The sequence below is a fragment of the Cyphomyrmex costatus genome, unplaced genomic scaffold, assembly GCF_001594065.2.
Source record: "Cyphomyrmex costatus isolate MS0001 unplaced genomic scaffold, Ccosl1.0 scaffold112, whole genome shotgun sequence".
NCBI classification, from domain to species: domain Eukaryota; kingdom Metazoa; phylum Arthropoda; class Insecta; order Hymenoptera; family Formicidae; genus Cyphomyrmex; species Cyphomyrmex costatus.
In genome coordinates, this window is record NW_017275086.1 from 3,076,320 (window position 1) to 3,137,267 (window position 60,948).

General features: G+C 35.0%; 3 protein-coding genes across 3 annotated transcripts; 2 read left to right on the plus strand and 1 right to left on the minus strand.

The window, feature by feature from the left end:
• Window positions 1-32,316: 32,316 nt before the first annotated feature.
• LOC108776930 (Centrosomal protein 89kDa) lies at window positions 32,317-35,632 on the minus strand. The gene is made up of 6 exons (XM_018543687.1): window positions 35,508-35,632; window positions 34,807-35,063; window positions 34,002-34,609; window positions 33,450-33,937; window positions 33,103-33,355; window positions 32,317-32,637 (listed from the first exon to the last, which is right to left on the minus strand). Exons 1-6 carry the CDS (start codon window positions 35,618-35,620, stop codon window positions 32,368-32,370), a joined length of 1,989 nt encoding a protein of 662 aa, XP_018399189.1. The 5' UTR covers window positions 35,621-35,632; the 3' UTR covers window positions 32,317-32,367.
• A 2,893-nt stretch (window positions 35,633-38,525) lies between these two features.
• On the plus strand, window positions 38,526-43,244 carry LOC108776598 (venom serine protease 34). The gene is made up of 8 exons (XM_018543269.1): window positions 38,526-38,541; window positions 38,675-38,883; window positions 39,087-39,311; window positions 39,409-39,607; window positions 40,157-40,357; window positions 40,492-40,643; window positions 40,985-41,145; window positions 43,127-43,244. Exons 1-8 carry the CDS (start codon window positions 38,526-38,528, stop codon window positions 43,242-43,244), a joined length of 1,281 nt encoding a protein of 426 aa, XP_018398771.1.
• A 5,091-nt stretch (window positions 43,245-48,335) lies between these two features.
• Window positions 48,336-60,706, plus strand: LOC108776727 (sodium- and chloride-dependent transporter XTRP3). Its single transcript, XM_018543431.1, has 12 exons — window positions 48,336-48,576; window positions 53,496-53,728; window positions 54,333-54,353; window positions 54,589-54,810; window positions 55,434-55,544; window positions 55,632-55,873; window positions 56,390-56,537; window positions 56,613-56,814; window positions 57,340-57,499; window positions 57,582-57,744; window positions 57,888-58,088; window positions 60,487-60,706. The coding sequence occupies exons 1-12, from the start codon at window positions 48,336-48,338 to the stop codon at window positions 60,637-60,639; spliced, it is 2,097 nt and encodes a 698-aa protein (XP_018398933.1). The 3' UTR covers window positions 60,640-60,706.
• Window positions 60,707-60,948: the final 242 nt, after the last annotated feature.

A 60,948-nucleotide genomic window follows, 5' to 3' on the forward strand; every position in this document is an offset into this window, starting at 1 on the left:
CGGATCGGTCGTCGCGCGCGCGATCGAATGCACTACGCACGTACGCACTCTGCACACCGAAGCCGGTCGGTCGTCACTCTTGCCTGCACAAAATTAGAAACGGAAAGAAAACAAAGTGACGCGGTCGCCACGCGACATGCGGTTAGGTGAGGTCGATTCTGTGACAAGCCGATCGTCATTATACGCAAGAAAACCGATCCCGTATATTTCTCACCGGCGTTGTTAAATATAACCGCGAGGAAAAAAAAAAACCGTTAATAAAACAATCTGACTTCCAAAAAAACTCGAAATTTATTACTCGACGCAAAAGTAATTGGAAATTTTTCATCGAGCATAAATCAACAATTCGCAGCCTGAATTCGCTACTCGTTTTTGGATTCGATTTAAAATCTAAAACGATATATGCCTTCTTCCGTTCTGAATTCAATTGGAGCTAAGCGCGCGAACCGAGGAGAATACATCTTTCGTCGCTCATTGACCCGTGAATGTGGCTTTAATTGATCCCGTGCCGCATCGGGACGCGTCTAATGGACGGGGCCCTTGTTAATTCATTAAACGCCGAATGGCGTATACGAGCGCGATGACGGTCTCGCACTTAATGTCGCCGGGTGCTGAATCATGCGTTCCGAGAAAACTTACTCTCTTGCATCCTCCGAGAGTATGCACGTGCGCCTTATATGAGCATGGGTCTGCTTGTGAGGCGCGCGTTATGTACCGCGAGAGAGTGTAAAGGTATGCCAAAAACGCGGATGCGTCAATAAGTTCGGATCCATCAATAGGGGCCACTATGGCTGGCGCTATGTATCGCGCGAGAGAAACTGTCTGTGAAGGGTCGTGCATTAATATCTCCGATGCGTTAATATCTAACATCGCTCGCAGAGCGTGGGGCGAAGTGCGCAGACATATAACTACGGAGTATTAACCGACAAGTTAAATGACGGAGCGAAACACTACGATATTACGAATGCCTGCTTCGCAATATCGCCTATGCGCGCTATTATGTGCATACACGAATATCGCAATAGCTAGCTAGAAGAGCTAGAAGTGGCACGTCTAGAAGCGAAAGTTTTGCCATCATTGAGAAAAATGTCTGCAGGTTGCATCAATTTAAATTCTGCACTCTAACATCCCGGTACAGATTTAACATCATGTAGTATCTGCATAATTCTCACTGTTGACATCAACATGATGTAGATTTAACACTATGAGTTTTAAATCCACACCATGATTGTGCTGACATGTTGAGGTTACAAATCCATACCATGTTGTGTTAATAATAGCTTTTCATTTTCACACGAACGACACTAAATCTAAAATTATGTATTTTATACTCAAATAATGACATCACTACTTGCTTATTTTAGTGACAAAATTGTCGCATAACGACACAAATAGACAATCTCACTTGTTAGAATGAAAAGAAACGTACAATCAACTGAGTTATAACGTCACAATTGTCACAAATAAGAATTGTCTGTTTTGATGTAAATAGAAAGCAATTAATATCAATACAATAAAGATTATATAGATATAATCTTTATCGTACTGATATATTCCGTGATATTAAATTGAGACACCGATATTTTTAGAGTGTGGTTGAAAATGGACAAATCAGAATTTTCTAATTAAAAATTACAGCAATTCTTATATTTTAAATAATCAGAATTCTGACGTAATCAGTTTACTTGAACATCCATTTCCAATCAGACATTTTTCCCAGTGATGGTTCCTGCAATTAAAGAGGTAAAAGCTAAAAATTACATTCGCCGGAAGATTGATGAAAAAAATCCGAGGGGGAGGTACGTTCCCTCGCGTGAGACCAAGGAGGAACCAACGAAGGAAAGGAAGGCACGCGCGCGCGCTCGTATCTCGAGCGGCATAACGCGGGCTACGCGGAGGCCGGCTCGGCGGCATTCTTGCGCCAAGTCGCATAACGGGTCCGCAGTCGATCTCGGCCCATTACTCTCGGGGCCCAGGCGAGGTTACTCCCTCCGCGATGATCAACCTTGAAGGGGACTCGGAGGCCCTCCGAGACTAATCGAGTCGCACGTCCCGCGTGGATTACGAAAAAGTTACCCACGCGTTTATCCATGCCTTCAATTCCGTATTTTTTTTTTCTGCGTAATCAACGTGTATGGATTTTCGTAGGACGTGGTAGTCGCGCAACCGTGGTTACCCCTTGAAAGGGCGTCGGTTCGTACGATGAGTTACATATGTAGCCACATGGTAGGTGAGGGACTTACGAACGATTAAGGTAATGAGAAATCGAGGATATATCGATTTCAAAGGTAGGCAAGGTAGGCGTGATGATGACAGAACAAACACGACGCTTCCTGAGACGATGACTCCGATGTCTCAACATGACGAAGCGTGAATTAAAAAATCCATCGTTATCATTAATACATAGTACCTACATACAAAGTGTTTTTCCCATTATATTGCAAATCAGTTTAATTTTTATTTTAATCTAAAGATTTGTCTATTATAAAGCCAGCATCAGACTGCAGCTTGGAATTGAAATTGGATTGGTATATTTTATTATTTTCAATTTTTAGAATATATATCGAGCTTTTCCTCATGTTTACTAAAGTCAAGGACAGTAATAGATTTCACAAAAAATGTAATTAAAAGGAGCAACCCAATCCCTTAAGTTAAATAACATTTTGTTACTTTAAACTTCTTTATGTGTGTCAAAATGTATAAATTAATCCACTTTTGTGGTTAGTATCTAATATCGGCCGGATTAACATATGCATTTAATAAATAAAAAACTATATTTGAGTCACAGTTAATACTTTTTTCTTGAATTAAATTGTTTAACTCTATTATTTTAATCAAATTAACGACCCGTAGAAATAATTAAAAATAACTATAAATAATTATAATTTGATATTATAAATTGATCAGTGTGTATCATGTATTATTATTCTGGTAATGTACTGTAAAACTTATAAACTGATAGAATGTCATATCTGATTTTGAAATTGGATTGGATTGAAATTTAACCGATTAAAAGAAAACTAGTATCAAGTTTAATAGACTTCGCATCGATCGCATCTAAATTCCGAAATTCAATTTTAATCCATCGTCCGATACAGACTTAAAAATTGATATCAAGAAGACAGTACAGAAGAATTGAAGGTGATACCTACGATCGCGATCGGCCCTTAAAAGGCTGTACGAGTCGCGGCGGAGTATGTGGGTTAGCATGAGATAACGAAAGATACGAAAGTGTTCGCACGGATGTCACGAGCTATACCGAGAGCAGGTTGTGCCGGCGGAGGCGTAATCTGTACGGACGCGAACGTGCACCGCGTTCAATCACAATGCAATGCAATCGCCGCCGACGTCAACAAGCAGCATGGGTGGAGAATCACGTTTATTCTTACCACAAAGTACTAACAAGTGTACAAATAAAAGATGACCAGCAAAACCGTGAGAATTAGCGATAAAGATGTACACCCGGACAAACTCAAAATTCCTGACGAACGAGATCATTTTTGTAGTCTTTTCCAACACTGAGAGAAAGTATACTGCTGACTCACACGTTTTCGTGTGCATTATCTTGAAATTTCCTGGATAGAATCGTCTTCACTGTCACGAATGACAATAAAGTTCTTATTACCATGGAAAGTGAATTCTACCTGCTGATGCTACCAAGAATGGGAAACTCGTTTAGACTCGTCGAATCTAGTTTCGAAAGGAAGGGACCGGTTAGCACGTATTTAAGTCTGAAATTGAACAGGCCCCACCTGTATTTGCCTAGACGTGCCCGCCTACAATCGAATCGCACCTCTCGCAATGTTTACTGACGACACAATCCGCGAATTTGTCTCTGGTTGACCATATAAGGATATTTAGTCGTTGCAGACATTTTCAATGTTGTTTTACTCCTTTCATTAGAGTGTCGTTTACCAGGAGACGATGAGTTCATGCTAGCAAAGGGGGCAACTAAGGAAACAACCGAGAATGATTTCATCCCATCGAGCACAATCGTTTGCGTCATTGACGATAATTCTCACTCGGCATAAAGCGTCGCGATGCATTAAAGAATGCATTATTAAAAAGTAATTTGCTACAGGTGGAAAATAGAAAAAAAAAAGCAAATCACTCGAAACATTCATGAGGAAGAATAAGATTTGGCGATAAGTGATTCCTTACAAAAGAAGAAGAAGAATAATAAGAAAACAACTTCCATACATGGTCTGCATAAAGCAATAAGTAATTTGTTTGTATCCCCAAGGGAAATCAAAATCACTCATTCATAACCTGTATATATTAATTCAAATGAGTTTAGAGACAATCTCGCTTCACAAATGGACATGAATGAAATAAAATCAGTCATTGATTTTAATCTTTAAGTAGTTTAAAGAAACAAATTGGTTGATGTGGTGATCAGACAAAAAAAATTTAATTTAATATTTCTCACTAGTTCTTTTTAATAGTATATTATATATTATATTATGTAGTTAAATTTACATTATTTATACTCTTATGAGAGAAATGTAAAATAATAAATTTTAAGAACCATTGTAAAGTTAGCACATCTTTAAAAAAATAAATAAATTTTTGTTACAATCCTATGGCATTGTCTCATTCGGTTTGAAATTTAGCGATTCAATAAGAATTGATATTGTTTCTCAATAAATTTAAAAATAGTTCAGTACATCAAATAAAAAAAAAACCGAAAACTATTAGGTGCGAAAGCGATTGAACCAACGGTTTGCAAGATACAGCGACATTTGTCAGAAATCAACAATTTTTAGAGTGAGTATATCTCAGAAACCGTTGGTCCAATCGCTTTTTCACCTTACAGTTTTTGATAGAACTCGTCGAGAACTATAAGAAACGCTACTCAGAACTACTCGGTACTCTCAAAAAATTTTTCAAAGATTTCTACTACTTTAAAAAAATTTTATTATTCTTCAAAAATGTTTTTATGTATCAAGAACTCTGGGTATTCACAAAATAGTCCTGTTAAGCTGATCAGAACTATGCGACCTTGAATTTCGTTAAAAAATTAGCACCCCTTTTTAAAAAATTATTAAAAAATAATTATTAAGCTCATATGTCATTAAAAATTATAGAGAACTCTTCGTATCGTCAAAAAGAAGCAGGAATTATCATCAGAACTATTGTATCTAAAAATTAATTTTTCAAAAATTTTTAATTTTTTTTAACATTCAAAAATTTTTTTTACATATCAGGAACTCTAGGCAATCGCAAATTGAAACTATTAAGCCGCTCAGAAACTATTCCACCTCGAAATTCGATAAAAAGTTAGCACCCCATTAAAAAAAAATATTTTTTTAATGTTTATTAAGCGGAATTCTTGTTATTAACTATAGGGAACTCTTCGTCTCGTCAAAAGGAAGTGGAAACTCTAATCAGAACTCCTGAGTACTATAGTTGGGGTGCTGACTTAACACACCTGACCTAATCCATTCCGAAAGTTTCATAACACAATGTACTGGGGTGTTATGGACACTCTTTCTCCCCATTTAAAAGCTAAATAAATATTTGACGCAAACAGATGCATTGATCGATCGCATATTAGTCTTTCTTAAGAACAATTAGCAGCGTGAAACAAGATATTTATTCTTAGTATTTATTATCTTTGATTGATGTTGCCGACTTGAAACTCATTATCTATCGCTGAATACCTTAGAGAATAATCAAGCCGCACAGGAATCACGATTATTTATATACTCTGATCTTTGTCGAGTAAATTTGCCGAGCGAATTGACAGCAGGCACTGTACTAGGCAGTGCCAATTCAAGTAAAAGTATCGCGATCCAACCAAATTAAGAAGTCGCGCACGACTCGAGAGCCGGCGCGTGAGTAAACGCGGCGTTATATGTGCTCCTGTGCACGTCTCCGCCTCGACCAGTTTTGTCGTGCGGCTCGTCGACTCGCGCTGCTCCTCGTTCTCGGCGTCTATTACATAATCGTTCGCGTTCGATAAAAAACGACTTTCTTCTTGTCCCACAGCAATCTGTCTCTCTCGACGCAGTGTCGGGAAAATTGTTCAAACGACACGATATATCTGAACTGTCGAAGAGAAGAAAGAACCCGTGTTGCGTTTAACGAAGTTTCAAATATTTCCGATGATGATGACTGAATATTTTCCTAATGTTATCTTGGAGAGCGTGTTTGCGCCGTTTATTAAGCATACTAGGCAAATTACTCTGTTTTACCTTGCGCGGTATCTCATATTTATCCGGTTTATGCGGTATACCGATAATAACAGATAAACACGCAACACTTAACTGATAGCTGATATGACGTTAGGTGTATATTTTGTTGATTCTTCAGTAGTAAGGAAGTACATGGTTGAAAAATTTTATGTCAAATTTAATACATTCACGTGTCACAAACGGTTCATTTAAAATTTTGTGTTAATTTAATATAAGATGAATATGTTAGAAAATATCACAAATATTATTTATTATTTTATATTAAAAAATTAACATTAATGTTAAAAAATGTACACTGACAATTTATAAACAAGCTGTATGGAAGCATAGTTCTTCAATAAAATAAAAATTTATATATTATGGTTGACGCATTTTCTATTTATTTATCTTATTTTAACACAAAATATATTTCAAATAATTCTAACGAAATTCGCGATTCTTTTAAAAAAAAAAAAATTTCAGAAGTTTAGTTATATATAGTTGCGGAATTGTCTAGACAGTGCACTATTATTTATTAATGATTTCTTTACTGTTGTCCGAATTAAAAAATTGTTATTTTATGCATGCATCACGACACTGATAGTGTATATTTAAACTTAGAGACAAATAATCGTAAATACTAATCAGTGAAATAATAAAATGCGTGGAATTACAAATTTTTAACATCTCGACAACAATTAGTTTTGTGTAGGTGAAAAAAAGCTAATTGAATTAGCTAAATCTTATGTGCTATGAAATTTTTCAAGAAAATAAAATAAAATAAAATTGAAATTATCTAAGGATCAAATGTGATGTCGTTGAATACTTTAAAGAGAATACATTCTATCCACATCTGATAGTTAACTTTCTACATGCGATAAAATCTATATAAGCATCACGACATATGTACGACGTGTAAACCAATAATTTTAAAGTCTACTATTGGTATTTCTACCAATGTAAATCAACTTTAAATTCTATAGGTTGAACTTATTTTCTTCTAGTTCTAAGAATTGGAAAAAGATAAGGAGTAAATTAAACCTAGAAAAGTTAATCTAAATCGATAGAAATCGGCCTAAATCACAAATCTAATGTCAATGAAGCATATAAAGTTGATAACAGGTATTATCGAGCACGCACGAACAATAATGATGAACGAGTTGAAAAATCGTCGTATGAAAAAAGAGGCGTATTCATTGACATCGAATATTATCGATCGCGAGAGAATGAGAAAGCAAAAGGCTGGAGTGTCAGAATTACCGTGATTACGAGGTGTATGAGTCAAACAACAGATGCTTGATGTTGCCAAGTCGTTCGGGATATTTTCGTAATTAATATTGTATTTCGATGGTTAGTCAAATATTGTTCCATAAATGAGAAAAGAGAATTAAAATGAAAATCAAAATATAATATATCTCAATAAATTTACTTCTTTCACTTCTCGATACGAAAAAAAATAATTTTGCTGGAATATTTAAAAATTTAGGCAGATATAAATTTAAAAAAAAAATTTTGTAGAACCATAAAGCTAAGTCTCTAAATTCAAGCATGATGAGCAATGCTGCAAACAGTGTTGACAGTCTAACTTGAACGTTCAACATAAATATTTTCTTCACAGTTTAACAAAATTATTTTCAAATCTGTATCTAGCTGAATTTCTACATACTTCAGCAAAATTGCTTTTTTTTTTTCTCACATAAAGAGAAATACCTCCACAATATAAGACTTCGAACTTAACTCGAAACGGTGTACAAATTTCAATAGTCGACGAATCGCTAAAAACTCGCAGTTCTCTCCGTACACGTGTCAATCATGACTAGAATCCTCGCGCTGGAGCTATCGTAGCGACGTATTCAAAATACCGTAGAGTATTTCTCCACGGTAAGACTCTCGTATCGTGTTTATCGCAGCTGATAACGTGAACGTTGATTCAGACGTATACACTTCGAAGCTTGGGAAACGTTAGGCGTTCGCACCGCGTCCGAGAAACGGCACCGCACGAGGATTCTGCGTCGTTGCTCTAGGCCGCTAGCTGTACCTACTAGACTAGAATAATGTCACTGACACCCGCGTACGAGCAACACACCAAGGCTTGGAGAAATGCGAACGAGCGATCGCGCGCCGCTCGCTTGCGGTCGTTCGGCGCCCGCGCACAGTTCACTACTCCTCGTGCTGCAGAGGAAACACGCGCGACACGGCGACAACCGGGCGCATCAAAACGTGGCACTGCGAATTTTTCTCTTTCTCTCTCTCTCTCTCTCTCTCCTCCTTCTCACAGAGTGCATTCACGAACGTGTGTATGTATATACCGAGCGCCGGCGACGACCGACGATGACGGTGACCGCGAAGACGACAGCGGCGCGTTGACGAAGCCGCTGTGTGTATCCGAAGCGGAGCGGAGAGTCGCGTCGCGAGCCAGGTGTTGGAGCAATAAAGAGCGTACGCGATAGATAGAGAGAGATAAAGCTAGGCGCAAGGACGGAGACGAGAGGAGCGGACAGGGACACGCGTTTGAAGTGGGAGAAAGAAAGAAAGAAATAGAGAGAGAGAGAGAGAGACTTGGAGAGAGGGTCCAGAGGTAGACGGAAGGATAGAGGAAAGGGAGAAGAGAGAAAGAGAAAAGAGCGCACTGAGAATTGGAGAGGACGCGGTATGTCGCTCCGTCGTGCAGGCCACGTCGCCTCGGAACGCAGACTGCCGACGCCTGGACAACTGCCGCCCACCCGGCGGCCGGCTGTCCCTCGAGAGGGAGAGAGAGAGAAAGAGAGAGAAACAGACAAAGAGAGAGAGAGAAGTCCAAGAAACGGGCCTGTTATCCCCTCCGCCTTCCTCGTCGAGCCGACGACCGTTCTCACTGTTCTCCCTCTAGCCGCCGAGCCATCGGTTCCCTGATCACGATCCTGCTCGCTTGCTCCTGCGAAAGACGAAGAAGTGCGGCCTGAAGGAAGGGGCAGTGTAAAGCATAGACCAGAAGAGAAGGAGAGGAGAAGCAGGATGGAGAGTAAGAGAGGATGAGAAACGCATCTACTCACACACACCGATATCGTGCCGTGGAGGATAGGCTACACGCCAAAGGAGCCAGTAAGGCAGGTCACGGACCGGCAGGGGTATATAACATTACGAGGTGTGAGTGTACGGAAGTAGCATTTTGCGTTCATATGTTCCCTTGTTCTTTTCACTGCACGCAGATCAGGATATCACTATATCTTCTCGCCTGATTGCAACAACAGTGGAGCAGATTTCAATTCTTAAATTCGTATCAGACTACATTATAGTAAAGAATATTTTCTATTCGTGTTAGAAACAGTCCACTCGAGTCCTTACTAAAATTTTGTATTGAATTTTTAATAGACTCGAACGCTAATTTAACGTAATGTGATTTATGTTATTTAAATATATTGTATTAAATTAAAATTCAACGCTTCTTAGTATTAGCATAATAAATTAGTAGTAGTAGTAGTAGTAGTTAAATAACAAAAATATGTTTTTTAAAGCGTCTTAAATTCCAAAATGAATGAATAAAGTGCGTGTTAACATAACATAAATGTTAATTTTCATTAAAAGAATATGCTTCCACAGTTTGCTAAAATTTAGTTAATCATACTTTTTTACGTCTGTGAAGCTGGCCCCTCATTGTCAAAATTTTGAAAAAATAAGCAGAGTTCTGGTTTTTTGGAAAAAAATTTTGGAAATTCGGTATTTTCTTGAGAATTCTGATAGCCCCCCAAAGAGTTCTATCGATTGTCCTCTATAGACCAACGTGCTAAAATGAACGGTTTAGAAGTTATAGCTCTTCAAAGTTGCAGAATCGTGAAGTTGGCCCCCCCGTAATTTCAAATGCTTTTTCGCTGCTTTAATCAATAGAACTCTTCCTAAATTTGATAGAGAACTTTAGAACTCTTCGGGGGGCAACCAGAACTCTGCTTATTTTTTCAAAATTTTGACAATGAGGGGCCAGCTTCACAGACGTTACTTTTTTATATTAAATTTTTTACGTAATATTTACGTTACTTTCTAAAATATTTATCTTTTGTTAAATTAACATCAAAACTAAAATAGATCATAAAAAATAGACGCGTAAAATGTGATGAATTTATTATAATATAAGTTTTCCAATATGTAGATTCAAATTGAAATTTTAGCAATCTCTGAAAAAAGAAATCCAATATATCAAGTTTAGTAAACTTTGCTTCGATTAGTCAAATTCCAATCTAATGTCAGTCTTAATCTGCAGTTCGATACGAGTTTTAGATTGCGAGAGGAAAAAATCGGAGCAAAGAAATGCCGCAAGTAGTTTGATTTATCACCTACGTTCTCGTATATTTTACAGCAGATTACGTTATCACAATGTCAATTCGGAATCATGCGAAAAACGCTTCGTTGAACGACGTTCATCAAAAGAGCAGTCGTATTTGTATCATAACGGGCGTCATCATTGAGGCATTCACGCCCGATTACTTGGCTTCTAATAACGTTCTAGAGTTCGATCCGGAGAAGCACTCGCAATCAAGTGGGAAGCCACCACTATTTAGAGCACCGGTAATCTTTTATATACCCCACCCAGACTGTTCTATAGGCGAATCAAGTAAGAGAAAGAGAGAGAATTCTGGTCAAATCTTCCCGGTGGGGTCACGCGTTATTTCTCGCAGCCACGTAACCCTCAGTAATATGCATGTCTAGGGACGCTTAAATTGATCAGCTATATTCATACTTTAATCCAACGCTGGATATATAGTTATAGCGGCAACCTCAAAGATAAATTACTACCACGAACTCATGTATATTAATCTTCCGAAATAAACTCAAAAAAGAAACTTCATATTAGCTTGCTTTTATCTTAATTAAGTGTTAATATCGTTAAAATTAATGTAATTAATCAAAATAACTTGCAAATTTAAACAGAAGGTCTTATTATTTTTTTGAAACTTATATGCGGAAACACATCTAAAGAAATAAACTATCTAGGTTGTGCTTAATGTTTAAATAAGTAAACTGATTGAGTGTGGTATCGATAGTACCAATAAACTTAAATGTCATAAAATTTGTAGGTTTATTGTCAGTTGTTTAGTGTTACTGGCTATTCAATCCGGCTGTAACTATGGCTTTTTTAAATTTAACTCTCGTTTAACGCAGCTGGCAGTAACTTTAATTGGGATTCCTAACTGTACAATGACGGAGTCGCAAATATATAAGTACGGACGCTTAACTCACAAAATCAGTCTTACGTTGAACGTTGATTAAATCTTGTAAATTCTCGTTGTTGCTAATATTAATTATCGAAAAGGTACTACGTTATTTAATAATTTCAAAAATTACAACACGATATCTAGATAGACAAAGCGTATGTCTAAACTACATTCGAACTTATTAAAACATAAAATATTGTGCAAGTGTTGTATTTCAGAGTATTAATTTTTCAAGAAAATGCTACAAAAGATAAAAAATATTCCACGAGGTAAGCTTATTACCCTAAATTGTGTCTTTGTTTTATAAGTATTAGATATTTTTAGACTATTCAAATTATATGTTAAAACAAGAATTGATTTTCTTCAAAAAAAAAAAAAAAATAAATTTTTGTTTTAAGTACATAATATAATTAATAAGAGTTCTATTGAAAGTCATAATAAATACTTAAAAGAAAGAAAAATTGATTTATTACTTTTTCTTAGCAATAGAATATTTTTTCTATGAATATAGTTCTATAAATAAATAAATTCATGTCGTGAATAAGCTCAAAGATGTATAACGTGTAAAATCAACCGTTGCAAAATCGGGATCGACGGACGTGCAATTCGCAGAGTACATTTGTGCGAATTATCAACATTGCGATGACACGTCGTTCTTGCACGTGTCTTATCATATATCACGAGGAAAGCAAATCTTGAAACTCACTGCAGAGTATAGATAAAAAATTATCGACAATCCGTATCAAGGTTTTATACTTAAAATACCCAATTTCGTTGTTTTTCTTGGCGCAAAATGAGATTCATTATAAAATTATTTCTCTGACAAAAATAATCACTGAAAGAGTATCAACAGCTATTACAAGATAATACTAAAGCTGCATTCAAAAACGTCTCCCGTGTATCATTTTATCTTTGTTTAACATTGAGTGAAAAAGAAGGATAAAACGGTGCACAGAGGCACTCGAGTGATGTTTCCGAACATAGCCTAAGGTGTGGTAAAACGATTGCTGTATCGATGAGATGGGTGCATCGTTCTCTCGTGATATCCCGGTACCTCTTGCTGGTAAAGTAGATTTATCCCTGGTATTAATTACAGTAGTTGTATTACAGAAATTATAATATAAATGAAATATAACGTGCGATTTTTATAATGTATGTTACTGCAATTTCTTTGTTTCCAAATTAACGAAAGGAGAATAATCGCAAATAAGATTTCACATTTATAAGTTGAATTAACTGGTCTGACCTCTGGCCTCTTTATAACGGTATTCAGAGCGAAATTTTTCGCTGCTTTAATGTAACGTTATTGTAGTTATGCCACATTTATATAATATCTCGTGTCAAATTAAAATAAAGGAAAATTATTTTTCTATTTTACATAAAAGTGACTTCTAGTGTAATATTCACACACAACAATAAAGCTAAACTTTTCAAATACACAATTACCTAAGAAACTTTTTTTAAAAAAAAAAAAAAAGAAAATATATACAAGTGTATTAAAAAATATCGAATATTACATTCCTTCCTAAAATTAAAAAAAAAACATTTATTTTCTCTAACTTTCCAAATACAAAAAACTAATAAATTTAAAAAAACTTTAAAATAGTTCTCCTCTAAGAACGATTCAATAGAAAATGTTATAAAAAAATAACACTAAATATAATGATTCATAACTTTTCTACACTACAGTTATTGTATAAGATTAATCATATCGTACGTATCAATAAACTAATCGATATGAGCACCTCGATATCATCAAGCATATATGTATATGGTAGTTACATGATATATTTACATAGCAACTGACACCACACGGAAACATGTGCAGACTCATAAAATATCATTTGCATCTCAAACGTATACAGAGATAAAAAATGTTTTAAGAGATTTCAGAATGCTGACATTAATAATATTAAATCGTCTTATAAATTGTTGAAATATTTCAGCAATATTCCAGAAATCCAGAGCCCAAAGTGTATTGTCTCGGAATTAAATAGCAATATAAAAGTGACAATTTTTGAAAAATTGACAATAAATTTAAAAAAACGTTCTCTCTCTCTCTCTCTCTCTCTCTCTCTCAGGAATATTATTATAATGCAAGATTGTTCTAGAACATTAAAACCTCTTTTATGAGGCAATGAACTGAGTTCACATAAACTCGTTAGTTACATTTTTTGCTTACGCGCCTACATGCGGCTCGCAACACGATGTACAACGTATATCCGGACGCGTCGCGAAATACTCTAACGGTTTGTTGCGAATTATGCGGTAGTTAGTACTAGCTAGGTGGTGTCGGCTATACACTTGCTCTTTGCTTTCGGTAGAAATGAAAAAGGACGGGAAATGCCAGACCATTCGCGGCACGGCGCAGTCTTTAGATCTCCCACGCGAATTATGGAGTTAACGTGAAAACGCCGCGCGACTTGAGTGGATGATTATTGTCCATAGGTTAAATTTACATTAAGCCCGAGTGTTAAAGTGCGCCGACGGGCGAATGAACATGAACGTCTCGTACGTAAGTTTAGTCTACATCTCTCAATGGAGTCTGTGCGTTTAAACAGTCACGTTTTACGTTTACGCGTTGACGTATGGATCCACATGTGATTTTACGAGATACTTGCGATTAATGATTCGCTCCTTTTCTCGTTAAAAGCCACTTACAATATAAAAACTCCCATTTGAATATATACTACTGCTCGAAAGTTTTAATCGGTTTTAGCACACACTTCATTTATAAAAATTTTGTAATATAAAGGATAAAATATAAATATAGTTGCACTGTGTTTTAATTTTTCATTACATATTTTCATAAATCATACGTAAAAGAATCAACTTTTCTCAAATTTCTTGTTTATTTGTATATATGTATACATGATGTGTGTGTGTGTATATACATATATGTGTATACATATATTATACACACATATATTTTTTTTTACAAATCTAATCTTGGATTTTGATAACAGAAGCCAAATTCTTGGCATTCTGTCGAAGATAAATTCTTCATCAAAGGTTTGTATTTAATCTGGCGCTTAATGTTGGCAAGAATGTATCTATATAGTTACCATTCTTTTATTGTTATAAGTTATCATAATATTCAAACATTTATCTAGTGCACATTTTGAAATTGATATATCATATCATTAATATATATCATTGAGACAACATATTATATCATTGATATAAACTTTCTAATCCAATTAAATACGCCGCCGTTTTATAAGTAACAAAATTATTAAAGAGCCGTTTTCAAAAGGCTTTTAAGTCGTAAACTCAAAATGGCTTTCTCATTACATTACAAGAGAGGGGGGGGATCATCCAGCTGGTAATAATTAAAAGTGGAAGGCAGATCGTCAAGCACAAACTCTAGGCAGAGAAGCGAATGAAGAGGTGGCTGATGCCGTATAGCCGGGCATCGAACCGTGACCCGAGCACCTGTTGCCGCCTCCACGGTCGTAGCTCAATGTGAACTGACCTAACTTGTCCCTACTTCAAGCTGCAGAAGATAGAGCTATTCGACCAGCCTAACCAGTAGACGACAAAGACAATGCTGCTGTAAGTAGCTTGAAGAATTAATCCATGAAAGCTTGGCAAACCTAGCTGGACTCTAACATTGCGCGCCCTACAGTTTAGATATTTTAAAAATATATATACACAAGAATCTTCATATAGAATTTTCCAAGAAAATTTATCATATTTTATGAAATCGAAACGATTTGGAACTACAGGAAATTATTATATTTCAGATGATACTCGTAGCTTTATCTTCAATTGATAAAATTTCTTAATTAAATTGATAAATTAATGTAATAAAGATGTAAAAAGAAAAGCAATGTTCTCATCAAAAAATTTTTATCTTCAAACTGAGACAGTATTTGAGCGGAAAGAATTTGATAGATGATATATGGCGCTATGACTAGACACATTGTGATTAAATTACGTAACAATGGACAGGTAGTTCCTGCATCGCATCATCGTCGTACAAATAGACGACCACGGAACGTGCTACTGCGAAACGCGCGTTGACTAGCTTATGACTAATAGCGCATAACAAACTTAAATTGCCACGGGCCATTAATACTTAACGAATAGATGCGTATGTGATACATAGGATCTTAATATATCTTTCACTAACTACTGACTTACGCAGGCTATATGTGTGCCTTGCAAATTGAATTATATATACAATCATATAAGAAATCTAAACATGTCAGTTGGAGAAGGATCTATCGCAAACTCAAAATGTAAAGAAGTATTCCTTCAACTATGTAAATTCTTCCTCATTTGTACTCTACCGCTATTCATTCCCCACGTAAAATATCTATTTTTGCATATCCGGGCTCTTCGAATAAAGAAGACTTATTGACACCCACGTAGCATCAAGCACGTCCAAGATGATTATTAACAAGAGTTATGGTGCGGAACATTGGAGAAAAGAAAAAACTATTTCTGTGAAAAAAAAAAAATTATCGCGGTAAGACGATCTTTGACACGCAACTCGATATTTACAAAATGCTCTCAGATTTCTCCATTGACATCTCTTGTTAAAGGCCGGATACAAACGATGTCGCGAAGTTACGATAGTCATTGTACTAGGCTTTCACAATATTTTATATTTTATGGTAAAAATGTTTCATTATACGATCTTTAACTCTTTGGAGACACATCAACGTTTATAAACTGCTCGCTCAAGTTGTTTTTATGAAACTTATCTTCTAGAGTTTCGATAATGATTTATTCAAATCTAAAATAAAAAATGGTAATTCTTGTTAAGAATTAAATTACCGAGTAAAAAAAAATACAAAAGTATTGACCTCACATAATTTCTATTACTTTATTGTAAAAAAATGGAAACGAATTTTATGCACTTTTGACAAAGTTTTTGTTTGTCTGGCACTGTCCAGAGATCGTTAGTCTCGCGAACGAGGACATGACAGGTAAGATATACACGTTGTCAGATTAATTTCGAAAGTCCGAAGGTAACGCCCAGAATCTTTATGCATCAACCGACTACCGTAGGTAGTCTTCTTTTTCACAGAATAGCCAACTATTAAGACAGCTTCTGTTCCTATCCATTATTTTTGACGTAACCTTATCTTCGAGATGAACAGAGTCATCAGAAAACTAATCATACAATTGAATTCAGCATGTATGGAGTACTCGTAGTATGTAACGAGGTCACTGTTGATCGACACAATCTCCATCAATCAAAAACAATACGACAGAACTAACAATGATCGCTAAAAAAATAGCCACATATATATATATATATATATAACTCATATTAATATAATTTTGTAATTATATCAGCATTTTAATATAATTTATAATATTAATTATTAAGCATATTATTATGTATACCTATATAAAATCTCGTTCATTTGCTAGAACAATTTTTTAAAAGAACAAAATTTTTCCAGAAAATCTATTTTAATTTATTTTAAATCTATTTTAAATTATTAAAATGTTGTAATTATTAATTTTTAAATACAAGTTTGAAATAATAATTGATTATATAAAAGTATTTCCTTAAAATATGTTCTTTTTTTTATATTTTTGTTCCTTTTCTGCAATTTAAAAATGACAATTTATATAATTGTTGTAAATGAGCAATGTGATAAAAATCTAGACACAGTAAATACCATCGAATAGTCAGTCTGCGTTAAAAAGTTTATCTGGTTAAGTTTTTATCAGCTATTCGTCTCTCATTCTTCCTCAAACGATAAATGATTGACGAAGATTTGACGAATGATAACGTTAGCTGACAATGACTACGAGAAACGTTGTCTACGTGTACCTACGAGAAGATTGCAAAGTTCGTGGGAGTGGAATTTGCATGCAAACGATACGGCTAGTGATCGGGCGTCGACATCCCCGCGGTATCAAATTATACTTACAATTTATAGTACACGCTGAATTTAAAATAAACGTTAATTATTATATAATAAATTATATCTAATAATAAGAAATGAGTTTTAAAAGAATGCACCTACGATAAAAATCACTAATATTACAAAAATAAGAATGAACAATAATAAAATAGTAAAATATTATTTACATTAATTTGTTTCGAAGCTTCATGGTTCAGAGATCATTGGTTACGTTCAACAGAGAAAGTAGTTTTGCAACCGTTGCAAAATTCTTTTAATATAAATTAGTCTTGCATGTAGCACCTCGATCTAAAAGCATAAACCAATGATATTAAAGAATTTTACAATAGTTGCAAAGCTACTTTCTCTACTGAGAGCAGACAATTATATTTCCAAAGTTCTCACTCTCCGTTCACATTTACGAACCGCAGTAATATCAACAATTGAACGTCTTATCAAGCTGAATAAACCGGCTTTGTGGTGGGTACCACACTGATCGAATCGAACACATTCGCGAATGTTTATACGATGTGCTGAATCAAAATGATCGGTTCGTACGAGAGCGAAGAATTCGTCTGAACAACGCTTTACACTGTACTACACCAAGAAGAGCTGAGTGCGATCATGTGTGCACTCGCTAATGCGACGCTATATTTATCGGTGGAAAGTAAATAACCACCGGCTGAAATAGCCGCGTGTCAACGTTGTTAACATTTGTGACCCTGCGAAAGCGCGCCGCGACGAGAACGCGAACGCATTAAGATGAATCAGCGCCATCGGGCAGCATCTCTAAAATCTTGCAAATTCACTATGCATTTGTGCCGCATGAATGCACGAATGCGAGGTTGGCAGAGAGGCGAGTCGAATAGCAAGTTACTCGACAAGTTACAGCAAGGTACTCGTCTTACACGTTATACATGGTCAATTTTTCGAAAGTACACAGTTAAAACATATTAAAACATAATTTTGATTTTTTAGCATAAAAATGCGGAACTCTCTCTTATATTTTTATAAAAAAAAAAACTGTAGAACTATGAAAAGTGCTACCCCAGAACTGTCATTATCTTTTTCTTTTTATATTAATAGTGTCGCGCTAACTTCAAAGAACCACACATAAATTTGAATTGTGAAATCAGCACGTTTTATTAAAATATAAATAAAACACAATTACAGTTCCTTATCAAAATAAAAAGTTCCGCATTTTTTTTTACTAAAAAATCAAAATTTAAATTCGTTTAGATGTACTCAACTGATGTTAAAAGTAAACCATAATATTCTCTTGTAGAAATTTAATACTGGTAGAAGTGATTAATTATTTAATTTGAGTATTAAGAGTAGACTCGTTATGGTTTAGTGCTTTTAATTTACTCAAAATAAATAATTACTATCTTCCGATGTAAAATTGACCAGTGTTAAATTAAATTTCGATTAAAATTTGAAATAGTCATGCATGAATTGTAAATTATGAATCTACAAGTCTGTTTTTTGTTTCAGTTGTTTGTTTTGTCTGAACTAGTGCACACGGTGCAATAAGTTGAAGTGGAACAAATATTCCAGACAGTACAGAAACGAAAAACAGACCCCTTGATTTTGCATCATAAACTTTATTAGAAACTCTATAACAGAGTCTGGTCTGAAATGACAGACTTTTGATTGACTCATTTTTATCAACTTTAGTAAATTAGAATAAGTAAGTAAGATGGTTAAGTAATAGAAAGAGACAGTGTATATATATATATTTTTTTTTTTTCTTCAACTTCTGTTTTGACAGTTGAATTGTGACCAGACACTGTTATAGGGTCTCTAAACTCCATGAGACATAATGTCTCTCCGTTATGTGTTTCAATCGGATCAGAAATATGTATAAACTTAGATCTCTTGCGTCTACGACGCTAAAAATCACTCTGAGATCTCTCAACAGAGAAAGAATTAACAAAATCACCTTTGAACAATTCGGCCAACTAATCAACACATTTGGTCAATAATTCTCTCTCCGTCCGAGATCTGTGAGAATAATTTCTAGCATCGTGGACACAAGGCTGTGGAACGTTACGGAGCGCTTGGGTATATCTCGGAATATCCCCACGAGTCATAGGCATGCAATGCAATTAAGGTACAAGCGTCCGTCGATGTACGACGTTGCGGTACTCACCAGCGATTCGCAACACCGCCCGATCGGCAGGATCGAGCTGTAAGATGCTCAGGGGCTTGTCCTTCGCCCATTCCTTGAGGCTGCCGTCCAGCTCGAACTCCATGATCTTCGCAGCCCAAGCCGTCCGATTGCTTCTCTTACACCATGCTCGGGTGCCGCGCCGCATGCGTCTCTCCGGCGTCTGTATGGCGTGTTGTACGATGGCAATGTCCTTACGCGCCGTTACCACCACAGTACTGCGCCAACAATAACTCACGGCAACCGTTTCTCGACATTGTTTACATCACTGCCGCGGACGCGACACCGAGACACCACCGGACACACGTGCGTTTCAACGCACGTGCGTTCACTGCGAAAAAACAAAAACGTAACACTCGCTCACTGTTATCCCGCCCTCCCCTTTTCGCTCCTTCTCTCGTCGTCTTCGCGCCCGCGCGGATCACGTTTGTTTCATCCGGAACGCGTTACGCGTTGTAGTTATGACTGCTGTGAGATGAGACAGAAGGTCTATTCGCGTTGCTCGCGCTTTTTGCATTCAGAATCTTCGCTTCCTCTCATCTCTTTGGCGCCCACATATTATACGTACGTCTATAGCTTTGGCAACAAAATAGTAGGCATTGATATTTTTTTTATTTATCCAAAATTCTTTCACTTACATATGGAATACTATTGATTATCGGGGTATTATACATAAGTTTCAAGCAAAAGTTCCCGAGGACTCTCTAAAATTCTTGGAGTGAAATTTTACTCCAAAAGAGATAAAATACCGCCACTATTGAGAAAGAGTGAAAAATTTGCACTTCTAAATAAAAGTAGCAGTCTCTTTCACTCTTTTCACACTTTTGGAGTGAAAATATCATAACTTCCTCTCTCTCTCTTTTTTTTTTTTTTTTTAAGAAAAAAGTGTCTCATTCAAGAATGCACATTTTTCCTCATTTTCAATAGTGACAGTATTTTAACATTTTTGGAATAAGATTTCACTCCAAAAATTTCGAGAATATGGGAATTTTTCGGAATTTTGAACAAACGAACCTAGAGAGGAATTGAAAAGAGAAGTGAGACCACGATGGCACGTTTCTGCCACGAAATGCGCAGTGATATTACTTTACTGCTTTCACCCTTTATTAGATCGCACGAGACTCGTCGCGAGGAGGGGGAGTGGTCGTCGGGAGGGAATCCACGAGGGTCACGAATTGTCTATCACGCGAGCGATACATGCTCTCATTGAGACCGCTGTGTGTATATATATACGGGGGCGTCTGAAGCACACCGCACGCTTTCCGAGAACTCTAGCTACCTAGGGGACGAATTGAAAATAATACTGGCTATCTTGAGATCGCGGCACGCTGACGGCCTTGACGAACGAACAGCGACACGCGTAGATGAGTAAAATAATTTTGACTATTATGCTAGAAGAAAGTATTATTTCGCAAACCTTTTAAGTGAATTCGACTTCAACATTTTTTGCAAAAATTGCTTTTTCTATCTGATTATGACGTCGCGTATGTCGGAGCACGTAGACAGCAAGTTTATTCCCACTACGTTCCCATGTATCGTACATTACGTTTGTGACAATAATTGCATCGTAAAATCAGTTGTCACATTAAAAATAACTATAAAATATAGTTAAATTATATGATAAGATACATGATGAATTATGGATTTTTATAGTTATGATTGTTACGTTAATAATAAAAATAATTACGACCAAAAGAGCTCTATTTTTATAATGTTATTACTGCTATAATATTAGTAATAATAATTACATTAAAAAATGTATAATTGCACTAAAAAAATATATAACCATCGTCGAAAAAGATGTGGTTGGGAGCTCTATTCTTATAATTTGTTCTAGTAATAATGTTATATTTGTAGAGTTTCACAGAAATAGTTGACACTATAAAAATAATAATACATTGTAGTTAAATCATGGTAATTGTAAACATTTTTTTCTCTCAGTGTACACATGGTATGTATTTCTCTGCGTATAAACCACTATGAAAACACTATATAGCTATTCGTTTGTCGTCAGCTTATTCGTACATTGACCCTACCTCTGAGAGCTTTACAAATGTGACCAAACCTATCGACTTCTATTCGTATTAGCAAACATCGAGCTTCCGGGGAATTCGCTGCTCGCACATACACGACGGGTACCGTTAGATTACTCGCGAAACAATCGAGAAGCAAGAACTTGTATCGAACACGCGATTAACATGCGATGGAACAAAAGCCGCCACGAGTTAAAATTGTATCAAATGCAGCATTAACAAGGCCGCTATTAAGGCGCACTCGTCCACGAGAAAATTGCAATGAATGGAAGAGAGGTGCAGCGTGTATGATAAAACGGTAATTAAGAAGCGGAACACCAGCGGCAGCGCGCGAAACTCCTCTCTTGTGTTCCTTCTCTTTCTCCTTTACAACGCTTTCGACCACGCGGCGCGGATATCCGTTCCACTTGCGAGCTTCGAGCGGCTTCAATTCGCACGAAATGATGCCGGTTCGAATGTAAATTGGGCGAGCGACTCACAATGAGGTGCGTAACGAGAAACGCGCCAAGTGTCGCGTGTTAGATATTTTCACGCGAGATCGTGACGCGGTGCTCCCAGCGAGAGACACAGATGACACAGGCTGCATTTTTTTTTTTTTTTTTTTTTTTTAAAAAAAACGAAATGCTTCCCATTTGGTCGACACTATCTATCTTAACTCATGGAATGCCGAGAAAAATAGAACAACGTTTATATCGACTTATGTCACTAGTGCCTGTGTCTGCCAATGTAGATTAACTTTAACCTTGGTTTAACTTACTTTTTATCTTTTTTCAGTTCTAAGAATTAAAGAAAGATAAAAAAAATAAGTTTAACCATTAAACGTCGATTAAAGTTAATCGACGTTGATAGAAATGAGCATAAATGTACCCACGTCGTTTTATTATTCTTGATATTCAATGAATAATAAAGATAAAACGACATTTATGTCGACTTCTAAAAAGAGAAGCCTCGATTTTTCATTTTCAGGTTAACTTATGACTTGACTTTAATCTGATGATAAAATAAAAATAATAGTATTGTTGTAACTATAGCTAATCACTAAATTGATGATTTCATACTGAGCAACTTTTAAAGTTACCATTACAAAACCATCAGTTCAGTGATTAAGTATAACTAGAAAAACAATTTTTTACATTATCATCAGGTTAAGTGAGGTTAAGTGAAGATCACAAGTTAATCAGAAAATGAAGAACCCGGCCATTTTTTTTGTAACACAATGACACATTCAGTTTTTTATTTTTTTTATTAACTCAGTATAGACTTAACCTCACTTAACTTGATGATAATAAGTTGCTTTTAAAGTTATCACACTAAAAAAATTATCAATTTAATGATAAGAGCCATAGTTTAAAAAATAAAATTTTTACTCTACCAACAGGCTAAGGCTAATCATAAGTTAATAAAAAAATGAAAAACCTAAATTGTTTCATCTTTATTTAATGTTAGTAAATAACAAGGATACATAACGATTCACTGTGTTACATCGTGTTATCTGTGTCTCTTGCTGCTGTTCGCTCTGGAGAAGAATATCATGTATTTCTCCTCCATTCAGCATATCACGCGCACAATCCAGTTAAAAAGAAGTCGACCCGGCGCGTTTGGGTAAAGCGTGACATAAATTGACGAGATAGATCGGACAGGAAGATTCGCATTTCCTCCTACGTGCAATTAATGCTCCGCTTCTTCCGGTTGAAACTCTACGAAAAGATTGCCGCGAGTCACAACGCGCGACGGTTTATAATATAGCGTAAACTTTACTTAGAGACGAGAGCTCCGACGCGCCGGGATCTGGTTTTACGAGCGAGCCATTAAAGTACTCTCGAGGGTGCTACACGTTATAACCAGTCGTCGACGAAAACTCACATCTGTCGCGTGACTGTCGCTTTGTCGAAAACAACACCGACGACGACGATGCGCGCGAGATAAAAGATAGACGAAAAGATCGAGGGAAAGATAGACGTCTTGTATTCTTGTATAGGATGTTGCAGAGAGAGGCTTCTCTCTCCTCTCTTTCTTTTAGAGTTAAATTGTATAGCACTCGTATTCTCATCGCGTATCGTCTAACCGGTAAACGCGCGGCTTTCATCTCCAACGTCGAACGCGATCCGCATGCCGAGTAAACAGGATTGTTTTGCCTTAAATGCGATGAAGCCAAGGAAATGATGTATACCAGTCTACTTGTAATCCCCGATCATTATCAGTACCAGAAAAACCGGCGTTTTTACATCTCGCTTCAAAACAGAATCTCACAAACGCGGAACGTATAAGAAGCTTCGTACAATAAGTTTTAAGTCATAACCTGTAAAAAGGTTATTAGTCGACCACAATCAAAGTTGAACGTGAGAAAAATAATCGGCCGTGATTAGTCAACTTCTGACGGTTTTACGGTTTAGCGCCTCTTAAAGCAAGGTCGTGGACCTAGACTTGCCCAGCAAACACAATAGGTGTAACAAACCTTAAGTCTTGAGAAATTGATCAGTCGATTGTGATAAGAATAATCGACTATGACTGATCAGTTCCTCAAGGCTTAAAGCTACTTCGATTGTGTTTGCAGGATAATGGCTTTTTGTAGAGAATCTATAAATCGGACCTTAGAGACACGCATCTGTCATAATGTAACTGTAGCCTTTTCTCGGGAAAGTAAATATAGGAGTTTAAATACATTATTAAACGCGCGCCTCTCATCGATCGGTCGACGAGCGCCACTCGTTCTCCTCCGAGCCGATTTTTTGTTTCGAAAAAGTCCTATTTGCCTCGATTGCTATATAGGTCGAGGGTTGCGGCAGCGATAAATTTCGAGGAAGGTCGGATGGCCGAAAAGTGAAACCATAAACCGGTATCGATTCGAAACTTTAAAGAGACTCCGCGTGCGGTATTTCGAAAACGATGCGATATACATGCGCAATCAGCCGAATTAATTAATGAGAAATCCAAGACGGCTCCGACAGGGCCGGCGCATGGATTATTTATCGACATTCTACTACTATTTTTGATCCCCTTTCGCCCGATTATCTTCGCGCTATCACGTTACACTTCCTATACACCCAAAGTCCGTAGATTACTAGATTGCGTAAATTGAATATCACAAGGCGTACCTGGCGCTTAGTCACGGCAGCCTATACTTCTTCTAACAAACTTTGACTGCGTTCAGAAGGAAAAGCAGCTCGGTAAAGCCTGAGACACAATTGAAAAACATATAGGCAATAAGAACGGGAAATAACAGATTTCAGTCTATTCTAACCGTGTATTCTAGGGCTGCAATCTGAGATTTACGCTAACAATGCTGAAGAATCATTTAATCAAATAAGGACAAACGATGTTCACGAGTGTAATAAATCGGATCGCAGCCTAGAATACAGTTTCTGTGATAAGTTTAAATCTGTAATTCCTTGCACTGTTAAATCTACAGTGTCGATTAAGTTTAATCTAATTTACGTCCCCATTATTCTACTTAATATATCGTTATTTCATACTAGATAACTAGAGCAACGGATAAATTTGACACTATATAGTGTCTCAAGCCTATTCTACAATTGCGTAAGCGTAGCTGTAAGGTCAGAATCAGACTATGCTATTGAAGATTGAGATTAAAGATTAAAATTTCACCAATGAGGACGAAGAAATTTTGAGTCCTTTTGTTTTGATTGCTCAAACTTCAATCTTCAATCTCATTCTTCAATGCGTAGTCTGATTTCGGCCTAAGTGGTTGTAAGGATTGATCAACCATGGTCGAACATTCTCTTCGTATTCCTATGTGATTGGTCAATTCCACTTACAATCGCGTTTACGTCTATTGTAAAATGGCCATTACACGCAGTCTTTTCTAAATAAAGCACGAAAACAACACAGAAATGTACGCGGGTATGCATTTTCTCGCAACGTTTACCGCGCTCTCGCAATCTCGCGAAATAAAGTGTGATTAGTCATATTCCTTTTTATCGACGTTCTAAATCTTTCTCCCTCCGTTTCGCCTGCATTAAATTGTAGTGTATATGCAACCTCTCAATAAGCAGCAACTGTAAGTAAATATAACATCAATGTTACAATTTCACACGTAACAATACAACTGTGATACAACACACATACATGACAGTTACATTGTTGAGTGAAATCATAGGTTTTCTTATTCCTACACTAAAATTGTTTTTCTTGTTTTCGTCGAACATAAGTATATTTCATCTATTTCACTTTATAAGCTCTAAACGCATACACTACAGATATAAGAAAGAGACTTTGTCACTAAGGATGTGTTTATGTGCCAAATATAATAATAATCTATATATACGTGTGTCTACAATATAAATTATTGTTTCACGTATTATTTAAATGATTTCAAATCAACAATCATCGAAGCCTACATTCTTTCCATTATACTAGACTCTCTCTTTTTTATCTAAAAGTTATATATTTTTATTTATCAATACTAAAAATCAGATATACTATGTATTAACACCATAAGATTTAATTTCTTTCCATATGTGTTACCCAATTTTTAACAATTTATATACATATTTTGCATTACTTATACTGTTTACATGAAAGCGCCATGTAAACTTAATAATGAAAACAATGCATAAATGTAATCTTGCAATTCATCGAACAATATTATTACCTCTTTCTGTATTATTATCTAATTTATAACAATTAACATATTTTGCATTGCTTGTATTGTCTACATGAGAAATGTATTATACACGCAAATGTAATTAATGCATAAACATTCCATGTAAATTTCGATGTGATCTTGAAATATATGACATATACGATCCTGCTTATGACAGATGTTATGTTATTGTCAGTTGGTGTGTGTTTCTAGGCTAATATAATTAAAACTTGAAACCAAGAGAGAAAAATGAGGAGAATAAATACCGATCGGAATGTAAACCTTCCGAAATTGAGCTTTCTTATCACAATTTTTAGAGAAACCCCTTTTCACATTCACACTTACTTTCCACTCACTTTCGCACTTTCGCAAAGATAACAGTATCGCGCTATCAAACGTGCGGCATCGTTCGACGACACGGATTTCCGCACAACACGGTCGAGACGAGCGGAATGAGCGGAATCGCGAGCAGAGCACGAATCCGCACGGATTCGGAGCTCGAATGAGACACTTGTCGCGTGTCTCGCTATCTTCGCGGCGCAACGTAACGTCGGCGACGTAATCGACACCACGTCGTAGCGCGCCGCATAGGCCGCGCTGCTCCAAAGGCAAGAGCTAACCTAGTCGCTCGCCAAGTGTAACGAGGATTCTACTGTTCTACTCGCTTCCGGCGCGAAGTGGAGAAGCCGTTTTCCTCCCGCCGCGAGCCGTCAACGCTCGGAGCGTTGCGTTAACCATACAGGCGGTGGTAGAGCCCACGCGACGGCGACGATTCACGCGTGCCACGCGCAAAGAGAAAGAGAGAGAGAGCGCGCCAAGAGAGAAGAGGGGAGACGAGACAACGGACGTCCGAGAGAAAGAGCGCGGGCGGAAGAAGAAAGAGAAAGCGGAGCTTACGCTGAAAATAATTCGTCGCACCTCCTGGCGTGATGTCCTCGCCTCCTGGTGGTGGTGGTGGTGGTAGTGTTCCGTTTCCTCACGGCGGCATCGTCCGCGAACTTACGGACGCCGGCCGTTAAATAGAAAATCAAAAACCGCGACGGAGAAAGATCCGGTCGCCGGCGATCGTCCGTCCGCACGGAAAACGAACGAAAATCGATGTTTCCCAGCGGGGGAACGGGTGTACTTCTCGCACGGAGGAACGGGAACGGAACGGGTGCTTCTCGCACCGCGGCGACGCGACTTTACACTTTATATCTCCTGCCCGGCGAAGCGCGCGTCCGCTCAGCACGGGAATAACGATCAGACACGCGCGCGATGATCGCACCGAACTCACCGTTCTACCGCCCGTCTATTCGCGAGCGCGGAGCGCGCGCGCGCCCCGCATTATATCGCCTTTATCGCGCCACGATTTTCGCGTCACGAATGCCCGACCCGGTTCACGACTGGACGACGACGCGCCTAGCAGACGACATTTTGCCAGTGCGCGCGCGAGCCCGCCCGAGGCGCGCCGGAAACGGCCGAGCGGCTGAACAGGGGCTGATGCGTTACGTACCGCGAATATTCAATTTGAATTCGTCCGCCGCTCGATTGTTCCATCGATATTTCAGAACTCTTGGTCCTCTTGAGACGCGCCACAATTCGCGCCGGACTTCAAGAGGGCCTATACCTGCAACTTTCCACGGCGTGTCTTTCAATGCGCTCTCTATGTTGATTTTGTATTCTGTTGGATTTATTTCGAGCTATTATATTTTATTTCGATTTTGTTTCGTCATCTGTCTCTTATAAAAAATGTATATTGCATTTCATATATCTCAATGTACGCGTATATTTCAATTTTATATTTCGTGTTCTATTTTTACTTATTTCAATCTACTTTTTTTTCCAATTTTGTTTTAATCTAATCCATCATATAAAATATGCAGTTTGTATTTTGCATTCGTTTGTGTTGTTCTTTGAATATTCTTTGCATTATGTAATGTGGCCACCTTCGCGTTTTTACCAACGCAACTTTAATCTCGATTCAATCTACTCTTCACCTTTTTCTAGTTCCTAGAAAAAGATAAGGAGTAAATTGAACTGAAATTAAAATTAATCTATACTATTAGAAAAAGGTATCAATATTATTGTACAATTATTTTATAATTCAAAATAGTCTACAGGTTTAATATAGTCTCTACGATCAATAAAATTGTATATAATATATTGTGCAATAATAATCGACTAGAAGTCATTTAAGAAATAGAAAAAACTGAAGGATAAATTGTACCAAGATCAAAGTTAATTCTTCGTTTGTAATCGGGATCTCGTTTGGCATAAAAAGAATTTCAGTATCAAAATTTCTGAAATAAATAAAGACGAAATTCAGAGTTCTTCCTTTTAAAATACCTTGTAGTATTTAATTGGTATAATGTAATAAAAATGTTGAAAAGTAACTCAGATATTTTCCACATTTTTTTTAAAAGCCTCTATAGAACAATAAAAATTTCAGCTGAACAAAAATGGATCAAAATTATAGACGGAGAGAGTAGAAATATGATTGTAGATAAAGGATTAATTTTTATTGGTGGAAATAAGCGTAAGTATAAGAATAACGAAGAATATAAACTGGGTCGCCATTTAAACCTACTTGAAATAAATTTATTTTAAGCGACACGATCGTTTCTTATCTCAGTTTCAATGTCGAAAACTCGTCCTGGTGCCTCACTTCCTTTCTACACACTCGTGAAAACGCTCGATATCCTGAATGGATTTGCTTCAAGTTCATCGATCACGCATCCCACGAGAACTAGTTTCTCAAATTAATATGCGAGTCGCGCGTAACAGGCGACGCAAAATAACCGGTTGACTTTAACTAGGCGCTCGCATTTTTATGCGACCTCTCACTCGTGACGTCACGAATTGCACGGTAACGTCAAAGCAGATTCCTAGTCGAAGCATGCGGCGAGATTCTTGAAGCCGCGCGATAAAATAGATAACTATTTTAGTAAAACAATTTTGTCTACATTGAAAAATCATTTCTTAAATTTAGTAATATTTTCTTGAATTGAGTACTAAACATTTATTTATTGCAAATAGATAGTTATTAAACGTGAATCTATTATTTAAGTATTACCTTCTTTTTTTTTAAATAAATATTGATTTGCAGTAAAGAAATTTTACTTATATAGTACAATTCAAAAAAATATTACTTAGGTTTAAGAAATTTTTTTGGAGAGAGTTCTTTCCTAAATATATTACAATTTATACGATTTTCCTCGACGCGCAAAACGTCGCAAAATCGAAATGTTTCGAATGTCTAAGTATCGCTATAAAGAAATTACAACGACTACGCAAAAACGTAATAGTTAATTATAGAAAACGACAATATATATGTATCTGATTGAGCGACAATTGAGCTTATAATTCAATGAGAGAGAAGGTGCGAGATGAAAGGCGAAGATTTCAATGGACTTCGAATGCGTGGAATATCGGAACCATCGGCCGATATTCACAATTCGTTCTTATTTTAAGACCTAATTTTAAGTGACGTTTTAAGATGCTAATAAAGCCCTTTAATTGGTTCGTGATACTTCAAGATTGAACTTAAGATGATCTTGAATATAAAGACTGGCTATAAATATTGGCTTCTGATTGGTTCATTACATCTTAAGATTGTACTTATAACAGTTTTAAATATAAGAATCAACTATGTATACCGACTAATAGATACTGAAATGGCAGACGATATTAACTCTGATGTACTGAGGTTGATCCATGAGATTAGAAAAAAGGACAAAATGCTGTTTCTATCTCATTTTCAGTACTTTAAGAAAGTACTAATTTATTAATAAAATTGATTAATAAAATAATTTTATTAATCGTTTAATTAATAAAATACAGATTTATAGAACCCCTGTGTCTTAACAATTTTTTGTAATTAATGTCTCAGGGATCAACCTCAGTAAAAGTGTCACTATATTTTACCTCAGTACTTCGGGACACAATTTTCGTTGCACATTATAAACGATATCACTGAAAATTGCGACCAGCTAAGACTTCGTAAGATTTTACGCGCATAAAATTAACGAAATTCGGATGCTGAACGATCGCGAGAGATATTGAGAGTTATGACGCATTCCATTACCGATCGCAATTTGAGATTTCTTGGACAGCGATACTGCGATTCTCGAAATGGCGGGCCAAATTAGATGATTAGACTCGTGCGTTTTTGTCTATACTTTTTTCGCACGTAACATAAATTATACATACTTTTCTGAAAAAAGAAGACACGAAGAATGTAAAAACAAAGACGCAATAGAGTCACTATTTGACTTCGAAATAAAAATCGAAATATTTCAACAAGTATTGAAAACGATATGAATTATTCCAAAGAATATAATTTTAGCAGAACAGGTCACGATAATATCAAAACAACAAAATGAATCGTAGTTGATCAAAAAACGAAAATAATAATTTTAAAGTTATTTTGATTATGACTTTTTATTCTGTTAAGACAGCTAACTGAATAAGAATTTCTCTCATAGAAAAAGAAGAGTTGTCTCTTAACATCTCGATCAGTAGGACAATTTCTTGGTGAGACATCGATTAAATACATAGAGGATATATTAGGTCAATAAATTGTCCTACTAGGGACATTGTCTCTTTACTGAAAAAGATCACAATAACGTCAAAGTAACGTTAAAATAATTAATCGAAAAGTGACTTTTAATTATTGCATTTTGGAAGCATTTTAATACGAAATTCCATTAATGGAAAGAAAAAATAAAAGAAAGGAACCTCTTAATATTTCGCATATGCAAAATGATAAATACAACTGCAAAGATTTCCGAATCTTTTCCATGTCCAGAAACGATTTGACATTAAAAGAAAACAAATATCTCGACTATAAGCGTTCTAATCTGTGTTTTCTCGATGTATTGTCATATTATCACAATATCGAAAAAGCCAATGTCTATAGACTATCTGCACTCGAGGAAACCGGCAATTAGCAAAGGCCGTTTAGAAGACGCAAGGTGTGATACGAGCGATTACGAGAGCACTTACGCGCTTTGCATGTTAATATTAATGGAACGTGAGATCACTCCTATCTATGTATGTAAGTGGGGACGTCAATTTTTCATGTCGCGGCACTGCGGTTCCCCTGCGTTAACTCCACTGTCACCAACGACAACCTTCAAAACCTTTTGCGAGTTGATGTCACCACTAAATAAAGCCAGTGATCCTATCGATAAATCTGCCGTTTCCTCTAAGCATTGAAACGAGCGTACGCGTGTTTAGGTATATTCGGCACGAGGAACGTACGTGTCATTATCATGCGGAATACATTATCTCAACGATCGGTCAGTCGGAGTAACGTCGCTTTTAAATCCGTGACATAACGTTAAATCGACTCAATGTCTTCCCACATATCGATCTCAACGAAAATAATCGATGTAATAAGAAAACTATGTAGTTATATCATTGTGTATGTAATAATTACAAAGATTGCGTTTGATAATATTATGCTACACATATATTGTACAATGACTAGTTTCCGTTTATAGATACGACTAAAGAAGTCCCTAGACGCTCAAATCTTATTGTATAATTATTTTGTACAATATTATTGAGACCCTGTTTAAATAGTCTGAAGGTTCAGTATAATCCCTACATAATCAATAATATTGTACACAATAATATTGATCGTCCAAGAGATGCAGATAATCAGTGTTAGGCCGTAAGTGTTACATACATTGTCACATGGAAAAAAATGATATTATATTAACAACATTAGCCGACAATAGTTTAATTGAAAATAATCTGGTTTGTGCAATAACAGTATTAATGAAACGAATCACATTTTCATTATAATAAAAAAATCCATGTGTACCACGAAGTATGTTGAGAGATTGATTTTGATATATCTAATTTGATAGATATAAACGATTACATTGAATCTACAATAAATGATAAAATTGTGAGATTATATATTATTTGGGATGTGCCAACGGATACAATGTTTCGACCACGAACACGGCAAGAAAATCGATCGAAAAAGAATTGTTACTAAATACTATTATTATTAAAATATTATAGCAAAAAAAACAATTAATTTAATATTTAAAATAATCAAAATAATATTAATAAATAAAATTAATGAAAGATATGAAAGCGTAGCGCGCGTTACGTGCTAGTTATTTAAAAAAAAATCATGATGTATTTCTTTCATGCTGTTATTGAATTAATAAGATTTTCAATTAGATTACTGTTGGTTAATGTCGTTAATGCAACATCACTTTCCTGTATATAGTAATACATCATTTTTTATTGTATTCTTTATATATATTAGGGACGGAATTAGATTTATTTCACATCGTGGATACGTCCATGGTAATTTCTAAGCTTAACTAAACATGCTGAATCTTCGCGCTTTTCTGTCCTCCTTTAACTTTCTTATTATCCACAGCGGTGACTCTCCAAACGAGTTCCAAGTTCTCGCGGGTCGCGCTAATCTCTTTCTGCAATCGTCCAATCGTTTCCTCTTTTTGCTTCAGCAAATGCTTGAAGCGTTGCAGTTCTCGGTGATACTCGTCCTTCATTCGATGCACTCCGAGCTGTTGCACTTTCATATTTTTCTCTGCCAGCGCTATTTGTTGCTTAGCACCTTCGTGTACAATCTGATAATATTTGATTGTAGTAAAAAAATATATATAAATTAATATCATTTCCTTTCTTCAAAATGACACAATTCGAAAAATTTAGTCTTCCAAAAAAGAAAAAAACTGTTTTTCAACTTGACAGAATTACTGATCAAATAATAAATATCAACGAAAAACAATGCATTCTTAACATGATCAAATGTCATTTTTGTCGTTATTGAATTTGACAATCCTTAAAAAACATCCTTTTTATGATATTGATATTTTAATAATTTCTTTTAAACCATCCTTCTTAAGTTTTGACAATTTTTAAAATAAAATTAAGTTAGAGTTTACCTTTGATAAATGATAGAGTAATGTGTGTGTTTACGCTTTATACCTACCTAATTTTCATTCATAACAATAACTCGAAAATCATGGTTTTTTAAATTATTATTTTTCAAGCAAAGAATAATGATAAGATATCTTTCCTTCATTACATACCTTTAATTGGTCTTTTAGGTGACCTACTCGTTGAGTAATAGTATCGCCGAGCAAATGGATACTTGCATTTTCATTTTCTGTTTCTTGTAAAAGTTTCATTAATTTATCCCGTTCGGCGGCTATTCTTTCATATTCACTGAATAACTCTTCGCAATATAATGTAGTCTTTCTTAATTGTTTCTTAAAGGAATCTCGAGATACTTGCATGGAATGCGCAATTTTTTGAAAATGCTCCAATTTATGCTGTATACGTCTAAAAAAATTAATAATTTAAATATGTTATATTTATTTTATAATTTTTAATTCATATCTATTAGTGCAAAACACACACACACACACACACTTACTTCAAACGTTTCTCAAAACTTTTATTCAATCCTTTCAATTGATTTCTTTCAATCGTAACTACATCCAGTTGACTTTTATTTTGGCTGTGGAATTCCTCTAATTCTTTAATGCGAGTGGAGAGTTTTTCTTTCTCAGTTTCATATTGACGCTTCAATTTATCAAACAGTTCTCTGCATTCTTCGACGGCAGCATTATGAACATGAACAGGCATAGTTTTTGTATTATCATTTTGCAACTTTTCATGTTCCTTGTGAAGAATATCATATTTTCCCTGAAGATTACTCAATTCAGTCTTAGAAGCGAGACATTCCTCGTGAAGCCTGTTATTATCAAATGACATTGCCCCAACTTTCTGTTCGTACAATGAATGGATCTCGTGTATCTTTTGCTTTTGGTGAGCTGTCTGTTTCGTATAACACTCGTTCAATTCCTTGAGCAAGTCAGCATCTTCGGATATCATCTTGATTTCATCTGCGTACCTGGTACACTAGAAAACTTTTACTACAATAATTTGTAAGATGCATGACAATCTTCTCTTATAAATATAATACCTTTGATTTCAACTGCTCCATTTCATTCTGCATACATTCATTCTCCATGATAACTTCTTTGCATCTGGTACTAAAATTTGCGATGTCCTCTTCGTATCTATTTACAAGCTCTTGTTTCTCCGACAGGCTCTCTTGATAAGCGTCTAAAAGTGGGCCTAGCACATGCGTATTCACCGAACCCCAAGATTCTGACACTGTTTTGATATCGTCTGCCTGTCTTTTAGAGTCTAATATATCATTAACATTTTTAGGTAAAACACTTTGTCCAGATTCTTTTAACTTATTTTGATATCTTTCAAGCTCTGCATTCAATCGATATATTACATGCTTAAGAAGCAGTACATCTTCATTTAACTGAACATTTTCAGCCTTACATCTTTGATTAAATGTTAGAAGATTGGAATTGGTTTTTTCTACTTTTTGTAAAACTTCTGTAAATTTCTTGTGATGCATTTGCAACTGATTGTATTCTGTTTCACGTTCTGCCAAAACAGCATTTACTTTCTCATATTCTTGTTGTAAGTTGTCATGATTTTTCAATAATTTCTGATACTTGGTGTAAACTTTTGATATTAAGGAATCCTTTTCTTTTAATTCTGCAATAGTCTCTGAAATTTTATAAAATATTTTCTTGATTGCTCATTAGAAACAGATATTATTTATATAATAAAGTACGAAAGCAGTTTGATGAGTCAGTAACTTCTTTTTTAACAAAACAACTTGTTTTTCTCAACATGGTCTTCTTTTAAAAAGTCATTGACTTATCAAAGTTAACTGCCCTCATATATTATCATCATGAACTTACCAGGGCTTATATTAAAACTTTCCAGTTTCATTGTTAATATCCGATTTTCTTCAGCTAATCTGTCAAGTTTCTTTTGAATGTTATGCTTACTACTTTTTTTAGACACTGTAACACCATTGCTATTTTCATTTTTATCTGACAATTCTTCGAATTCTCCATTAACTCTTGAGTGGCGTCTAGCTCTGTGGAACCGTCTGTAACGTAGTGGTTTATGCACTGGTTCCAATTCATTTTCTGTGATTGAAACCTTATGACTACTGCGCTACAGTTACAATAAAATCAGATGTTAGAAGATGTCATTATAGAATCCTTTTTATTTCAATGAAGAGGTACAGCCTTGTTAAAAAATATCAAGCACTTATTATTTTTTTATTTATCTGGAATTCTACATTGTTATTTGTTGATGATATTATACATAAGTTTAAAAGGTTCTTGAAACAAAGGATTACATTTTACAGCAAATCCAATAAATAAATTTTTGAGCTGAAACTTTAAATAATGATTAATAAAATGTTTAATATTTTTGGCCAAGACTGTAGATAGATAGCTATATAGCATTTATTAACGTTCTATTCCTCCAAAAGCATACAAAGAAAACGAAATAAAAAAAACCATATAATAAAATAAAATAAAAAAATAATATATGAAGAAAATAATAAAGAAACGCGGTAGTATTTGAGACATTTGTATGTACAACCTACCTTTTCTCTATGCCTGTCAACACTGTTGTCGCGATTTGGCATTGTCTGCGATTACTCCAAAAACGTGCATGTGACAGACAGCAGTAAAAAATTTCAGAAAGCCATCTGTACATGCGAATTTTATGTTATCGGCGTAAACACGTAATATTTTGAATCGAACCAACTCGAAACAGGCTCTTTTAGTTTCGAAAGCTTCCGGTTCGTTTGTGTTTTGATCACAGCCATGACTTTGACCACCATGGTAACCAGCACGGCTCCTATACTCTACAGTGTTATCTGAATGGACTGTGTTCGTAAACGTACTCGGATGCCCCTTCCTCTCACCAATGTATCATCAATCCTTGTTTAATATTGGATGAGCAACAAGGATAAAATGATATATCGAGACACACCGGTAAAGTTTCCGAATCAACCCAAACAGCCGAAGTTACACTAGCGCCAGTACATCCAGCTTCGATTTGAGATTTGAGAACTACGTAGCTATATACTGATGATAAAATTAAAATTAATAAATTAAAAAAATTCTGTTAACAAACAAATTTGTTATTTAACATGCTTATTAAATTGAGTTTTAAGGTATTTTCACGAGCCGCTTTCTGTAGGCCGTTTCAGCGACAAAAAGGATCACGTAGTCAAAATTGACGAATACCAAAAGCATCAATAATTTTAATCACATGATCCTTTTTGTCTCAGAAACGACCGGTTGGAGCAGCTCGTAAAAATGTATCTTTTATCTAAGAAAGATTCTGAAAACATTAGTGGTAAGAAAAAAAATTAATATTGACGCGGTTCTCTCTTTTTTTTAATTTAGCGTTTGTAACACAACTAGATAATTTTATGTAATGTTTTATCTTTATATTAATTGCACTAATAATATTTTTATTACATTGATACTTTATTATTACTTTAAATTATTAAAAAATAAAAGTTTCATGTTCAGAGAATTATTTCAATAGAAATAATTCTCTGAACTAGCCATGATTTTATCGACAGAGTCAGAAAATGGATGTAGCTACGTAGTTCTCAAACTGAAAATTAATGTTATACATACTAGCGATAGTACGGGCGATCTCGATGGTAATAGAAAATTCTCTGATACTGACAATAAAATTGATAATGCAATTTATATCTCGAAAAACAGACAATGTTATAATCGCAATTTAATATTTAAAAAATATAAACTTTTTTTTAATACGCCTTTTAATTGAGTTTTATAAGTATATAAGTTTTACTATACATATAATTATAAAAAAGATTCTGAAAACATTCATGATAAGAAAAACATTAATCAAATTTTGTAACTATTATACATACACATGAATAACAATTATAGAAATAATTATGGAAACGTTCGTGATGTCATCTTTTACTGGAATACTAGTTTGGAAAGTTACTGAAATAATAAAATGTTATTTAATTCAATGGATTGAGTTACCGCGTTGCTCCTTTGATATCTAACAGCCAGTACATAGTGCTTTCTGACTCACAGTTAGATGGCAACTCATAGCAAATTAACATTATTGGCAACAGACCGTCAGTTAGTCAAGCGTCAAGCTAACAGGAACAATTGTAGCGCGAATCAATGAAAGCCCGCGACACACATGTGCGCGCGTATGCATATTTCATTCAAGTTCATTCAACGTGGGGCCTGCTGAAAGCCTACCGGGGACAAGAAGAGGGAATTGCCATTTATAATAAAATTGCTCCAACTATATACCTACACATATGTTCAACTTATTCTTGCACAAACTTACGGCCACGCTGCCGCAGAAGCGACACTCTCTCGCTGATTTCGTAACTTTGCAAAACTATGCGCAATCTTTACAGAAATTTAATACTGGAAGATATATATTAATTATTTATTTTATGAATTAAAAGCATTGAATAATAATTTTTGAATAAGTTAGTTTTAGGTATTTCATAGAATTATAAAGAATGATGAATGCGGACAATTGTGAGCGTTACTTGACTAATATTTAATAATAATATTTAATAAATAATATTTAAAAATTACATCATATATAATAGTAAATATAGTTACGATAATCGATCGTAAATTGCTCTATTTCTTTCAAAATGTGAACAATATTCCTGGTAAAATTTTTTTGTTAGAATTTTTTACATAAATTTTAAAATTTTTAGAATTTCTGTATAATTTTATAACTTTGTAGAGAAAACTCAAATTTTTTTATATAAATTAAAACGCTTTACAAAAATTCTAAAAAATTTTTTTTTAGAATTTTTCACGCATATAAAGAAGTAAATTCTAAAATATCCTATGATTTTCATTTTGTAATTTCGAAAGAAAATTTATAAATTAAAAAAAAATTTTGAATACTTTTTTTTAGAAATCTTCATAAAATATGACAAATTCTTTTAAAAATATTATGAGACTTTATGAATATTTTTTTTACCGGAAGTCAGTTATATGATTCATTATTTTGTTCAACTCGTCCATTTTTAATATATACTTATACATAAAATATACGGGCGTTTTAAATTGCAATAACATCAATGAGACTAAATCGCTTATTGACTTCGGTAAAAAGCTTAACTCATTCCTGTAGCATGTTTCTATACATTTGCTTAGACTTACGATATATGATGACAACCGCAATGCGGGTCTTCATAAATGACTACCTATTTCTAAATTTATCATATAATGTCACTTTATTACACGACGATTTGATAGCAAATCTGAATTTCGATGCCAAAGAAACTATAATCTATGTACCTCCACAAGAGAGAGGATAACAAAATTGGGAGTATGTTTTAGAGGAAAATGTCTTGATTACGCAATGATGATGACAGCTGTAGCGTTGTAATAATTTATTCTTGAAATACTGTTAAGTAACACAACCGCAATCAACTTTTAAAATAATTATTCCTATTTCCGAGATAATTTCAACACGAGTGCTTTTGTTGTCTCGCTCCAAAAGCGAGTTGGAAAAGCACTAATTAAAGAATATATTATTTCACACACACAACGTATAAAGCCCTTGTGAATATGTAAGATCTATGACGCAAATGGAACGTAAAAATAAATTAAAAAATGTTATTGTTAAATTATACAATGCATCTCTCTCTTTTTTCTTGTATTACCTGCAATAATAAAGAAACGTTAAAGCTTATATACAGTTGCTGATAACGAACTGTCCTTTTTACAGTTGGACTCCTTGTATCATTTCATTTTATAATATCAAACGGCTTATTTCATCAAACCTGTAACTATTCTGGACATTTAAAACCTGGTACCATTTATTATGTATACAATTCTGACTACCCTAACGTTTCTAACGGCCGACAATACTGCAGGTGGTTTGCGGAAAGTGATTATCGCATTAGATTAACGTGCAATAATTTCAACATACCGTGGGTAAGATTTATAATAGAATTAAACATGATTACTAAAAGACATTTATTACTACAATCATCAGTTCGTAATTCCATGAAAAGAATAATATTTAATTTTTTAATGTTCAATTAGTTAAAGCAATATTAAAATTTATCGTTTTATCCGTTACTAATTAAAATTACAGATTTTTATGACAATATTTATGTAGAACATTTCTTCCACAGAATTTTAAATGCACCTTGGATAGATTAACTGTATATGTGAATGATTCCTTAACTCGATATTATTGCGGCAATGAACCATTTAGTATCGAATCGACAGGAACATTCATGACTATTGAATTATCAACTCCATTTTGGTCATCGGGAGTAAAGTTCCTGTGTGAGCTGCAAACGATCGAAGAAATAGTAAATAATGATGATTGTTGCAAATGTGGATGGAAAAAGCCGGTATGCATAATTAATAATAACGTGATAAAAAATTTGATGTATGTATGTAATAATTCCTCCGAGTTTTTCGTTCTATTTATAATTGTATACATTACAGACCAAAATAGTGGGAGGTATGGAAACTGGTGTGAACGAATATCCTATGATGGCTGGTCTTGTTGACCTTTTTGAAAAGGATGTATTTTGCGGAGCGACTATCATATCCAAAAAACATGTATTAACTGCTGCACATTGTTTGATAGATACAGACCCAAGTACTGTGAACATACTTGTAGGAGATCACGATCTTACCACGGGTAAACACTTTTTCAAAAACAAATTTTTCTAAAAGAATATTATATTTTCCTTTTTATTGCCTTATGTAGGGATTTTCCTCTTCCTATTTCTCTTTCTACTACTTCTCGACAAATCTTGTCTCAGTTCTCTTACTATCGTTGCAATTGTTCTTATTATCAATGTCGATCTATTCACATGCATTCTGGTTAGTAACAATATTTGCTCGCTATTTATTATTACTTTATTATTTCTATTTTCTTTTTTGTAATTTTATCGCATAATTATTGTTATTATTACTTTAATATTTAAACGAAGTACAAATTAGATATTTATAGTTTAAGCAATTAAATATAATACAAATATGTATATAATATAATACTGTAAAATATAATACATTTATATTTACAAATATATCTTTGCAAATCTTATTTATAAAATGTTCTGAATAATCTCTCTCTTTATCCGATTGCTAAAATTATATATTAGATAAAAAATATCTTAGGTACCTTTTTAGCGCTTTAATTATGAAGTGCTTTATTATGATAACCGAATTTTTTTTAATATTCCAGGTGCAGATACGAATGCCTCGCGCCTTTACACTATAGCCAAATTTTACATGCATCCTTTATATAATATTCAACCCCCACAAAATGATATAGCTATAGTAATGGTGAATTCTGTTATAAGTTTTAACGAAGAAGTCGGACCAGCTTGTCTTCCGTTTCAACATCAGTTTGATTCCTTTGCAGGAAGTAATGTGGTTTTATTGGGTGAGGCAATATTATGATAACAGCAATTGTTATCTAAATATAATATTTAATGTATTTTCAAACCTGTATAAGTATCAATTATTTCATATAGGTTGTACAAACAAATTTTGATCCGTTTATTTCGATCGAAACAGGTTGGGGATTGACCAACTATTCACAAATGAAGTCAAATGTTTTACAGAAAGTTACAGTAGCTGTGATCACGAACCAGGAGTGTCGTAAAGAGTATCCAACTATTACAAATGATCATATATGCACTTATACGGAGGGAAAAGACGCATGTCAAGTAACGTCGAAAATTCTGCAGAAATTAGACAAAACAACAGATCACGATGATATCAAAATTACATTAAAATAAGTCAATCAAAAAATTACTTTTAATTTAGATAGCACGAAATATTCTAAGAATATTTTTATAAAATACTAGTATTCTTAATTACGAAAATATTTGAATAAAATGTTCTTTTATTGAGAATATAGGAGTATTTTTAATAAATATTTATAAAATATTCATTGAATGTTGTATGCAAATAATCATTTTAGAGTCATTTTGATGTCATTATTATTTTTTGTTTTGCTTGCAGAAAAAATGCCCTTTTATGTTCGCGGCTACAATTTTTGTTTCAGTTTGACAGCGGCGGTCCCGCTCTTTGGCAGAATCCTACGACAAAGCGGGAGGTTCTCGTGGGTATTATCAGTGGCGGAATGGGTTGTGGCGGTAGTAATGCAGGAATTAACACGCGTGTCGGCGCGTACATAGATTGGATCTTGTCTGTAACATCGGGTAAGTGCATGAAGTGTACAATGCGTCATGTATGCATTATCGTCTCATTGAGAGAGCATTTATTCTATGAGATTTATATCTTCTTACAGATATCAATTACTGCATGTCTGAATAAGAAGGTTGCAAACAAGAGAATGTATAAAAATATAATTTATTTTTACAATTTGTTATTTTACATTTTATTCCGACTTACTGTATAGTATATGCTATTTATATGCAATATGCTTTTTTAGATTGTTATGTTTTTTATATGATTATCTCATTTTCATGTAATTTTACGTATTAATTTATGCCAGTTATAATATAATGCTTTTGTCACATATGTATAATATTCGACATAATATTAATTTATGGACTAAAATGCGCATATTTATTTTTAACGCTGTACGTCAGAATATATTCATTCGTATTAATCAAAGTGCTACAATCAATCTGAATTATATACATAATAACAAACAACAGATGCACGTCAAACAGCTTCAAGCAAATATTTATAACAATATATTTTGACGTGTGCACACATACCAGTATACACACTTGTGTCCCAAAATAATTGGATTTACTTATTCATTGAAAAGAATTGCGGAACACAAATTGTATTTGACGCTTCATATAAATCTCATTATTTCACCCGGGATATATTTGAGCACGCTTATCAGAACTTTGATTGTCCTTAATAAAGATTTCCATGGTATAGAAGGATCAACATTAACGGCTCGTAAACAATGTCTCATTATTAATAAATTCCTGAATGAGGATGTGACGTGAGACCGTCTATGGGAGGGAATGGTCTATGGTAAGCGACCACTTACACTGACCAATGTAGTATCACATTAGCTAACTTGCCATGGCGTAGTACGTACTGAAGATTTATGTCACGCTCTCTTACTGTGGGAGGTATAGAAATAAAATATGCAATATCATAATATCAATAAAAATATATATCTATATATTTATATAAATGTTCTAATAAGACTGTAGGAAACAATCGAGGACTACTGATTTTTTGTCGTAGAAACTTATTCGCGCAAACTGCCATTTCATTTTACTCACTTTGTATCTAAACAAATAATATTGAAATCAAGATAAATAATATTTTTATCATTCTGATACATATGTACTATTGTATTATACGAATGTTATATTGTAGCCAATCTTTTTTACGAACGCGTATTAGTATTAATAATAATAGTTTTGTGATCGTGCCATACATTTATTAAATAAATTGATTTCATTGATATATATTGTAGTAATGCATCCTTGACACAATTGTTGACCCAATGATACGCGAATAGATATTCTTCTTATTGTGATGGAACTCTGATATGAAAAATTGTTTACGAGAAAATATGTTTCTCCTACGAAGAAAGTAGTAAATACTTAATATTATCAAATAAATTGTTGATAAAATCAATTTTGAATAGAGAACTAGAAAGTCTGTAATAGTTGATACTACTTTATGTATATTTTATGTATATCGTTAAAAATATAATAAAGAATTAAATTTAAACTAATTCCTTAACTTGAAAAAGAAAACATTTTATTTTTACCTTTCAAATGTCAAAATATATTATATAGTAGTTAAAAAAACAATCGAATCAATCCATTTCAACTGATCTGATATCTAATTGTTTAGTTTCAAAATAAACAACGTCAATGCAGATTCACGTATGATGCATTTGGTAAATGATAAAGTAATTTTAAGTCAAATTAATACATTTGTTGGGTTAAATTGTTTAATTTCGTTGTTTTGTTTAAATTAACGATATTATTGAGGCAACCTATAAGAATGATAAAAAACAATTCAAATTGGATATCTACATTTTGACACTATGATTTAAGTGTAACTTTATGAACTTGACGAATCGAAAATGTTTTTAATTATTACATATTTACCTTTTTATTTTTTTCTAAAAAAATTTGATTAAGTAAGATACAATGGTCAGTGTCAAGTATCAAATATTTCGTCGTGAGAATTTTCGTAGAGTATGCCTGTTACCGGTTTGGGGTCCGTATAATCCACGTTTACTTCTAAGGGATGCGGTACTATTCAGAATAATAGTACGAAAATGCTTTGGATCAAGACGCGTAGAAAGAAGTTGAATGACCATTGTGAGGATGGGTTTGTACATACAATACCACTTCGTATACGACGCTAGATGGATGGTAAAGGTACAAGCGTATAGGTACCTATGTCTTTATCCTGCATGCGAAAGATGTGCACAGTAAAATATGAGATCGGTGATCTATTCACCGTGAGCTCTTCACTTCTGACACGTGTATTTCAATTCCTGTGGGGGTAAAAAGAAATAAAGCTGGACTCTTGTAAACAGGAAGAAAGGTCGCACGTATCCTGTGCGTCATTCGGTGCGAACATCATCGTCATTCGGTTGTCCACCACATTCAGCGTAGTGTATTGAACAGCAAGGACATATATTACTTATTACGTGCACGCGTCATTATATTGTATAACGTTGTTCCAAATAGTCTATTCTGCCGGCAATTCGAATTATTTGCAGCAACAGCGAACGTTGTTAGAGTCTGTGTACATGACATAAATTATTAACATAAAAATACAGACTATTATTATAGAAGGAATTGTAATAAATGCTATTTGCGGAATACATAACGTCATTAAAATAAATTTTACAAACACAAAGCGACAAATAGATATTATATATATGTATCTACATTATTATTTTATTTATTTCAAGAATTTAACATCCTCTCTAATGTCATTAAAACATATACCTCTACAAAAATGTATTATCTCCATGTATATATTGCATTATGATATATTGTACATAAAATGTATAATACTATATATATATATATATATATACATATAATATATACATAATCTGACGAGCTCGTATAATTTAATATATTTCTTGGTTAATACTTTGGCTGTCTGAATTGATTTGTAGGCAGACAATTGCTTTCAAGGTTTACATGATATTATGCAAGCACCACTCGCGACATTGGCGTACCATAATCAGTGCAGGTGTATCGGCGAAAAGAAAGATAGGCGATATCTCGGATTTCTAAACGATTCAACGCTCAATGCTGAAAGATCGCATAACCAAGCACATTTTCTGGAATACTTTTTCAAACATTTTACATTTCTACTAAAAGTTTCGTTAAATCATATGTGAAGATCAAAGTTTATTCGGTGTAGAATCAAAGCAGATATGTTACGAGAGTCATTACACTCATTACTGTCATGTATTTAACACGGTTATGAGTAAGTAAGTATATCGACTAATGTTATTTGATGCAAATCAGGTAAACGGTGATGTACGGATAGGCGGATAGTAAAGAACTCGAGAACAAGGTCGAAAGGTTACACGACCGCTTACGTAACTCGATAAAGCTATACTGACTGACCCGCCTCTATGCCACATATGTATGTATAAATACAAGCTTGGGTAGGTCTTGTGAAACGTTTTGTCGTCTAGAGATGATAACTATAGCATCGAATGACGTCACGGAATGATCGCAACCGTCTTTGATCACTGACGTCACAAGCTTGCCAGGAATCTAAAGAATTTGACGAAGGAATAAAGGACAAAATATCATTTTGATTACAAATAATATATGAATAAAATACAAAAATTGATACAATAAATATACGAGAAGAAAAAAAAAGATTAATTTATTTTGCTCCTAGTCGAAACTGAGAAATAACCAAAGTCATCATGGCATTAAAATGGCTTCAAAACAATTACTAAAAATCACTTCTCAAAACAGTTACGGTTTGTTTTAACATCTTTTTGACGTCATTACTTGTTGTTCTGTTCCAATAATCGTCTTCAATTCATTTCGAGATATTTAGAGACGGTTGATCTTAATTCTCTAAGGATTTGTGCTACGCAATTATCTTAGAGAGATGTTGTTATCGAAAACAAGATGAGAGAGAGAGAGAGAGGGGGGGAGGGAGAGTAGTTGGGAATTAAAATGCTGGATGTAGAGGGGATGCTTAATTATGAGGGTGCTTTCGATCGAAGCGGTTACGACGGAAACAGTGACGCGTGGGAAGCTGCGCGTATCTGTACTACCCTTTAGTAGAACAACAATCCGATCGATGAGCCGGTTTGTCAGTTTTGAATTACCCTCACCAGAAGAACCCGCCAAGTTCAAACGCACCGTGTTGAAACGCGCGTCATTGAAATGTAAACAACAAAGGAAAACATTTTCATTATCTTAGAGTGCTAAAAGATCAATAGGAATATGCACACAAAGCTATTAGCGATGCGTTTTAATAACGATTTACGACGCAAATTAATGGATAGCGGTTTATCTTTAAATTTACACTGGCGCGCGTCATCCATAAGCGGGCTTCGTTGAGAAAAGCTGGCTAAGCTTATCAGATGAACCGTTAACATAAGAATTGATCAAGATGCTTAATTATTTTCAAAATCGTATTTCTCTATTAATGTCAATGTGTATAATTAAATGTACAATAGAATTACATACGAAATTTAAGTATTCCTTGTACAGGAAGAACGATTTTGTTGAGATATTAACAAATTCAGCTAGATGTAAATTAAAAATAATTTTGTTAGACCACATCAGAATGATTACAAGGGAATTATTCAAGCATGATGAGCAGTGCGGTAAAAAGTTGACATTCTAGCAACAAATTTAAGTGTCTTACGTTTATTATTTTGATAGTCTGACAAACTATTTTGAGATCTGTATCTATATAGCTAAATTTTTTAATACTTAAAAAAAAATCGTTCTTTTCGTATAGAAGAAAAAAATCACGTTTCAATGTTTTAAATATTTCCACCCTATTTCATACATCGTTACATATTCTGATCTATAACTGCTCTATAATGTGATAAAATAATGATGAAACGTATAGTCGGAATTACATCCGTATATTATCTGTATTAAATAAAATTGGAATTTTTCGTGAAAGAAAAAACCGCGCTTTGGTGTCTCAAATATTTTCACCCCATTTCATACAAACGATTACCTCTTCTATAATATAATAAGATAACAACGCTCGCGCTACCCGGCTCTTCACCGTTTAAAAGGGGTCGGTCGGCTGGCGTATGCGCGTACGTACACAATTACCACGGCCAATCGGGGAACCGGACCACCGGTAGAACGAACCTTCGTCGTATTGTGCAGACGTCGATGTCGCTCCAGAAGTTCCCGTTCTGTAGGTCCGTTCCCTCGCGCACATCGTCGCGCACTAGCGTCGGCTCAGTCCGATATCGACGTTCGTACGAGGCGCATTATTCACCAAGCCACCGCGCACGGTGTGAAATTTTACGCGGGCTTCTGGCCGTCCGCGTTTTTCTCGCATTTCCTATACTGACGGAAACGAAAAGTTAGAGCAACGAGGTGCAAACGAGGAAACGGATACTGATTGTGAGCACGACGCGGTGGAGTGAGGAGTGGTATACATGGGTACCAAATGTCTCAAAAGTCTTGCTCTTCTGCAACGATACACGCGTGTCCGCAGCGACGTCAGTCCGACCCGTCCGAAGATTGCCAAATTTAAGTAATAAACTGACAGATCATAAATTCTCTGATACCAAATTTGAAACAACGATAACGACGACGACGACGACGACAACGGCGACGACGGCGGCGGCGACGACGACGACGACGACGACGACAACGACGACGACGACGACGACGACGAAGACGGCAGCAGCAGTGGCGACGACAACGACGAAAGGAGCAACACTGACGTCGGCGATCACGTCTTCCTCGCGCACAGAGTTGGACCGAAGGAGACCAACTATGATTCTGGATTCATGACTTCCACCCACATCGACCCGCAAACGGCAGCGACTTAAAGGAATCCGACTTATGAAGCGAAAACAAAGCGAGAAGACTGCTGACGCTGATTTCGACTGTAACTGAAGAGGCACTAAAGAGAGTTTAAGGGCTGACAAGAACCACCTTCTGTGAAAATCGAGCTCCCAAACGTTGTATCACCGTTGCTTCGAGGATCCAAAAAAATTAGAATCTCTCGTCCCTCTTTCTTTTATCCCTTTCTATCTCTCTTCATCCCTCTTTCGTCTTTTTCTCTCCTTTTCTCTAACGTTCTCCCTCATTTCAATGTCTCACTTCCGCGCAGAGGATCGATCGATATTTCGTCCCGACGGCGGCTATTAACGACACGCGTACTTTCATTCGCCTCCCTCTCTCGCTCCGTTTTTCGCGCTACGATTGCTTCCAAACATAACGTTAAGTGCGCCAACCCTTTTGCAACCACCCGGTCGCTTCTTCCATCAATGTCGGATAACGCGAGTTAAAATTCCGCGTCGTATCCCTTAACCCTGTTAACAGCGTAGCTCTGTAGCACGTGACCCATTGGTTTCCTCGTAGCGTCGTTCGTCAGCCGGCGCTCGATTTTTATCGGGACGCCTACGTGCCACCCACTCCATTTCGCGAATAGGACCTGTCCTGTCCTATCCCGTATATATATATATATATATATATATATACGCGGTCGCGTATGCGTCCGCAAACAGTCAATAAAGAGTACTATCGGAGCACATACGTATCAAAAAGAAGAAACCAACGGAACTCGAACAAGAAATCATTCCCTTCGTCGCCGGGAAGGGGTGTATGCGTAATATTAAGAAACAAATTGTTGCTGGTTACTTCTCGAGGAGGGAGAGACCGATCTCAGTATTTTTTCGGACGCCATAGTGCGGACGCTGGTTAACATTACGAATAAATAGTGAAGAAATAACTATACTGTTGATACTGTTGTTATATTGTTATATTAACTTTATTGTTATCCCCGTTATTGCTGTACGTCCGCTGCTCATCCGCTCCCGCTGAAGTCGATGAACAGTGTGGCGGTCTATAGTGGTATAGTGATATCAGTGAGGGGTACGTGAGCCCGAGACGGTATATAGATAACGATAAGCGTGCTTCTGCCCAATTGTGTGGAAAAGGAGAGAAATTGAAGGGAAGGAAACCGGAATTCCCTTTAATTCTAGGCTTTATACGAATATCTATTAAACGGTGAGACCGGGATCCGTGTGTGTACGCGGGAGAAAGGAAATAAACAGGAAGCGGAGAAGAGAAGTGCGTTGGGGTCGCGCACCGGGTGAGCTTGGCAAACAAACACGAAGAGTGTGCTAAAGATCTCAATTAAGTACACCACCCGCTGGGAGGAGTGATCGATTCCATTGTGTACCCATCGAGACCCACAGGAGAATGGTAGTCGAGACCGGAAGAAATGGGCACGAGCTGGCTCCCTTGAATAACCACCGTCAACCCGGCCACAACGTGACGATCGTGGCGACAGCAAGTCAAAATGTTGCTGGTCAGGAAACGAAGGAGGAGAACAGAGCGGCGTGGAGCGGGAAAATGCAATTTTTTCTCAGTATTATTGGATACAGCGTTGGTCTGGGCAATATCTGGAGGTTTCCTTATCTGTGCCAACAGAACGGAGGTGGTAAGTGTTAATGGGGTTCGATATATGGGATAACGATAATTGTCTTTTTATCGTTGCATGAACTGTATTGTAACTTTTCTTTATTTTCACCAAACGTTAAATATATATTTATTTTACTTTAAATGCAACTAGTGTACACCAATTCAGCCACAAAAGACATAACTTGTAATCGTGATGCGCAGATGCAAACACAAATAAAGTGATATTAAATGTATCATTTTTAATTAACGAAAATGAAAATTGGAACGTAATTCGAATGTAAGAGAAAATTATAATAATTGAAATTTATATATATTCGCAAATATAAAACAATTATTTTAACGTTTATGCCTGCTTGTTATAATTAGTAAGCTATATGTTTTTATTTTTACGACCTTTGTGTAGCGCAGGCGACACTATGGGATGTTCTTGAACCATGTGAGTGTCAACGGATAGCTAGATAAATTCTCTAGCTTCCCATATATAGTACAAGCACATCTATATAATGTCTACATACATATAGAGATATACGTATATCCTTTATGTAGCAACCGCGTTGATGCAGCGTAAAATATAGTAACGTGTTTTTTTTTTCACGTATATGTGCGTATAAAATAGAGCAGCAGGATCTACACTGCTTACAAGATTATATTTGTTCAAAGAAAATATTGATAATAAATTAAATAGAGTATCGATAAAAGTTATTTACCTTTCAAATTATGAATTCCACACAAAATTAGAAGTTATCAAATTTCTGCATATTAAACAAATGATTTTGCTAAAGTATTGCTAAAAATTTAGTTATAAATACAGATCTGAAAATTATTTTATTAGACATCGAAATATTTATGCAAGATTATCAAGTACTACAATATCAAAATTTTTGCAGCATTGTTCGTCATGAATTGAGTATACATTATAATTATACATATACGTTAAATATTAATACATGTACATTAAAATAATTTATTGATGCAAGGAAATTATTTTCAGATCTGTATTTAATTTTGAAATACTTGAGCAAAATCGTTCTTCGTTTCTTCGCACGTTGGGGAATCCTTAAAAACTTTATGTAGCACTTAATTAAAGAAAGTATAAAGTTTCTTTTTTATCAGAGAAAGGTTTGAATAAGTTAAACTTTCGAGAAATGTAAAACATGTTTAGTCAAATTAATTATTTATATCGGGTTGCTCGATACGCGACAAGTGTTGATGGATGTCAGTGTGTATACCGTAAAGTTGCATGCAGCATGGGAAATAGTTTATGCAACTTACGGTCGCCAGTACACCCTACGTTGGATGTAAAGCGAAAAAGAGCAAGGACAAGGCTGTTCGATATGAGGGCAGTGGAACCAGTATGGCTATACTAGTCAACGAGTATTTTCAGGTATCCCACAGTTCCACGCCGCGGTTAAATATAACTACGACGAAATATTTCGCGTGCTCCCATCTTTAGAGACGCATTTTCCTATCGATTATTTTCAGCAATTTATACTCGCAGCAGATATTACAAAACTTTCGTGATATATTGTAGTTATTTTCGAACTAACCTAAGATATCATTTCTTTTCTTCTTATTTCTTTGGAGTTTCATCTAATATACGTACATAATAAAACATACTCGGTATTGCAGCAAACAGAAAAATTAATGTACTAAATCACGCTCGGTAAAATATTGTAATTTATGATGAATAGTGCGCGCGCGACTTATTCAATTTTCATTAAACTTCTTCAGTTCCGTTCAAATTTAACTGATCCGAATTTATTTGATGTTTTTGTTTTTAGAACACGATAATTTTTAGTTTTCAGAAAGCCTCTATAAATTACGTTAATTCTCATTATTTTAAATTTTTATAGACTACTTTTATCAATTACATTCTTAATCTATGTTTTACTTCTACAACAAATATCGTATTAATTCTCTCCTTTCATAATAAATTTTCTTCTTCTAACAGATTTTTATAATAAATCGTGACTCTGCTTTAATTAGCCGTTCCTCGTTTAATTTAATCAAAATCGACGGCGTATCTGCTTCATGCTTCTAGCGTATATAATTTTTTTATGAAATGCATTTTTACATGAAAAAGTTGCGGGTATGTATAAAGTAGCTGGTATATGAAAGACATATTTGCACAAGAGTCTATAGACTCTCTCTCGTTCAGTAAGTGGAAGTTAATGAATGCTCGAGAGAAAACATGAGCATTATATTTATAATTACATCGTGTACATATACCTATTGTAAAAAAAAATGTACGCTACAAAAATATTTCTAATCTACACTGCAATTCAGATTATTAATTTAATATCTATTAAACATTTAATGCATCAAAAATGTCGCGATAAGTAAAATAAAGTAATACAGAATTAATCAATATGCGAAAAAGACGTAGGTATGTTATTCATCGAGATAAAGATAGTTCAAGGTTACATCTGATTTAATTTAACATAACGTGAAAGGTCGACCAACTGCAACTACTAGACATACATAATAAAGCATCAGTAGCAATGTGGCACTTTGTTGAGTGTGAAATATGAACGCGCGTATGCAGACAACGTAATGTTGCAATGTGGACAGATTTTTTCAAGCAAGAACTTTTCGGATGGAAAATAAGTTCGTTAAAGAGCCCGTGAAATTTCACTCGTCCATTCTGAATTATTTTAAGCTCGCCATTTAGGAAGGTACAGCCCTTATTAATCACGAATGAACGAGCACGGCGCTATTTGATATATGTCTATTTTCGCATAGGTAGGTCACGAGAAGTGTACGGGTGGCCCTCGCGTGATTATAACGCCGGAGTTTATGCACGCCGAAATCATATCGGTTAGCAACTGCGCAGATCGAGTTTCCAATTACGAGATTATCGTGCTGTTCTAAAGTCTACCTTACGTTGCCATAGGGTAATACTTTCGCCTAAAAGTACCAGGCACCCCACTTACGATCGAGATCCAGAATTAAACAGCGCCGTGATTTCGCTGGTTTCAATTTCAGATGCAGATACACGCGATACCCGAGGAGTATCTTCCGACCATAAACTCATTTTTAAAAGGCGTAGTTTTAAGATAAGGAAGCTTTTATTTATTGTTAGATATCAAAAGAGCAATGGTAACTCAACATTTTGAATTAGAAAACATTGTGTTATAACTTCCATGTGCGTCAAAACATAAATCAATCTGTTAATTTCAAAGTAAATAATGTTAATTAAATTAACAACATATTAAGTAGAGCAGTAATGACGACTCATAAAAATGATTAAAAATAATTCAAATTGAATATAATTTGATTATATTTAACAGTGTAGAAGTTTCTGGGTTAATCGTTTTACTATATAATAAACATAAAATTGTAATTACAAATGCATTAATTGCAGATTGACATGAAACTGTTACCGACTATCACTGGCACAAGAAGTTATGCATAACTGTAGGTCAATGTCGGCGAATGTCTTGAATCCCATGATTTTAGTCCCACGTGGATACGCACACCTTTAAGTTAAACGAGTTAGGGGCTCGACTTTCAATGGAAATTTCCTCGTTGCGCCGTACCGCGTCCGCTTCCACGTCCGCGTTGCTGAACGCCCATCGATCGATCCATACCACTGTATAACAGAAAGCACGCGACGACCTAACATCTGCCGCCGTGTGGTTCGCGGCTCTAACATAATAACGGCTTTAAACACAGAGAGCTTGGGTTACGAGCCGTTTAGGTGTTAAATGACACATCAATTACCGCAGCTTCGTATTAGAAAGCTCGCGAAAATTGTAATCGAGATCAATGTCGATGCACTCCTTTCTTTGCACGTTCCAATTTGTTCGACTACACTTATCAAAATTTTAGTTTTTATTTCTGTAATCCTTCGCCGGCAATACTAAACTTTAAAAGCACCATTGATTTTTTCATTGTGAATTCTGATGGATAAATTTGAATTTTTTTAAAATAAGTAAAATGTAAGACTTTTATAATAATAATAAATTATATAATAATATATAATAATAATAACAATAAAAACACTTTCAAAAATAAAATTTTTCAGATTTTTATACAGTTCGAAACAGTATACGAAAAAAACAATTTTTTAAATAAATCGTTCAAAAATTTAGATAGATATAGGTAGAAAGTAATTTTGTTGAACTATTAAAATAATTATGTAAAATGCTTAAGCATATATGATGAATAATGTTACAAAAAGTTTATTATTCTAGCAACTAATTTGAACGTAACTTTTTTGATAATCCAACAAAATTACTTTAATAACTTATTTCTAGATCTATATCCAGCTGAATTTGCAGATATATTATACTTCAGCAAAAAATTTTTCCGTGTATAAAAATCTGCACTGAAATTCCAAGATCGAAGTGGAAGGGTGAAAAGTTTATATACTGCCAACGGGGAGGATAAATAGTAAATCAAATATCAACGTTAATATTTGAAACGCTACAATCTGCATATAAATTAATCACTAAACTGAAAAGTACCTCTGTCATCTTTCTTATACTATAACTATTACGTACATATAATATCATCGCTTGTGCGTCTTAACGTTTTCCAACCTACAATTTTTCCCTCTTATGTACTAGTTTGTGTATGAATACCAAAAAAATCGTTGAAGTAGTAGAGCGGCTGAACGGGTTAGGACTTAGGTTACTCGATCAATACAAGGCGTTTCAGCTCTCTCTACGACCACGAAAGTAGACATCTAAAGGCAAAGAGAGAGAAGACCTTGTCAGAGACCGGGGATGCAAAAAAGCGGATGAAATTAGTAAAGTGATATTGTAAAGTAGAGAAGAATAAAAAATATTTACTTGATTCTATTAATAAATTTAAGAGACACATGCGAGTACAATAAAAACTAGAGAGGGGGTATATTTATAATATACTGAACATCTATAATACCAAAATAAAAAATGTTTTGTAGTAATATTTGTACACGTGTATATGTTTCAGGTGCCTTCCTCATTCCCTTTTTCGTGATGCTTATCCTGGAGGGTGTACCCCTTTTCCTGATCGAATTGGGTCTCGGACAACGTATGCGGCAGGGTGCCCTGGGTGTATGGAACACAATACACCCTTGGCTAGGCGGTATAGGGATCGCGTCGTGTATAGTGACATTTTTCGTTGCGCTTTACTACAACGTAATTATTACCTGGTGCGTCTACTACCTCTTCAACTCGGTCGAGGTAAGCAGATCGATAAGTAACACCGATTGACGCCATGGTAATCTGCGTCGAGACATCTTAAGTGACTCTCCCTCTTCACTGTTCTATAATTTAGACTTAAATAGGTAATGAAAGATGTCGTTTACGATGACACGAAGTGTTTAAAATCTGTCAGTCTTGTAATAAAAATTATATTTTTATTAAGATAATATATAGATTAAAGAAAAATGAAAAAAAAATTAAGAAATTTTTTAACCGTAATCAAAAATTAAAAGAATTTAGTATTTAACAATAATTATTAATAACGTCCTCGTATATACATATATGTATGTTAACCCTAATTGGTATTCGCTCCGAAATTTTGTTAACTGATATTTGTGTAAATTAATAACTTTACTTAAAGTTTTTACAATTGATTTTTTTTTTTATTGTGAAGGTCAAAATCCGAGAAATACGATTATGTAACTTAAAATATTGTAAAATCGTGAATAATTTTTATTAAAAAATTTTTTACAGCGTTTAGTGAGTAATGATTCACCAAATCCACGAATACAAATTAGGGTTAATATTTTTTGTAAATTTACGAACTATTAATGAGATTTATCTTTTTTCATGTTTCAATTAGGCTATCACGATCAAATTTGGCGTAAGTACCAATTTCTTGTAAGTAATAAGTAATATGCTTTATGCTGCTATAGTTAGAGACATTATTATATATACATAAATTGTAAAAGGGACCTATAATATGTAAATTTCATTACAATATCGGTCTCTCAATTCAGTGCTCAAAGTGCCGCTTCAGCTTTTACAACGCAATAACAGCATGTATGCCCGTTAAAGCGTATATTGATGATCTATTTGCATATTCTGGCGCAATTCAGGAATCACTGCCGTGGGCAAAATGCCCGGAATTGGACGGGAAACCGGTCGAGGAATGTGTCAGGAGTTCGGAGACCGCGTATTTTTGGTACAGGACTACTTTGGATGCGGCACCGTCCATTGAGGACGGCCAAGGACTCAAATGGTGGATCGTACTTTGTCTTTTGCTCAGCTGGATTGTCGTGTTTTTCATCGTCATGAAAGGAATACAATCGTCCGGCAAAGTAAGCTGAGATAGATAAGGGCATATATTATGAAACTGATCTAAATGGATTCTGATCGAAATTGTTCGATTATTCCCTAGTTTTCTATTGTGTTATCTAGATTTCTATCGTGTTATTTGAGGAAAACGAAATAATTTTGATCGGAATCCATTTTGATGAGTTCCATAATACATGCCTAGACCCGATTCCCTCGATGTCAATTAATATTAGAATTAATAGTAAGAATACCAATGTTATTTTATTTATTTAAAGGATCAAACGAAAAGATTACTATGAAAATAAAGAAAATAATGAAAAATCAAATGGTTAATTAGTATAATTATTAAAACCTCAAAAAATTTAGAATCCTATCTTTTACACAAAAAATATAATATTTGCCTAATAAATAAAAACAATTACGACAGTGATTGCTTTAATGTTGTCCATTTCTATCAATATGGATTAACTTTGATCTTGATTTAATTTACTCTTTTTCTAATTATTAACACTAGAAGAAAATAAAAAGTAAGTTGATTTAAAGTTAATCAATATTAGTAGAAATAGACAATTTCAGTTGTGCTGAAGAGATTGACTTCGTAGTGCTTTCTATTGTCATCACGATGACAAATTATCTTTTCTTCCAGGTAGTATATTTTACGTCCATGTTCCCGTATCTCGTGCTAACCATCTTTTTCATCCGCGGAATAACATTGAGAGGTGCAAGCGCCGGACTGGCGCACATGTACACGCCAAAGGTGACGATCGATTTCAGTCAGGGTTGATTTAATGGAAGAAAGCGAAATGCCGGACATTAGATATTTACTTAATTCTTTTCGTTGAAGGTCGAGAAATTGTTGGAGCCCACGGTCTGGCTTGATGCGGCGACCCAGGTCTTCTATAGTTTCGGGCTGGCGTTCGGCTCCCTGATCGCATTTGGCAGCTACAATACTCCTGACAACCACTGCGTGAGGGACGTGATCCTGGTGAGCGTGTGCAACGCGTTTACTGCCATTTACGCGAGCGTTGTCATTTTCGCCATTTTGGGGTTCAAGGCAATGTCAAACGTGGACAAGTGCGTCGTCAGGTAATGCGACCGCAAGCGCGGCCATCGTTTCTAAATTCGCCATCGCGCGAAGAGGGTAGTGAGAAAAAAAACGTCCACGGCTGCGGAGATGTGTCTTTAAACGACCATGATAGCTGTTGCCGCTTGTTCGAGATAGAAGATAGGCGTATCGACGCTTTTACTAGTTGCACTATTAATGTATATAATAACGCATGTTAGCAGAAGTTGTAATTAAATTAAATTGTGAACAAAATTACATTATTAATATATGTATATGACAGTTTATCCTAATAATGCTTTAAAATTAAACTGTAAAAATCAGTCACTTTATTAATGCACACTTGAAGATACATTACAATTTAATTTAATTAGATTCCTTGTGTCAGACGTGTCGATGGTTGAGCATTTAGAAACGGGAGGGACCGAGTCATAATGGGACGGGAGGAGGGAGGGGGGGAGGTGGGGACGGGATATACTGATCGTTGGCGAAGAAGAACAGAGGGACACAGAAGATATGTTAAATCGCTTTTATTTTAGTGCGAGGGATACCCTGATACAAAATGGGCTATTGGCTAATTCGACCTCGTTCAGCCTCGAGGACTACGAACTCTTCATGAGCAACTCTTACAACTCTTCAATGAACCTCACTATGAAATCGTGCAGTCTTAGCAAGGAATTGGATAACGTGAGTAATGATAGTTCCATAAATTCGTTTGACGTATGATTGTGAAATAATTAAGTGATAATCCTTTTCGCATAGGCTGCCGAGGGCACCGGACTGGCTTTCATCATCTTTACACAGGCAATCGTCGAATTGCCAGGTGCTCCGTTTTGGTCTTGCATTTTCTTCATGATGCTTCTTGCTCTCGGCTTGGGTTCGCAAATCGGACTACTCGAGGGTATGCTCTGCGTAATTTTCGAAATAGATCTCTTCAAGAGAATAAAGAAGCAATATATGACAGGTGAGCATGATTTATCGACGGCGATAAAAACCATTGCATTGATAAAAGTTCTTTAAGATGTTTTTATATTTCAGCAGTGAAAAAATATAAATTGTTATAAAGTATTGTTTTTGTATGAATATTACTTAACATTTTTTTTTTCTATTATTTATAAACCTTTCTCAGCAAACATAACTAACAAATCTGATTAATAAGTCGGAAATTAATCAATAATATATATAATGTGTTGTTAATAATAGTGATTTGAATTTAAATTAAAAATTATTTATGATAATTATCTACGTAAAAAATAAGATGACTATTCTCAAGTTAATCAAATTATTTATGGCTCTCTTTCTAAGAAATTTATTGAATTTTTAATCAAATAACATTGGTAAAAAAAATATATTTTCAACATAATTAAATGTCATTTTTGTTATTTTTATGTCATAGCAAAGAACTATTTTTTTTTAGTTGTGACGATTTCGATATTTTTTTTTTAATTATCCCTTTTTAAGTTATGACAATTTTTACTTACAATTGCAGGAGTTGTTTGCGTTATATGCTTCTTCGTGGGGCTCATCTTCTGTACTGGCGCTGGAGAATATTGGTTGAAGATGTTTGATAGTTTCGCCGGCACCATCGGTCTCGTTATAGTCGCTCTGATGGAAATGATCTCTGTGATTTTCATATACGGTCATGAAAAGTAAGTTGAGCGTTTCACGACCAAAATTTTCTTCTCCGAATGGAATATAGATTAACGGATTAATTGCGCAAATGTTGTGTAGGTTTACAAAGGATATCGAAGAAATGACCGGATATAAACCTGGGGCTTATTGGCAAGTCACGTGGCGGTTTCTCGCTCCCATAATAATGGTTTGCATCCTTCTGTTTAGCATCATTTCCATGTTCATCAAGAAACCACAATATTCGGCATGGAATGCGGCAACGGTAAGATTATACACTTCGAGATACGAAAAATGTGTTAAATTTAACATAAATTCTAAATATGTAAATTGTATAATTAAAATATATAATGTTTCATATATAATCGTAATAATATCATGGTAAGAATATTTCGGCTTTATTCTTAGGGTGAGGCAGTGCCCACGAGTTATCCTGGCTGGGTGCTGGGCATCGCCGTCATCATCATTTTGGCAGGAATCGCTCCGATTCCGATCGTTTTCCTTTTACGTCGATTCCAATTGGTGAAACTCGATGTAGATATACATCAAGGCAGTATTCGACGTATCGATACTACCGTTTCTACCAAGGAGATGATGGCCGACGTTGACGTGAGTATAATAATAGTTTGCCATTGCAATCGTAGTCATATGTATTTATACGTAGAAACCCCAATGAGTTACTGTGAAAGATATGTAATAAGGAAGTTTTATGCAAAAAAAATATTGTCCGCAAAAATAGCGTTTGTGGTTTGTGATCGTTCGTGATGGAATGTGTATAAAATTCGCGATAGACAGTCCACTGGACGACTTGAAATGAACGAACGCACGTTGCCTCTTCCCAGCTAATTGTTTTGATCAAGAGTAGTACTGTCCCTTTCCTTAAAAGAAACCCTTGTGGATGTAACGAAGTAGTGCAGCAAAAACCTTGTAACCATTGAAAGAATTTTGTTAAAAATAACGATACATTACAACTTCTTAAAATTACTTTTTAAACTGGTTTGTCTTATATATTAATGAAAAATCTCATTAAATTTGACCTTTGACCCTTTTCAACAGATTTGATTTATAGTCCTTGAGTTAAATTTACATTTTGTTACTTTTAATTTCTATTTGTGTTTCAAAATTAATATATTTCTGTAGAAGTTTACTACGCTGCACTACTTAATAATTATTTCGGACAAGTAGCGTTGTACATATCCCTCCAAGATAGCCCGTTCAAACGAAGTAGCTTAATTAGCACACCACGGGCTAACGGATGTCATGCCATTTGATCAACAGTGTGGCCTTGCGCAATTAAAACAGACTCGTAAATCGTGATGTTGCTTATGTCGGTTTCCACCGAGTTGTTGCGCAAGCTGTTTCTCATGGTGAGCCAATTAAGTGTGTACGTGACTCGCTTTAGGTAAATCACAATTGAACGTACGATCTGCAGTTGTAGGTAAGCATCCATTCTGTCTGTGGTAACGTCGATTATTCGATATCCCCGTAGCTACGTTACACGTGAGTTCGCAGTATCAATTTTTGAAAATGCATCCTCTGTCTGTTACTTCTAGTGCATTCATTGTCACATGTCTCTACACGATATCAACCTCTATAAATATCGTGATGTTAGTTTCTGTCTCTTGACTTTCTGTCTCTCCTTTTTACCACGCGGTAAATTGTATTTATTCAGTTTAAAGTTGCGATTTAACTGCACGATTTAATAAGGATGCTATGCCGATACATTTGAATGAATCTAATGCATTCTTTATGATAAAATATGTATATCATTACCATCATCATCGATAGAATGCATGATTAGATCTTCCAAATCTCAGTAAAGTAAAATGAACAAACATTTAATTAAAAAATAAAAGAGACAATAGTATTAAAAATTTTTCTTGGAATTTATTTTTTTTCCATGAAAGCAATTAATATTATTATACGGTCTTTTAAATTTGAGATAATGTCTATATTTTTAAATTTTCTCTATCAAATATCGTACTTCGTAAGAAAAATGATCTATATTTGGCGCAGGTTACAAAATTAATTTTGCAAATTTGAAATAATTATAATATTTTTCTGTCAACTATTACCATAATAAATTATAAAATATAAACCTACGTTTCATAATGCGATAAATCAGCATGCTTGCTTTGGTAAGTATGATAGGTAAGACCTACTCCGAAGTTTTTGATCTAATTAGCATGTCAAATATATGACGATCCACAATTCTCATCAGGATTCACGTTATGCTTCACCAGGAATGAAACTTTACCAGAAATACTCATGTATATAAAGTGAGTCTTAAATGAATGTTTCAACGTTTTATCATGGGATGAAATACTGACTGTAACATCTAAGAAAGTGTGAAAATCATGTATGAGAGAGAGAGAGAGAGAGTGAAATAATTACCTCCTAAGGTAAAATTTTGAGGCATTCATTAAGATTTATTCTGTATATAGGATAATATTAATGGGTTGAGAATTAGAAGTGATCTGCCAATTATCAAATTGTATATTCACATAGATCGTTCTAGATTCTTGTTCAGCTAGCTTTTTCGCACCATGTAGAAGTAAAAAAGCAAACAGTTTAGAAATAGAAGCTATTTAAGAATTCTCGATCACGTACTACAAGTTTATAATTTACGGGAATCGGAAGCTTACAAACAAGTTCTGTTTAGAAGTGTGCTATTTGTTTCTTCTATTTTTGTACAGAGATGAATGCAGACGGAACTTAAACAACAATTTATGCAAAATCTAGATCACTTATGATACTGAACCTTTCGGATGAGACTCAATGCAACTTTAACGATTGAAATTGACATGCTCCTTTCTTTACATGCAGTTTTCAGAGTTAAAAAGATAATTCTTATATTACTAACCAGTCTGCAAACTACGATTGAAAAGAGTGATTCTTTCATTGTTATTTTTACTATAAGAGTCAAGATCGTGGCCTCTTAGCTGATTTATAATATCACATTACATATTAATAAATATTTAATACGTTATAAATTTGTTGTTTTTAGCTTGATGAGTATCACGATCGACTCGAGGACTTCCCGGAAGAAGATGAAGATATTAACAGCGATGATGATATAAATACCGCACCGACTATGAATAAAATAGCTAACAAAGCGATGAAGGGTAGAGCCTTCAAAATGGAAGTAATGAACTTTTAGAAACGCATAATCGGCGAAATCTCTTCCATTTGTTTGTGAGTACGGTAATAGATATCAGATATATAAAGACACAACTACTTTAATTATGATCAGAATTTTAGTGTAAATTTATTCTTCATATTATTACATAAAGAAGTATACACACAAACGAAGTATTTGTTTTGTCGTTTGGTCATTAATTATCAAGAAATTAAATTTTAATGAAGACAAAGATGTATATTGTCTCATATAGGAGAGACCATATAGGGGCTCCATGGATCACGGGATACCATGAGTTATTATGAAGTTTTCGTGATGAAATTGGACAAT

What these genes read in the sequence shown, in the direction of transcription:
- LOC108776930 (XM_018543687.1), bottom strand. Translation starts at nt 35,620, where the DNA reads ATGTACAGATGGCTTTCTGAAATTTTTTACTGCTGTCTGTCACATGCA. An exon ending in TTGACAGGCATAGAGAAAAG is followed by an intron (nt 35,064 to 35,507) that starts GTAGGTTGTACA and finishes ACTGTAGCGCAG; the next exon opens with TAGTCATAAGGTTTCAATCA. An exon ending in TGGAGCAGTTGAAATCAAAG is followed by an intron (nt 33,938 to 34,001) that starts GTATTATATTTA and finishes AAAGTTTTCTAG; the next exon opens with TGTACCAGGTACGCAGATGA.
- LOC108776598 (XM_018543269.1), top strand. An exon ending in AAGTAATGTGGTTTTATTGG is followed by an intron (nt 40,358 to 40,491) that starts GTGAGGCAATAT and finishes CGATCGAAACAG; the next exon opens with GTTGGGGATTGACCAACTAT. An exon ending in AGGGAAAAGACGCATGTCAA is followed by an intron (nt 40,644 to 40,984) that starts GTAACGTCGAAA and finishes TTTTTGTTTCAG; the next exon opens with TTTGACAGCGGCGGTCCCGC.
- LOC108776727 (XM_018543431.1), top strand. Translation starts at nt 48,336, where the DNA reads ATGGTAGTCGAGACCGGAAGAAATGGGCACGAGCTGGCTCCCTTGAAT. An exon ending in CGCACATGTACACGCCAAAG is followed by an intron (nt 55,545 to 55,631) that starts GTGACGATCGAT and finishes TTTTCGTTGAAG; the next exon opens with GTCGAGAAATTGTTGGAGCC. An exon ending in CGGCATGGAATGCGGCAACG is followed by an intron (nt 57,745 to 57,887) that starts GTAAGATTATAC and finishes CTTTATTCTTAG; the next exon opens with GGTGAGGCAGTGCCCACGAG.